Raw genomic sequence first — 68,402 nt, 5'->3', positions numbered from 1 at the left:
CCTTACCATGCTAGTGCCAATCATGAAATCCGGTGAAAACCTTCTCGACATCATCAACCCGCCCGGAATGCCCGGGATTCATCCAATGCCGGCAGCTGAACTTGAACATAGGAGCGTGCTGACGGCAATATCATTCAGTTTTAATTACTGCTTAATTTGGTTTAATTTCATTTTCTTTCTGGAAGACACGAAGCGAGGAAAAGCGAAAACTAAAGGGGTTAGCAAAGATGTTGCGAGCTTGAGCTCCACAATTTATTCCGTGTTGAGTTGACAGCAACAGAAAGGAAATTGAAGTACTGTAGCTCCAAAGTTATCTACCCATGTCTACGACTGTTTTGCTTCGGAACTTGTGGCAAGAAGAAGATAAAAAAGGGAAAATTTCAGAAAATATTTCCTTGTGGGACGCTTCTTTCTTCGGCTCCAGTTCCAGCTTATCGTTTTAAGCAAACTATCCTTTCCTTCGCCATCGTCCGCTTCATTAATATGCACAAAACGATGCACAATGCTTGGGCCGGATTTGGGGAGCAAACGAGCGAACGTATTAGCATCGGCTAGAACGATCCCCTCAAACGGCTTATCGTTCCCAGCGCATCTGAAGGGATGCTTACCCTTCCATACCACAGCTAATCACTTACCTCGTTAATGAAGAACAGGGAAAGCTTGTTGCCTTTGCTCGCTCAGCTTGATGAAAACATTCCAACGAGAAGATGCCGCTCCTTCAAGTTTGTACTCCATCCGTTTCCTTCTTAGGCAAATAATCTCGCTTCTTCTCGCTGTGTCCATCGTTTACAGCTCCCATGTGCCACCAGCCAAACAACCACTGGAAACGGTTCCCTTTAATAATGCATGCCCGAGAACCGGAGCGCAAACATTAAAGGATTACGCTTCATTGCAACGTACCACGCTTGTCGCTCCGTACTGCCGCTGCCAATTCTTTCCTCCCCAGATGGCTGTTAGTGGCTGCGAGACGCCAGCAACCAGTACTAGTTTCTTCGGCAGGACACGAAAATTGGTCGTACATATTGCGCCGGGGGTCGAGTTATTCACACGTAACCATTCATTCGCCCGGCACCCGGAGCTTCCTGCCACCGGCAACATTGCTTTCTCCAAATTGTCGCAGACGTTCAACGACACTCCCGTTGCGCAGCCCGCCCTTCCAAACCCTGCCGGCCATTCCTTGCTGCCCGGACCTGGCCTCAAGTGCATTATAAATATAGCAGGCGCAGCTCGTAACTTGGTGCGATAGATGAGCGCTACCAGGCGCCTCCATCACACACGCGTACGGCATCTTGAGACGATAGACGGTACGGATCGTGTGCAGGCTGGTGCTGATATGTGGTGGACACATTCACATGCATTATTATCGAACCGAAAGCATGTGCTTGAATTATTAACGTGCCTCCGTTTCACATCGCGTCTTACGGTGCTGAATGCTTCGAGCCTTTTCGGAAAACGATACACGTAGCACTAGGGAGTGAAGATGGGATGATTTACGTTTCATTTCTGGAAATTAATTGACAAGTGTACCACAAACTGAGCCAACTGCTGTCGCTGCGATGGTGATGGGAGGGTATTTGTACTCGATTCAATGTAATATGATTTCTCGATATGATATTTATTGTATCGAGTAGCAAATTTGTTGAGTTTTTCTTATTAAAATGCTTTACTGACATATATTTTCTGAGTTCTGAGCACAGCATGTCATTTTTTTCCTACCATTTGCTTGGAAAGCCAGCTTACGCTCCTGAAAGTATGCAACATGCATTACAAAATTGGATTTTTTTCGATCTCGTTTGTGACAGACTACTGTTTTTTATTCCAAAGCTTAAAGCTAACCTGTCTAACCTCTTTTTCTCGCCATCCCCGATACCAGCCTGCTCAATAATTGTTATTGCTTTCATCCCCATGTACATAAATTTATGTCAAGTCGTTAAAACGGAAAACCCTGCTCTACATTCTTTTGCAAAGACATTCCCCGGAGCCAGGAGCAACGCTGCACCAGAAGTAATCACACGCTAGCGCACAGCACCGCTTCTTAATAACCCCGGGACACGTGTTGCGGTCGGATCTACTGCTCTGTGGTACAGCCAGGGCGTCGCCGTCCAGAACCCCCTGGTTCAGGTTGCACATTAATGTTTGTTCGTGCTCGGGACCAGCCCGCAACATGACCTCGCCCTGCCGGCGAAAGGTCAAGAGCCCGTGGGTACTGTGTGCAGTGCAGAACACTCGTTAGAATGCGTCAGTACGTTCTGGCCGGTGCTTCTTTCTGGTGTGTGCCACATTTTTATGACTCTGCCAACAGATGCGAACGACGAAGAAACAGACCTCACGAGCTGTACGAGAGTTTTGTTTTCTTTTTTTTTTGCGTAGAGGAGCTTAAATTTATGTGCGAGTGTGAGAGCCGCTGCTGCTGGTGCTGTAGTGCATTCTTCGGAATGGTGACCGGTATCACTTTTCATTGCGGTCGTTTGCAAAGTACCCGGTACCCGGTTGCAGTGTGTCGTGCTTGGGCATAATTTACAAATTTTGTGTAATTGCTGGTACCAAGTGAGGGCTTGCATTACACACGCGACATGTGTAAAAAACCCGTTTGCGAAATGCCTTAATTCTGCAACTCTGTTTAATATTGTCAAACATTAGTAAGAAATACTGTTCAAAACTTTCATAACGAAGGAGAGTGAAACATTAGTTGAGTTTCATAACATATTTTATATGAAATCTATGAATGCAAAACGCCTAAATCTATGCAATTAGTAAGCAAACTATCCTTTTTTTAAAAGCGATGTGTAAAGTATAACATAGGAATATTTATAGAGATAGAGATATTATTACAATTCACACAAATTGGAAATAAATCTATACTTATGCAATTTTAAATTGAATATTTTAGTGTTGTAAAAAAAAAATCGAAACTGGATTATATAAATGATTGTCATGTAAGCAAAATATGTGATCATTCGATTTGCCTCTGTCCAACAAAATCGATGGATTGATTCATGAATTATAAATATCGTCGCTGCCAAGCACTCGGATTATTGTGAAACAATGAACCATAGCGGAGCAGGACAAAGGACACTCGTAGCTACAAGTTTCATCCTTTCGCTGGTGTGATGAATGGAATATGTTGTCGCGAATAAAGCGCATAATATTATATCTATTCTTTCGTGTACTTTCCGCTGACGAAAAATAAAAAAAACGCGAAACACAGAGAAGAAGTACAATTTGATATCAATTCATAAATCCATCGTCACGTCACCGACCCGGTATCGTTGTGTCATATTCAACCCCCGGCACGGGGACCCACCAGTTCATCACGTTCCACACTTGGGAGGAGTTTTAGATTGCAATTGGAATTTGATTATCATGCCCCACGTCCATGGCTCGGGTGCACATCAACAGAGACCACCGTGAACGTTGTACCATGGCACAAGATACAAAGCACTTCTTGGCACACAAGTGTTCTCAAGCGATTCTTCTTGATTCGTCCGACAACACACACACTCACAATAGGGGTCTGACACTGTCTGGAAACTAATAAGCACTTCGTTACACCCATAAAGCGTCGGCCAAAACGGACCGGAGCATCGAGACTTTGTATCACCGGTAGCACCGAAAAACTGTTGGCCCAGTGCCTAGAGTGGCCAACTGATACTTTGCCGGGTCGGTATTACGGGGGAAATGGTTTTTATTTATACTTCCACCGTACCGTCCCATTGCACGGTGTGTGTTTATTCTGGGCCGACACTAAGCCACTTCTACCGCCGGCTGGTCCGAAGCAGCTGGGTCAATGAGGATAATGATGGAGAAGCGTTCGCTTTTTTACCGCCAGTTCGAACCGATTGCTGAAGAACGTGCACTGTACACGATCGTCCCGGTGGCGCAGTGCCGGGAACGATTCGTTCGGCAATTGAATCGTGTCCGTTTACGTTCAAGTGCCAGTTAAATCTAGCGGAATGGACTGCACATAGAATGAGTGGCGGCCTGGGTATCCAAGGAGTGGGACTCTAAAGACGAGTGCTTTTATTTTGAAATGGACAAAAAAAAACACAGCAACGTAAAACACGCTAAGTAAATCGAAACCCGATGCGGACTGGGGAGACTTAAATCGTGCAACTTTTGCATTCGGTTCTTGCATTGGTTTGAAAGAAAGTAATACATTTCCGATCGTTAGGTTTCACCCACCAACGAAAAAAAAGAACAGGAGTTATAGAGGTGTTTTTCTCCACACCGCATTGGATGAAGATTGGTTTATGCTCGGTTCTCGAAACTGGCGTATGCCCAAAGGTAACATATTGCAGCGAACGAACGGTGGTTTCTTTTGCAACCGTACCCTTGCATTGCTGCCTGCAGACACACATATAAATTGCTTTCGAACACAATAGCGTAATGGTTTGCTCGGAAAGCTGAACCAGACAGATGTATAGTGTCCGGATTTGCTGGGTGCAGGTTGCACCGATTCGCTTGCAAGGATTTATGTTGGGCAAAGCGGACAGCGAAAAGTAAGCGTCTCCCGAGCGGCAGATTTTCGGTGTGCATCTTTGGAATGAAAATCAATAGATCTTTTTTTAAATCAATTTTCCAACTGATACTTTCTGGGTACGCTGGTGCTGGTGGAACAGAAAAGAATAAACGCTCGGATTGCTCCCAAACGAAGCAGCACACTTCGGCAGCGCAATTGCATGATGGCATGTTGGAGCTCATCTCCCAGAAGCAATGAAACAGCCAGTGCTGACTTCTGATAGTAATAAAAAAGCAACCCCCTAATGACACTCTACCGCGTACGACATATTTTGCGTCAAATTTACGCCTCGGTTGAACGGTTGAAACGATCAAAAGTTTATAATTTCGTTTCGGACGGGTTTTGGCACCTTAGTGACTCAGGACTTATCCTGTCACGTTATGCAGATCCACGGATGGTTGTGTACTTTCAAGGCGAAATTAAAATGTCTTCCCTGAGCGTAGCTGTACTCAAGCGTGTTGAGTGTCTCGTTACGATTTTCACAACCCTGAGCATGATAAACGGATGGCGTGTGTGTGCAGGAAAATCTCATTTAAGTCAAGCAGCAAATATACTTATTTTATTATATTAACAGCCTGTTTTCCCTCACTGTTTACCCGCTTTCCGCTTTCTGAAGCAGCAACTTTTGCACTCGGGAGCGATTTTTTAAAACGATGTCTCAGTGAGAGTGAGTGAGAAGTGAGAACAAAATCATCACCTTCGTTGAATGCGGGCTAGACTAGGTTAGTGTATGAGTGGTTGGTCCTGTGGGATTCCCTTTCCCGACACGTTCGAAAAGAGGTACGAAACACCCACACACATAGAAACACATCCATATCATCAAGGAACCACTCTTGACCTCATCTCAGCCCCGAACACCGTACGGTGTGCTGGGGGTGTTATTTGAATTTCACACAAACACTGCACTTGGTATCGAAATTTCGCAATCACTAGCATCACGGCCGAATCGCACACGTTCCCAGGCACGTCCACACCTCATCACGGCGCAGCATCCCACCCACATGCGCTGCCTACATCCAGCGCTGAATGTTAGTAAATTATGTTAGGAAGGAAGCTGCCCCATCCCACGCGGGGTTGTGGCACGTTGTTTGCATTCCGGCGAGCACGTTCCGCGTATCGATCGGGATCGGTGAGCGGGAAGTTGTCGTTTCTTTCATTCTCGCTCTCGTCTCCCTGTTGTCCGATGCGACCCGAAATTAACCTGCACAAAGTGGAAACACAAATAAAGCGTGCAATTTAGCGGTTCATTCCTATGTGTGGAATGTAATTATTTATCGGGCCGCAGAATATTGATAGTGATGATAGAGGCAAAATTGAGTAAGGCATTGACAGGAAGGTATGTGCCACTTTGATATATTTTAAGCTTCAATTCGAACAGATCACTTCCGCGGAAATGAGATGTACAAAAGTTTTGGATACATAGCCGAATGCGGTCAGCTTATTCGTAGTGCACACATGGCAAGAAATATAAGCAGAAAATACATCAGCTATCATAACAATAAACATGAAAGAAAATCAGTGCCTACTACTGATAAAGTGTAAAATATTGGAACCTATTGGGCGGTTTTAACGTCTATCTGTGATTTCACACAAAGTAGCCAATCCGCAATTCGGAATCTAGCATGCCTGGATTCCGATTAATCTAGAACTGTGGTAACTCTATCTTGGACATTATTTTCTTTAATTTTTTTCAGATGATTTCAGAAAAATATGGTTGTACGTTTCAAAGAAACAATTAAATCGTTCGATCATAACAGTTTTAGATTAACTGACGATGTTTTCCTTGGCGTTATTACATGAGCGGCTGGCGTCTTTTTAATAAACGCCCTTTCAAAGGTCAGAGGCCTGTGCATTGGGAGATTGCAAAATCACTTGACAGAATATCCTAGGTCCAATAACTCCATAACACACATTGTGATTTATAAACAAAAATTATAAATTTAAGACAGTCCCCGATATACGCGGTTCCTTTTATATGCGGATTCGGAGATAGGCGGATTTTGGAAATTTGACAGCTGCGTTAGATTAAAAGATAAAATCTAAGCAAAAAGGTGTAAAATTGATCTAAAATAGCTTCCTTTGTCAAATAAAACTTTTGTTTTTAGTTTATTTTGACATATTCTATCAAAAAGTAGCCTGGTTTGCTGAATAAATTAAGTGCAGAGATGGAAGTTTACTATCTAACTTTGAAGTATGAACGATTTTACTCCCGAATTCGACTTATGCGGAAATTCGAGATACACGGATATTTATAGCGGGGTTATAGCGGTCCGCTATAATAGCGTATCTCGGGGCGTTAGCGTAAACTATGAATAACTTCTGTTACTTTCTTTATTTTTTATTAGTAATAAGTAAGCTGCATAAGTATTAAGTACTGTTGTGTACGTTTACCGCATGCAATTTAGTATTCCTCCGTATACTAGGTCTGTACTATTGAGCATAGTATAAGGGTACTAAAATAGTATACGCATAATAATTTAGTATCCCCCGTATACTAGGTTTGCACTATTTTACAACCAGCAAACCCACACGGTACACGAAACAATTGTCTACAAAGCAGCTAGGGATAGAAAAACAGTTTCATAGCCAACTGTCAAAAAAGTTCCCATTCTCATATCCGCCATTTTGTACTGTATGCATCGACCTCTATATTACACCGACCTTGGCTTAATTTAACAAGCTCTCGGATGAGCTACATTCTTTTTGCACAACTTTGATGAATATAAATCCACTAATGTAGGTAGAATTAAGCGCGTTTTTTGTTGTGTTTGTATGTTTGACAATCTTCTGCTAGGTTTGACGTTCCTTCTCGCTTTGACAGTTTGTCGTATACGACAACTCCTAGAGCACCCGTAAAACATGTCGTTGGTCGTATACGACAAATCCCAGAGCACGGCCTAAGGCAACAACTCAATACAACAACCAAATATTTCAAACTTTTCATTGTATATTGCACTGTAATAGTGCTTTTCCCCTAATTCCATCGGGGATTAAAAATAAACTCATTATAAAATGTGCAAATGAGCTAGAAAATAATTTTCAAATGCAAATCCGTGCTACAAACTCGTTTGATTAGCTGTCCCGAATCAACACCGAATATTAGCACCACATTGTAAGCATCCAATACGCTTTTCATCAATCCTCCCCTCGCCCAACTCCGACTTGGCTTCCAACCACATACACTATCGACATTCGACACGTTGTGTACCGTGCCACTACAACGTGCTCGTTTGGTAAATTCGAACGATGATGTAGCCGATAATTGCATGTTCGTCGGTTCGGTGCCGCCAGCTTGTACCAAACGCGACACAGTAGTAGGTAGCATATGGTGAGACAGCACAATTTGAATGTATTAATATTTGCATTTACTCTTTCGCATTTATGACTTGCACCGTGTGTTTCAAACGAGCGCAATTTCATTACCCGACTGTATGTGTCTGCATGCGCGAACACGTAACGGATAATCGGGATGTGGGTACGAATTTGAGAGGTTTCGAGCGATGCAGGATAATAATTCCATAACAAGCACCAATTGAAATGCCCAAAATCGATGGTTTTCAATTAGAGAGCATTGCGAGGTTGTTGTCGTGGTTGGTTTGAACCTTAGCACAATGCATCGCATTATTGCACTCTGAAATGCATTCTATCGCAACTCGGTTCTTTTAATAACGCGTAGTTTGGGAAAAGCAATCTGCAGCTGGTAGCCATGGTAACCCCAATGGGGATTTTACAGGAAGCATAGTAACCCCTTGCTAACCGCTTTGCTGTCAGCCAATCACGTCAAAACCAACACGAGTCCCGCGTGAAATCATGGAGGAAGTACAGGCTCAAATTGTTAGTGCTACATTGAAGGACGTATTCCACAAAGCTCTCCCGTCACCGGCCGACCTTCTGCCCTGGTACATACCGAAGTGTTTTTGGCGTTCGCTCGTAGCAACTCGCCAGATTGCTGCCTGTGAAAGCATCCCGCTCCGACGGCCGGATCCCTCGGCAAACGGTGACGATCGGTACTGCCCGGCGCAACCGGCACGAGACATACTTCTTCAGTGCGGCATTGCCCTAGCGCGCCTGCACAACGTCCAGCACGTCTTCGTCGTCAGCCGAAATGGTGGCACCGTAAGACGATTGTTGCAATTGATGAAGGAGAACACGGCCGCACTGCGCGTGCTAGTGCTCAGTGATAGGATTTCCACTGTGGAACAGTTCCGCGACGAGGGAAAGCGAAACGTTTTCCTGCTGCGCTATGGAAGGGCAGCACTGGTGAATGATGGGCCGACTTCGAACCTTCCCGCAAGCCATGGTATTGCTAGTGATGAGGACATTCTACACGATGTCGACAGCTTCCCGAGCCGGTACGGACGGAACAAGGAGCAGCTGTATGAAGAAAAGCTCATGAAACTGTTCCACAGTGCACGGTTGGTGCTTGAACAGATGTGCCCGGAAGTAAGTTGGCGAGGGACCGAATGCAAGGTGCTCTACCTGTACCGTTCCTTTCCGCAGGCAACCTTCGTAAACTGTTTCAAAATTAAGCGCCTTCGGTAATCTTTTGGTCGTTCCCTTTTGTTGTATAAAAATTCAAAGAAAATAGTGCTGAGGATGAAAAACGGGAACAAATGTTTACTGAACATCCAACCGTTCGCAGGAACAGTTGCTGTGCTGTAGAAGAATACTAATCCCTTCCGCAGAGTGTACTGCAAAAGCATGCTGATCCCGAAACTATGCTCCCTGCCCAACAAAGGTAAAGGACATGCTGGAACACTGTGGGTCACACTGGGCAGAAGGGATAGAATAGCGCAATCATCGTCATTTTGATTGATCAGTGTTGCCCTCAGGCGCTAGAGAACTTTGAACGAGGGAACGCAAAATATATTGCAGCAGGAAATTTGCTCTCTTTGCTATGCTGCGTGTACTTTTGTTTTATGTTTTGAAGCAAATTCAAAGATAAGTTTTTTCCTCCTTCATCAAGTCATCAATCTTCGAGATGCAGGTCGCCTCTGCACTTCTTGTTTATTATTGCGCTGGTCGGGCATACCGCTATACACCGATCCGACGTGCTCTAATAGACGCAGATCTATTGGAATGCCGGGAAGCGAATGGAAAACTTCTTGATGCATTACGTTGCATAAGGGAACCGACATATATTACCTTTTAGAATAGTGCTGAAAGTGACGATAATGTCTAACGACGATAACGAGCTTGATGAAGAAAGTTTTCCACTCCAAAACAACGATGCACGGATGGATGCGAAGGTGTTATGGAAGGAAAACAGCCCAAAAAAGTAACACCAAACCGAACTGCTCATCGATTTTTAATTTTCTTCTGCGTCTTCCAAGTTCTTGGTCCTGTGAGTTTTCCTTTTTTCTCTCCTTTTCTTATTATTCGCTATTTATTTTCTCCCCCTTTTTTGCCCAAACGCGATGAGTACCCTTTTGCAGAAATTGGGAGGAAAAAACTTTCCCAACCAACCGAACGGACACTGAATGATGGGTCCGAAAGATGGAAAGTTTTCTTTCAATTATGATCTTGCAAAGCGAATGCGAATCGATTCGAGGGGGCTCCGGAGCAAGAGTCCAAAAAATGGTTCGTTTACTGAGAACCACCAACAACAACAAAAAATACAGCATCTCCTTCAGGGCACATCATCGTTATCGTTGCTTCTCCACTTTTCGTGCTGCGTTTTCTGACCAATCGGAGAACGACGATTTCCGGTTGAAGTAATGGATGTCGGGGTTTTTTTTTGTGTGTTGTTCTGGTACTACCTCGAGCAAGTCTGCCATTGTTGGTTGGAAAATGAACGAAACGGATGGTGGAATTCTTACAAAACCGTTCCCAGGAGATGCGCGTCCGGGAGTAAATTAAATTACTTACCCCAACTGCAGATGTTGTTGTTGTTGTTGTTTTTTAATTTCTTTTGCTGGTGGAGATGCCGTTTTTTTAAGTTGGAGCAGCAATATGCGAAAGGTAGCTTTATCTTCTGCTTTCAGTTGTAAATAAAATGCTCAGACACTCCGGGCACAATTGTGTGCTTTAGCGATCACAATTAATAATTTGATAAGTTCAAGATCGATATTACTATTCTGTCTTCGTGATGTGAATTCCGTGAAAGATTTTCCCGGTGTAACTTGGGCCAGATAAAATTAATTTAGTATAAGATAAGGCCTGAGCTTAACACATGTCTGATTATTCATCGGGCCATATTTTAACTGATTTGTAATGCCAAGTTATCTGTTCTGGTGGAGAGAGAAATAATCCTTTCCCACCACAAACAATATTGCCGTACGACTTTGTTTCCATATCATCGCAATGCTCAATTTCCTCTCTTGCCCTACATCCCTTTGCGAATCCGCTATGTTAACAGTCTACAACTCCGGTCCATAGCATCCCGAGCGATCAGGACAAAGCATCACAACATCGTTCGATTAGTGGGCTTAATCGAATTTTCCGGTCACGCACGGCCACGTTTTTTCCGCGTGTTATTGTGCTGTGTTTGTTTGTAAATACACAACAGATATACCATTTGTGGGGTACGAGGAAAAAAACCCCCCCCCCCGGCACACCTCCATATTACTCTTCGTTTGCTCGATGATGAAGGTTTGGTGCTTACTTCTTATCTGAGTGAAATGAATCCCTGCGTGTACACGTGTCCAGTCCACGCATTCAAGGAGGGTTGGGTGGATAGCGGAAAATTGTCGTTTTCATACGTAATACGTCTCGTTTAGCTAGAGGATTACGACCGGTACGTGACTCGTCTCTCGTTGAGTGCAGACAAGTTTGGGAATGGTACGTGCGGCACGATGAAATTGCTGCTCCAAATTGTGTCCGTTTCGCGATGAATACACACCTGAGAAAATGTACAAGCTGGTGTGCGGTGGCAATTTAGCTGTTTCATAGATTTGAGTGAATGTGTGACTTCTTTACTGCATGAAGCGAGGCTCTGGATGCATCCAGCTTGTGTTCTATGTTCGTAGTAGCAGTGTCTTGGATGATCCTCTTCACCATCTACCAAGAATTTGTAATGCATCCGGATAAAATATCCTTACCAACTCTTATCTCGTGGAATAAAATACATTGTTTCACAACATTTTCCCGCTGAAGAATCCCACTCGAAGGATATCGAATAGCGTTGAGTGTTGTGTTCTCCTCCGAGCTTAAAAAGTTCGGTGTTGAAAGGTATCACCACGCACACGCAACGTCCCGCCTGACGCCACTCGCTCTCTCGGTTGCCTTGGAAAACGATCCACACAACAACCTTTCCGGGTACATGTTTCAACGAAATAATGTAGACCGAAGGCGTTTGCTTTTAGTAGCACTTTGCAATAAATAAAAACACACAAATCTGCACCTGTCCTGTCGCCGGGGCTCAAATCCTTGTCCTTGTCGTCCCGTTGTGCACACGTTGGTTTAGGTTTGGCTGCAACCGTTTTACTGTGTTTTGCCTTGTTTTGTTCCCCATCCTACTCGAAACGAGTGTCTCGATTTCACATTATCTGTCCCAAAACACCAAGCAGCTGTATGGTGGCGTGAATCGGATCACCACCACTGTGTTCCTGGAAGTAACGCCCACCGTCTACGAAAACATGTATTTATTGTTCGAAACAAATAGCCTAAATGGGCTGCAGATGCCGTAAAGCTAGGTGGATTATTCCCCGAGCCGTACTGCTGTTTGTGTCCTAGCAAAAGACACACGCCAGCCATCTCGAGTAGTTTTCGTCCGAATGGGTCGCATAACAACAAATCCGCCCAGCACCGATGGTGGGTTTTCGGGAAATGATGTCCCACCTGACGCTGTACTGACACCATTTGAGCGGGAGTGCAGTGAACTAACCTATCGTATGGCATGCCGACTGGAGCGCACATACGTGGGCCGATTCGAAACGACATTTGTCGGGTGTGGTGTTGTGAACGGACGAACATTCCATTCCGTTTGCTAATGATGTCGTTTGCCGGTTTTTTTTTCTTCAGAAGCTTGTTATCGAACATATTGATAGAAAAGTGAATCCTCGGTTCGGTGTTATGGGGTGCGCGTAGGTTGATTACGATATTGTACAATTTGATTCTTGTTTAACCGTAGATTGATTTTTTTCTTCTTCGTCTATTTCTTTCCCAGGTCTGCACCACGCTTCGTCGTTGGGAAATATCGACACATCATCGCAGGTAGGTGAACTGAAATTAAATTATCTTACACGATTGCTTAATGAAAATGTCAAAATTACCTGTTGTTATCAATGAATTAAATGTATTTCAGTTCGAAATTGAATAAAAACATTGCAAATCTTTAACACATAAAGCAAAAAGAACATCACTTTGGCGTGCGTATTGCATGGTTTTAGGCGTTTTGTCCATATTTCGTAGTTTTATCATTCTCTATTTTTTTACATTAATTACAAGGAATGCAAATGATGTACATGAAAAATAATGTATTACATTGAAAAAATCCATTATCTCATAATGTTCATAACACTTGCATAGATTTAGGCGTTGAAATTGGTCTAGGGATAATTCACTGATGGTAACACGTTAAATCTACATTTTTAGAAAGTTTTAACAAATATCTTTATTTTGTAAGGGGTTTTCAATCTATTTAACTGTTTAATAATATAAAAAATGGTGATGTTAATAACGCTAGAATGAAGTTATAATCAAAACGCAAATTGAACTCTGGTACAATTGGAACGCTTAAATGTATGCAATTGTTGTAAATTAATGTAATTATCGAAAACTGTTTTTATTTTTAAATAGATGTGTCGTACTTCCCATAAACTGTCAGGTGAAACTAAATAACTGTAAATTTTTTAATACTTTTGGTTACATTTAAAATTTTCCATTTCAATTTTCAAACTCATTATCGATTATCTGTTTTCGTTGGTGCTGTAACAAACCAATAAATGGAACGATTGTTGTTTTATTTTCAGGCGAAGGTAAATTTTGCGGCCCGCAGTTACGACTCCGAAGATGAAAATATGGGCAGAAAGAAGGGACGGCCTTTTGAGACGGGACCCTGCTCGAGGGCTCCCGTCTACTCCAAGGGAGATATACGCGAGCAGGTAAGCGAACGAATTTCCCCTTAGTGCCGCGCACAAAACAAACGTGTCCGTAGGGAAATTTTTGCTACGGCTTTCTTAACAGTTAATTCGATTACCCTGCTACGTGGCCGCTGGTTCCGATCTGGTTCTCAAACAGTGTATTCCCCGGTGTGCGATATTCTGCCGTGCCAACTTCCGCCGCTCGGAGGGAAAAATGTTTAATCCAAAGCACAATCTTTCTCGAGATGGTGTGTGTGTGTATGTGTATGGCATTAGTATTCATTCGGCTGTAATACGTTGGCCGGCAGCGAAAAGATACGAATCGCCCAGTGGACATCCAGCGCAATCCAGTTGACCGGGTGGTCGTTGGTGGTCGCTTTGGGAGCGCAGTTTCAAGCCACTCGAACCACTGGTTAATGAGATTGCCAGGCTGGAGAGGAAAAATTGTCACCCGCCCGCTCCGAACGGCGCCCCCGTTGAATGGAACCGTCAATGGGTCCACCATTATGCGCAATTATGCAAAATGGGCGCACACGGCCAAAAGGTTCGGGGAAGGGATGCTTTATCGTTGACACTAAAGTTGTCCCTTTACGGAAGTCGCTCGGATGGCCTGCACGTCGGAATGGTTCGTTTCATAAAGGGGGCCAAACGGGCAGAGTATGGTGCGGGCCAGAGGATGTTTGTGGAAAATTTTGAAAATCATGTTGAACCATAATTGATTGCGGAGTCGAGGAAAAGCAAACAACTTTAAATGGGCACCTTCTTTCTATGTGCTTAATAGCGGCTTCTTTTACTGTGCTGCTCTGCCGGAAAGCGATGGAAACGACGTCCGGGAAAGAATTCCCAAGTGCTGTTACCAATAGTGGCACCGCGCTGTGGAAGTGGACCACGGCCAGGAAATGTGCCCGACCCGCAACTGTAAGCGAAGCAAAAGAACCCTTGACCAAACTTCGCTAATGAAAGCATAGCAACGGATGGAGGGAAATGGCAGTTGACAATGAATACGCGAAAAGTTTTTCCTCTTCCAAATGAATCGAACTTTGCGAAGTTTGTGTCTCCCCCCGTGATGTTGGTCGTACATGCAGTGCGTCCCACCCTCAAAAGATCAGATCGAAATCCCTTGCCTGTCGCGTCGCTGTCGCTTTCTCCGGGGAAATTAATAGCTCCGCTCGCTTCAAAGCGTTACGCAGCCATTAATCATCGGCGGCGCGAATCATCCCGGGCTAGGGAAGCGCTCAGGCGCACTGGCGCGGGCACGCTCTGGACGTTAAAGGTTTGATTGTTTGAAGATTCCAGCAGATTACCGGAACAAACCAGTACACGATTTGAGTGATTGGGCGCATCCTGGAAAAGCCTCGGGCTTGTGGCCAGGAGAGTCTACGGCCGCCACGGCAACCAAACGGTTTGATCATTTCTCAATCGAAACGCTTGTTGCGTGATTGATGAGCTACCCGAGGACATGATGCGGGGTCGACAGGTGTTAAAGGAGTGAAATTCCGGGCGGGGAGGTGAAAATTTGCCCACCGACAAACGTTATCGCACGAGGTTTGTGTTGGTCCCGACCTGGTGGTGCACCCTTCGGCCGTATCACGTCATGTTTCCAAACCCTGCACAGGTGAACGAGCTCCGGCTGGGGGTGGTCTGGGTGGCTTTGACATAACAATTTGATAGCGCAAACTTTTGCCTCCTAATGTCTTCCCAACCCAAGCCGGGGGAACATTCTCCAAGGAATTTGTTGGAAGAACAATTTGGCGTGATGTGGGTGTGGGCGGTTAATATGTGTGTATTATGGAAATATGCTTAGCGTACGTTCTAAAAGTACCAATGACACATTTTCGTACCGCTTTATGGAAGAAGCATGGATTATTAATTCATGACATACACATACCTTCAAAAGCTGTTGGGTGTGTTTTATGTTTCCAGATAACCATAAAATATTCAACCAATTAGTAGAGGATTGAAAAGTACTTCGGTTCAAAGAAATGGTGCCATATTGTGACATTTTATACACTGCTACGGAAAGATTACGCGGTTCCTCTAAAAGAGGAAAGCCCGAAAATACATTGGCTCTAGTTTATATTTCTTGAACACTATAGTCAATGCTGAGCTATAAAGATAAATGACCTTCAAGAATAAAAATGCCTCAGAAGCTTCAACATGCTAAAGCAAATATTTATTCTTTGCATCAAAGATCCAACTATGTTATTCCTGCCGAACGTCTTGTTTGTGGCTGATTGCCTGGAGCAACAGTCAAAATATTCATTTTACAATTTTTACACTGATTTCCACCCTTATTCAATTTCCTTCCAAAATTCCCGCACCGCGCGTAATATGATCCTCGCGGAACCTAACGAACGCTAGAGGTGTTTGCGTGATTTCTCGCCTCAAAACCTCAACAATACACACACACTCGCCGTCTGTGTCTGTGGCCTGCTGGAATCAAATTTTCTTAGCCTTAGCCGGATGGCGTTGATTGAATTTTCCCATCCATTCCTGCCAGGACGGAATCAATCCCGTGCATCGCTCTCATTGCCAATGCTCCCGTGCCACCCACTCAAAACGCTTCAAAACCAGAGCAAACAAATCGAACAAGTGCGTCGGTTGTGTACCGCTGGAAATGGAAAATGTCAACAGTGTTTGACATCCGGGGTGCCTTTGGCCTTTTTCTTTTTTTCCGGGAAATAGAATGGACAAACTGAAATTGAAGCTGTTGGTATTCGAAGAGACCGAAATGTGTTCAAACTGTTTCATTGTGCGCATCATGTTTCAAAACGTATCTTAGCGGCTAATGCGGGTGGGAGAAAATGAATACACACACAAGACACTGTTAGAAAGCGAGCTGAATATATTGCAAATCTTTTTTTTCTCTTTTCTGTACATTGCGTTGGAACTTTCACTAACTATTTCTCGTCTCATTGTTTACAGTACTGCCTGACGGATCGACAGCTCAACTCAATAGAGCAGCCAAGGCGTGAGCGATTTTTTGGCTGCTGGTCAGGTCGCAATGCTCCCCAATCGTTCCTGGGCGTTTGTGTTGGACGTCGGGCGCCCTCCGACGAGAACCTCGCCGACTACGCACCGATGCAGCGTTACCCTAGGTAGGCGTTTGTGACTTTATTTTACACATTTTTTTACCCTTCAATATCATATTTAGAATTATTGTCTTAGCATAGTTATGCCTCCTAAGAAGCTTTTGTTTGACGGATTGCATACTTTGAGGCAAAACAATATAGATTTTAAATAGAGTGGTTTGTCACTAAGAATACAATTTGTGGCCAAGATTGTAGCAAAACCGACAGTACCAATCACGAAAAAGACTTGGTGCAGTGGAGATATAACTCCAGTCCCGACATGTTATTTAGTTGTCCATTACCGACCACACTTTTCCATCACTTTCAGAAATGCAGGAAGTTGATTCCATTATTTAAGAACTAAATTACGCCTGTGTTACTAAAGAATCACTCTAAACATTTACCACTTTTTGCTGTACACGAACTTTCAACACGGTGAACGGGTCACTCCGTAAAAGCGAAGCTATAACTCTAAGAATGTTTCTTATGCTGCCTCACCATTGCACCACCGGTACAAGATCAATATAACTCTTCATTATGGATGCTGCGGGCACGTAACCATCTCAGGGTAGACCTTCACGGGACCACGCTGCACAGCGTTAAATGTGAATGCGGTGACCCGAAGCGAGCAGCGCAACGTTCGTAAGTTTGCGACGTTGGGTAATTTTTATTCATTACCATTTGAATTATGCACACTCATTTTCACGAAGCCATCGTGAAGATTTTGTCGGGTTGTGTACGCGCTGCAAGCGGGACAGGATGAGCGTCGTAACACAGTCCAACAGTAATAGCCCGTACGGGCATGGGCTATTAATAGCTCGCAGTGTTCGTGCAACATCTCACACTCACTTCTTTCACCCGGTTCACCGAAGCCCTAATGGCGTTGCGTTGAACGGTCAGGTCAGCCTTGAAAGTCTTGCGGACGGAAAGTGCACTTAGCCAAAAGGGAAACTTTTGCTTCCCGGCTCAACCCGACCCGAGAGCATTCGGGCCGGTTACAGACGCCGCGACAGCGTTTGGATGAAAGCCAGAGAAGATAAATTGAAGTTCAATAGGTACCGTAGTTGGTGAAATCATAAATTGCACCACATCGACATCGTCCGTTCGCAGACGTCCGTACTCGGCTGACGTCCGATGCCGAGATCGTAGGATCTCTGGTGGACAAACTTGTGTGCATTACCCTCGAAATCTGCTCCATATCTTCGTCACTCACTCACCCAACCATTATTCGGGTGATAACATCAGCGAGCCATTCTCCGCCTGCCAGCTCTCAATGTCTCACGAACCTCATATTGTCCGGCGTGCGTTCACCACCGTCCGAACGGCGAAAGTTGTTGTCGATTGTGTTACGGACGTTTCTCAGCTTGATTCAGTTAATGTACGGTCTCCGGGTCGGTCTTTCTGGTACGATCGGAAAAACATGTCCATCGACCATCGGTTGTGGTCCACAGTGGAGATGCCTGAACAGGAGATAACTCGCACGCCACCGGGATTGTCACTAAACAGTGTGTCGTCGTCATCGTCGTAGTTACCGTCCAGCGTGCAAACGGTGAACCCGATGGTGGTTTTTGCGCTGGTAAGTTCACATGCTCTTGCTGCTTTTGCCACTCGACCAATTTATCTAGGTGAAGGCTCTCGGCCACCCTTCGCCACCCATTCCGTGCCCGTTTGCACCGATGTCAGTGGTAACGAGTTGTACGCAGGGACAAAAACACAATCGGTTAGTGGTTCGAAATACTGTTCCGTGTGCAGGATTGTGATGTTGCAGTAAAATGTTTTCACTTCTCACGTACGGACGCTGTTGTGTGCGAGAGGTCATTCGAGATGGAATAAAATAGGAAAATGGGTCACGTGATGGTGCACCTACTTTCGATATCGTGTGTGGACGGTCAGTTCTTGGTACGGCGAAACATGTTTGGTATGTGCCAATAGTTAGACCATGTCCAGGTAGTGTTGCGTTTAGATCGCAGATAGCACAAAAGCATTAAATTTTGTTTGCAATAGTGCACATTTGATCAAGGGATTGGAAAAAGTATTGATTTTAGGTACGAAGCATAGGAAAATTTAGATACGAATGGGCATTTTCATGGCAACGTGTATTACATTGTTAACAATCCTTTGTTATCTCGATAGAACGGTTTAGGCTTTTATAGTTGTAGTGATGCAAACTAACGATTTATGGAAAATCTCATTTTTATTTATTATCGGTAATATTTCATCTGCGTATTACAGTCATTTTTATAGCAATGTATAAAGCATGTTTATACTGAATAGTTGGATAATTCAATTGATCGTATTACAGATGAATCTAAATATGGAATAATGTTTCACGAGTTACAAATAGCATAACTTTAGGGCGCAATTTTGTAAAATGAATTAGACAATCTGAGTACAGCGATAATAACCTCCCTAAAGTATGCAATACGCAATACAAACTTTCGCTTGTAACATTTTTGAGCATTTGTTGTTAATTTTAGTAAAGAAATTTAGCAAAATGGATTGTTTTCTACTATCTCACTTCCATCAGAATTTATTTTGCGCCGAAAACGTGATTTGTCAAGAAAAGGGGCGTTTGATGATTACCCGTTTCCATTTTAAAAACACATTCACCGGCAGAAAACCCTCTCTGCATTCCAAGAAGCATAACTGAATAGAAATTGTTTCAAATGTCACCACATTCATCGTAACGCACTTCCCATTCAAATTCACGCCACGATGGAATTCACTCGCCATAGAAAGGCGCCCATTAAAATAAATAACTTCAATCTATGCGAACCACTTGTGTATCCCATTCGGCCTGAATCGCAGCCGAACAAAACCATACAAAAGCATTATTAACGCCAATGGTAATGGGGTAATCCACTACCCGGGGATCGTTTGCTCACCTTGCCTCGGTGGAGTTTTATGTTTACGTTTAAAAACCAAATCTTCTCCCTTGGCCCGGCAAAGCACCGCAACGTACACTGACGAACCCGTGAGGTGGAGGTATATGGTAAGAAATTGAAGCAAACGTGATTCTTTCATCCGTTATTTCTATGGCTTTCATACGGGTAATCTCATCTTAGTCGGGCTAATTCAATTCAAAATGCCTTTTCCGTTACACCTTCACTTCGGAGCGGTACTGTTCTTTCGACTGTTCTGTCATCTTCTGCTCCACCAGCACCACTCCCAACTGCTTTCCCTGCAGGGGTATATAAACGATGAAATATTTGTCACGGAAGTATGCGTTCGCACCCCAACCCGCAAGATGCTCCGGGAACGGGAACATGATGAAAATTCAGCACAAAGCTCTAATCCTTGCTTGCGCGCTGGGTGGAAGTAACCCGCGTCAGCCCTTCGCTTCGTAAAAGGTAAAAGCCGGTACATGCATAAAATATACTTTTTTATGATAATTCGAGCTGAGCGAAAAATGAATAAAAGAATGTGACCCATCTTCCATCAACGGCACCCGGTGTTGGCCTTCGTTTGAACCCATCCGACATTGGGCGGTGGGACTGTTTTTTTTTCTCTCTCTTTTGTTTCGTGAAATACAGATCGCAACACCTTTTTGCACCTCGTTCATTCTCGGGGCCACTATTAAAGGTTGACCTAAATCCTAAAGATGCCGCTCCGTGGACAGCTGTTGCGTAATTTCCCCGTACAAGGGGTGCGTTTGTGGTGACTTGAGGACAGGTAACGAATCAGAAAAAAAGGCCAACCAAGAGCAGATGGCAATTTTTCGAATCTCATATTCATGATCATCAGTTCCAAAAAAAACGGTACATGGGGTCGTTTTACTTCTGGCTGGACCTATAGCGCAGGAAATGTGTAGTGCTCGTTTTTTTTTTTTAGTTAGGAACATCCAGTTCCACACGTAGCGTCCTCCAGCCGGGTCGAAAGTTGAACTGATTCGGGTTGCTGAAATGCTAATGGAATTCAGCTACAACTCATGATTGAGCGCTGGTGGGATTTTGCTGATGCAGCACAACCCAGAACCATTCGTGAGATATCCTTAAGCAACGGATCGGTTTTTCGGCAACCGCTCATGGTAAATGGAACCGAAACGTACCGATGTTGCCGGCCAAAGACAACTGGTACTCGCGACACGAAATGATTATTATGCAGCTCACAAATTACAATCGCCGTTTGCTCGAGTCGCCCGTCGTTGGGGCTTTGGATTGAAATAGCTTCACGTCGATCGTTTCGGTGAAATGGGGCTGCAGGTGTGAAATTTTAATTCATCCACGCGGTCGGCACACTGGCTGGTTGGAAGCACGTACTTTGAAGTTGCCTCAATCAACGCAACGGGATGGGTGCGTTGTACTGTGAATGAATTAATTTAAATGAAAATATGCGTTTGACCCACTTGTGCGATGTGCTTTAAACGTGGTAAAATATGATGAAACAGTTTACGTTAAAGTTGTTTCAAAGCGCTGCTGAAACTATGCAAAATGTCTAGCACTTACACATTTTTTAACTGAGCTTTTGCTTGAAATATTGAACAAATACTAATATTAAGTCTTCAGGATTGTCTATCTTTGGGCGCATTGTTTAAAATTGTACAGAATATTGCATAAGCTAGGGCGTAAAATTGTTTGTGTCTGTAAAACACATTTCTTACTACAAAGCCTCCCTTTCAAGCTCATCCACATCATTTTGTTCTTCTCAAAGGTACAAAAATCTTGAATAACCCCAATGACATAGTAACCAAGACTCAAAACAGCCAGCAATAGTCGAGACTTTAAGTACCGGCCAATGGACGTTATCTTTGCTGCGCTATAATGAAAACCTTTTCACCAAAGAAAGTGATCTCCATTGCTTTCCTCACAATTGACTTCCATTCTCGTTACGCAGACGGTAAATTAAACCCCCACCCGTACCCATTCGTACTGTCGCAGCATGAAACACCGCTTGGCAAAGTTTCAAACTGCTTCCAAGTGCCGATATCATCTTACCAGTCCGCTTTTACACTGGCTACAGCTCTCACGCTCGTTCTCGTTTCATGTTTTGCTGCAGGTACATCAATTCCGGTCCGATAGCGAAATCCATCCTGCAGCAGTACGATGACGACATGGAAAGCTCGTACTTCCGCCGAAAACCGACCTCTTTTTTATCGAACAGCGGCAACACGGGCCCAGCCGGCGGTGGCGGAGGCGGCACGGGATTAATTATAGGGAGCAGCGCAACTCTGCCCGCTGGAGGTGACAGCAAGCGGTACGGCGGTTCCTGGCTACCGGCAGAGGACGAAGCAGTACGGTTAGAGGGTCCAAGGTAGGCGTAGTAAGTGGGGATGTAGCCCCGGGGATGTATCCGCACTGCTCAAAATGACCTTCAACCGTAACACACATACACACATTACAAACAATCATAATTTTCAAACTCGCCGGCTCGCAAGTTTTGCGACACAAGATAACACATTTTATTCGTCTGACCTTTCGCCTTTGGTGTGCGTGTGTTTGAGTGTTTGGCTGTGTGTTTACTGTGTATCCTTTTTCCCGTTACTAATGAACAGTAGAAGATTTCTTCAATGGTGTTTTATAATATAGGTACCTTTGTCTTTGTAAGCATTTGTCCCAGTCGTTTCCCCGGTGTATATATGTATGCCTTGTGTGTATTGTGTGTTATTTAGACCCAGTACTTTGTACCATTATTCCCGGTGTTCATTCCTCGTAAATCCAATGTACAAATTCCCATTGTTGATACGTTCGCATTATTCGTCTCTACTGCGAACAAACTCACCGTTTGTGCCTACTGTGAAGCTGTAACGGAAAAGCTGTAATTTCATACTGTTTTCCAACCCACTGCTGATCTCGCCCGTATTGTTTTCCCCTTTTCTTTCCATCACACATCACCGACAATAACCGGAGCCGGGCCCGGAGATTCCATTATTGTTGAAACAAACAAATAATCTTCCCCCCCGACATAATTCCAACAGAATGACTGAAGCTCCCATTTTATTACACATCCCCGTGGGGTTGGTATTTTGTATCGGTAGCACATCTATGCGGACATTTATTTACACTTCCTGGTGAGGAAAACAGGGAAAACAAGAGTAAATGTTCGAGTCGTCTCGTGTTCGGTTGCTAAATGGATGAACGGGTGCTAGAAATTGCAGTCATCGGGATACCGCATACGCAGCCTCCATCTCCATCAACTGTCTAGCGGAGTGGATGGTTCGATCTCGAGCTTCACTTGCTGGATTTCATGCGCCACATTTAGCATCCTACCATGCCATACCGTTGCTATAGTGATGAAGTTCTGCACACTGCTGTACTGAAGCCAGCTTCAATGGAGGCGCCTGGTGTTTTGTGCAATTTTTAAAGAATTCTCTTTTATTGTTGGCGCTCGGCTCCTTTATTCTGCCGCCGCCCGTACAAACTGCAGTGCCGACACAATTATGGTGTTTTGCATGAATGTTTCGTTGCATGAAAGTATGCCATCATATTCCACACATATACTTCCTTGCGCTACACGAGTGCAGCGAATGTTTCGCTTCACTCAAATTCGCCCACGTAATACCGGCTGTATCCAATTCTAGGGTTCTGATGCGAGGGAACAAAACCCCAGTACCGTCTCAAACGGCAAAACCGTTTATGCAGAAGCTACAACAGCTTACCATAACAACACTCGGGTGGGTCGTTTTCTTTCCTTCCATCTCGAGTGAAGTACTGTTTCTTCGCAAACAGACGTGTAGTGTGTCGACATTTGTGACATTTCGTGTTTTTTTATACGTCACACACCCACATCGTAGAATGCGCATACTGCGAATGGTTGGCTAGCGCCAAGGCCAAGACACGACAGTTTAAAGAGAATCTTGTGCCAAAGGCTCAAGGATAAACTCCGGGTCGTTTGGATTACAGTTTACGTACTTCGTTTCATTTAACGCAAGGGAGCAGGCATAAAACGAAACTAGGACTATCGCTTCCAGCCAGCTGGGTTTTGGATCGTGCAACATCTTTAAAGAAGGAACTACTTGTTCCTTTTTGTTTGTGCGTTCACTGTATTACGCACAATGGCATACGCAGTGGATGACGACAACTTTACTCATGGCAAGCAGGAAACTCTCACCGAAAGCAGGCTTATACCGTGAAAAATGAGCCAATCAAGGAAGTGTATGCACCAAAGCGTACATCGGTGATTGAGAGGGTATTTCTGCTGTGGTATTAAATGGATGTCAAACGCTCTGTACATCTATGGAAGTTGAGCAGATTGGCAGGAAATTACAAATGTTAAGCCATTGTTCGTTTGCTATCGGTGCAACGAGCATTATCTATGATAATGAGAGCACTTTGTTATTGTGGGTGTGGAAGACAACATGAGCATGAAGATCGAAGGATATCGTATACCTATGTATAATGAACAGTAGTTCGTATGAAAAACATGTTCAAAGGAAAAGGCTCAAATAATAATTTATTTCTTTAATATAATTATGATGGTTCCTAGGACTTAAACTACAGTTTTATATCTAGATTTGACCAAACCATATTTTTGGCTTAAGGAAATGCTTTTTTTTGTCCATGAAGAACGGTCAGGCCAGATTTTGAGCCCAATTCACATTATTTGGGAGTCGTTTCCTGCTCCAAATAGTGAAAGGCGGTCCTATCTTGGGTGTACTCGGCCGATCGTGCTAATGTTAAGATCATAATACCTCCTTGTCTATACTGATTAAAGCGCATTGTTTAGCAAATTGCATACTTTCAGGCTGTGTTGAACCTCTGTACGAGTTGCGTGTAAGTCAAAACACACATATTTTTTAAACTGTTGCATAAAATCTTTTCTAGCTTCAAATCTTCAGCTCAATGTTTCAAAACAGCCCCATTTTCACGAGCTCCGATAATATGCTCCTAAATTCATCGTAACACCCAAAACGAAACGTGTAATGAAGTGTGAAATTAATCCTTAGACAAGCTTCCAAGTTTAACCTCTCGGCGCTCATCACTTCACAACCTTTCAGTGAACAGTGAATTGAAAGGTACTGACAGCTTTTGAAGCCGCCTGGAACTGTGCGCTTAAATTGATTTGCCCGAACTTTTGAACATAGTGCAACACGTTCAACCTTCACCACCCACACAAACGGCGGTGAAACCGTGGAATTTGATTGTGATGAGAAGTTAAAAGCATCCGCTGGTTCGCAGTGCCAATCCATCTCGGGTAGTTTCGAATTGGATCGAAACAGAGCCAAAGTGCATCGTCGAGGTGAAACTTTAGCCTGATCGTTTATCAGTCGTCATGGTGCCAATCGATCCGCACCCACAAAGGATGTACCGAATGGTGCTGGTGGAATGAAGCTGATGTGTATTACGCTTCCTTACGGACTTGTGACACCACACGGCAACGCAACGCTACTCTTGGTGAGGGATTGGTAAAATTGGTAACGTTTTAGCACTAATTGAAAGATAATACTAACCTGTCATTGGTGCTACGGTACGGTCCGAGGTTTGCTGCCCGGGGGTTATCCAGCACAACCTAACCGTAGTCGACGGTCTTGTCCATATGCCAAACCTGACATGACATGCGTTGTGGGTGGGTTTTGTACAGTGAAACCAAACGGGGAAGCGGCGTGGGAGCGCTGTGTGCAGTGATTTCCACTATCGAAATGTCAACAGCATGTCGGAACGATAGGATTTCAGCTTCCGCACTGGTTCGTCAACATGGCATCAACCAAAGCCACACGAAATAGCTAACAGAATGGAAATCGAATTATTTATTCAAAGTTTTGGTACGACGAGGAAAGATAAAACAGGTCGGATACCATCGTAGAAAATGCAAAAACAGCGCGAGTAAATGTTGTTTGATGTTGCGATCGTACTAATTGATGATTTTGAAAAGAAAGTTTAGGATTTTGGAAGCAGGATGAATTTTTTTTTACCCACACTTGTACATTTTGTTCTGTCGACTTCGATGACTTTGCGTAAATTGGTAGTCGTTCAATAAACTCTAATTGAATTTTAGATTTTTGCAACCAAGTTGAGCTGAAAGTGTTTTTTGCAATAAAGAGGTTATTTCTTTTCGAAACATAATGATTGTGTATAATAGAATAGTTTGTATGCCTAAGCTAAACTTACATAAAAAAAAACAATTGGTAAAAAGATTAGTACATAATAGTTTTGCATAATTTTATAGCAGCTCATAATGTTCCCTTTAATTTTAATCCTAAAACGAGGTAAACTTGTTCAACGGTTTGTCTTTAAACTATCCTTCCATGTAAATATTGTGTAATTACTAAAATTGATCAAAATTTCGATTATTTCCTAGTCATTCTTGTACTATTTTAATTGTTGTATTTTCCTTCTTTTTGTTAAAAAGCCCCATCGTCTAGAGAACTATTTTGTTTTTATTAAAACAAGATTCTTCAATCAAAATATTTCAAATTTTAAGCAACCTTTTGAAGAAGCTGTTATGTGTAATCATCTCTATGTAGTATTATTTCTAATTGATGTCTGTAGTCATTACTTTATTTATTCCGAATCCTAATATCCTAATTACATATAAATGTATCATATGGCAGATTGTAGTAAATTGTACTATACAAATCAGTCTCACGTACTAAAACAACTTTCAACTTACTATTAACTATTATTGCGTTTTAAACTAAAACTTAAAATTTCGTTACAAATATCTTCTTGACACTTTGAGTGAACGTTTTATACATCGTTTTCTTTGCATCTTTCCTTCTCTTCTATTGCTCTTCTATTCTGCTAACAACACTCAATTCTCATAAAACTATGTAATAAAAACCATGCCTTAATTCATCTTGCCGGTGGCGTCGCGATTATTATGCACGTTCCACACCGTATATCGACGCCAATAAAACGCATCCACAATGGCTGACCCGTAAACCCGTCGGTACACCGGGACAGCCTTTATCGATGTCCAGCTCATAACGATCTGCTACCGCCACCACCACCACCACCGAACATTGGCCTTATCGATGGCATCCCGGGCGGACCACCAAGGTTTGTTGGAACCAATACAAAACCATATTAACAATGTTTAATAACTGTAGAAAATTATAACTGATTGTGCATACTTATTGCGAAACAAATTAACTTTACTATAAAATGTAGTTCTACTCCCCCTGTAAACTTCAACATCTGGTATCTGGTTTTGTTTCGATTGCCTTGACCCCAACACACACGATGCACATTGCGCAAACACTTCATTACGCAATGTGCATTTATTGCTTGGCATACTTCCGGCGACCATTGATACACGATAAAGCACATCGAGGACATTGCAGGGCCCGTAACACTGCGGAGAACAAATTGTCCCACAAGACTCAACAAGCTGCTCTCGGTCTTTCTGTCCCTCGGAACACATCCAAGCTGCCGGTGAGCGTATTGGTGAAATGCCAACTATGCCATCACCGTTGCATTTATTCAGCAGAGGATTTCCTACGCTGATCGATCGAAAGCGAACGAAGAACAAAAATTGCAACATGTGGCAAAGCAACAACACGAACCCATTAGCACAATGCTTTCTCCTCAATTTCATGTTCATTTCAGGCTTGCGATGAGAACTGCATCTCTGTGTGTGTGCAGGAGACATAATCGAAGGAATTGATATCAATTACGGTTCTTCCTGTGGGGAAATCGCATCGATGCAACGGGCAACGAGTATGGAACATAATTAGAAAGGAAGATTCCTTCATTAATCCTCCCTTTCACTCGCATCGCGAACACAATCCGTCTAATGAGGAGCACTGTTTGCTTTATTGCCACCGGAGGACTGGTGGCCACGTCTCATCTCTAAATGTTAATTTAATCAAATACTTTCGATTCGGATTGGATGGATGAAATGGTTCTTCGGAACAGTAATTTGTGGGCCAGGAGTTTGGTTTGGAGGACGAAACCGAAGCACTTCGATGAGTTTCCCATCGTTTCTTCGCGATGAAGTTCAGCAATCGCATTACTGCCCAGTTGTGTATAATGATTGGCTCGGTTGCCTGCTCAACCGTTCACGGTGAATGGTGAAATGCGATCATTAATTAGTATTAACGAACCTATCATAACATTGCCTTTGGGGTAGATTGGAAGCGAGCGTGCTCGCGATACGGTGAGAAGATTATCCTATAATTTAATTGTTTTATTCTTATACTTGTGGAATTAGGTAACAAATGACTGACATGTTCCTTCGTGACCTCCTTACAGGAGATTAAAGATTATTTTCTCGTAACATAACATTTTCCCGTGACGATACACTATAGTGTGAGAGTAGAAGAATGATGTATTGGAATTATTTTAATAATGTATTACAATTTTCGACATAAAAAATTCAAAAATTTTCCAAAGTTCCAAATTCACCTTAAATAGGGGTTTAAATTATCCTAAGAAAAACGAATGTTGCAATATTTTAGCCTATTTGAAAATAATTTAAATAATTCTAATAATCTACTAATATGAACACTTAGCTACTAAGTCGCTGGTCCCTTTTTTAATCCTCTCTTTTAACATTATTTCTATCTCGTCTAAAGAATACAGTTGCTTTTCATGGAACATTCTCACACAAAATCACGAAATAAATTTTATTTGCAACCAAGATCCAAAATTATGCAATTAATTATTTCCGATCCATAAAGCTAGCTGCCTCGTGCAACAGCCACCCACTTCGTTTTGAAGCCCAATTTGATATAATGCCATTTCCTTAGCAACTGGTGACGCACTGCTCGCAAATAAACGAACGGTACGAGTGTGTTCCCATGCATTTGCCAATAAATTGTCATGCTCACTGCACAATCGCGTCCCACCAGCGAAAAACAAAACCCTTAGCCACGCTTGCCAAATGTATTTTTCTGAAGCCAATTCAAAGCCCACGATCGGGATTGCGCCGAAGCAGCAACGTGCCTGTCCAAAATCACCCAAACAAGCAGCAATTGACGGTAGAAGCCGGTAGAGTGCAATTTCTTATCAACAGTTGGTGCCTTGTCAGAAGAGTGAAAGAGGAAGCATGCTTCCCTTGCTGGCGGTTGTCTTCCGAGGCGTAGCTTCTCATTCATATTTGATGTCTTCTTCGTGGGAGATCATCTCGTGAGTGATGTGATTTTGTTTTGTGTCTTGCCGGCGTGGCAGGGGCCTTACACAGCGTAAGCACGAACCACCAAGCAGGTGATTGCGTTTGTTTCCTTGTTTCGTTCTCTTGCTCCGGCAAGATCAAACAAACTCGGAACGGGAAGGGAAGCTGCGATGGGTGCTTTGTCGTGCACGAGTTGAATCCGTTGTCTAATCTGAAGCTGTTGGTAATTTTTCAACTGCCGACAACTGTCAGCAGGGTGGATATTGCTTGTGCGGAGGCAAATTTTCGCCGCTTGCCGCTGGGTAAGATTATGAAAGATTTCCACTTGCCCGAAATATGGAAGCAAAACAAACAGCTTAGCTGGAAGACAGCACGGGCCCGAACAAGGCTGACGGTTTGGAAGCCGTTTGTTTGCTTATCTTGTTCGGCGCTTTGAAGATGCAGCACGCTCTCCGGCAGCTTCTCACTCGCTGGAACGAAGCCGGATTGCATAAAAGGAGTGCATATTTCATAATGTGATATTGAGTTTCTTGTTGGGGATTTATTTGCGCTCGTCTTGCGTCTTTTTGGGATACAAGCGTGAGGATTTGTTTTTCGTGAAGATACAGCCTTGTGCTTGTTTTTAACTGTTTCAAGCATAATATTAGATCTCCCAGACAATAAACCACACAAAAACAAAGCTCCAATTTATGCTCTATCCTTCCTTTAGGAACAGTTTGGGAACGCGAAACTACTGCCAGCGATAGCGAGAGCTCCAATTTCGCCTATCGCTTAAAGACGATTCACCCACTAAAACCACAACTGCCGAGATTGTTTTGCCTTCCGGAAGGCAGACAAAACTGCTTGTACTTTTTGGTGGCAAATCGGAACCAACAACGGGCCCATCTTTGTCCCATTTCCTTCCTGTCAGTCAGGATCGTCTTTTGTTTAACAAGCGCTAGCTCGTAACAAAGGCTAGCAGCGATGCGGCAAAAATTCAAGTATCTCCTTTCAGGTGCTTTTGATTTTCCACGAATATTCTGACAAGCGCGAATAAAAAAGCGCACTTGACAGCGTTTGAAGGGCTGTGTAGTAAAAACAATTCTCCAAACTACCGTCATCTTGTAACTAAACCTACTTTCACTAGCATCGTTTGTAATGCTTTTGATGCTGTTTATGTTTGGACGTGCATAGCAGCACCACGATGGAGTGTTTGTTATCTTCGCGATTGTGCTGCAACATCGGTAACATTGTAGTTGTTTTATATTATCAGCACTCTTCACAATGTCATGATAATCGTTTAAAAATCCTGCCACATATTGAACGATTAATCGAACCTTTTCAACTCGAAAAAAGTCTATACTTTTTGTATTTCAGTAGGCATTAAATTGGAACCGTTTATTATTGAGTCTATCATAACATGTCTTTGGTACAATATGTTTGCTTGTAAATTTGCCAATGATCACATTATTTCGATTTATATAAAACCTTGAACATTCACCCATATTTTTCTGAAAAGTGCAGCAAAACCAATCTAAACCAGCAAATTTAAAAAAAAAACACAATCTTTCAACCATCTGCTTCCCGCGACTCAAACTTGACTGATTCAACTGTCTAAGATTTTTTTATTTTCATTATCATTTTGTTACCCATTTTTCGACTGACAAAGAAATAACATTTTTCCGTCTAAAATTTCTTGCCATCACACACACACACAATGCAAAGTTTCAACGCTTCTGGCGCTTTTTTTGCCAGCAACTGTGTCGTTTCCTCTGGAGCTTTCATTGAATGAATTAAATTTGATTTCATTTTTCCCTTTGGGCGATAGAGAAAAAAACAAACGTAACTCGCAGCATGTGGAGAATTCCAGTTGCGGGTCGTTTCCATCCCAGCAATTGTCACTCACACTATGCGGTGCTTTGCGACGCGGAACAATTTTATAACACAATTGCAAGAAACATCCTTCGAGGCAAGTAGTTGGAGCTCGAGGGCCACCTTTCCACCAGTGACAGTGACAGTGACATTCATATTTAATTTAAATTTCAAATTAACAGCGCTTGCTGTGTTGGTGTGTATTTCATTTCATAATAGAGACGTCCTGCAATTTGCTCTTTTCTTTCTTCACGGCCCTTTTTGCCTTTGGTATGCGGTTTGCTTTTTTTCCAATCTGACATCTTTATTTGTCAGCTGAAGGAAAAGTATACTATAAGCCGAATTGAAAAGCATTTGATTTGATGGTATTCAATAAAACTATTTCGCAATCAAAAGCGGCCAAAAAACGAAAATGAAATTGAGCTATTTAATTACTTTCGCTCCACCTGGACAACTTTGCGCTCCACTAGGCAAACATAAAACCAATCACAAATGAAACGAACCGTGTCTTCAAAGCTTCGGCAACCCCCTTTGCGCCTGCCATTCGTGACCTTGCCCGCGACGCTAAAAGTTTGTGACCCACGAGCAGCCTAGCCCGTGAAATTATTTATTGATCTGTTGACTTGTAAGCGCCTTAGCGACTGTGGCCACTTCGTTGCGCCCCCGGCTACTCTCAGTTCCAATTGCACGCTGTTTTGAGCCGTGTTACACAGAAATGGGACTAATTTTGTGGGCTGTTTCCACGAACGCTATTCACGTGGAAAAAATATATATGTGCGGATTGGTTGCACAAATACAACTAATCTTTGGTGTGCGTCCAAACCATTTGTCTCGTTTAATGCTATTTTTGGCAGAAATTTGAACAAGATCAGGCGCCTCCATTATAAAACAGGCTCCACGGGGGAACGGAATTATTTGGAAAACAATGTATATGTGTGTGTGTGGGAGATGAAGAAAAAAATTCTACAAAACATCCGCCACGTGCAGTTATTCTTTGAAAATAACAATCTGACATTGACAAGTTGGCAACAGGTTAAGGAACGGGAAAATTGTTGCCGGAAAGGAAAGTAAATGGTAATTGCATGTATTTCATTTGAAACATTATAGCTATTTGTGTATTGTAAACGATGTTTAATTCATAAAATTTTAACATCAAATAATACTGTATAGATTATTTATATTAACACTGCAAGGAAAATCTAATTCCTAATCACCAAATTGAGGACTCTTTTTTTATTTCAATTATTTGAAAATCGTACCTCAACGGTTAAGCGAATGGAAGCTGATCTGAAATAGTAACCGTTCCAGCATAGTTGACAAACAATTCAATCGTGCTTTATATTTTGTCCAATGAAAGTATTTCAATTTCCTCCAGATGGAACTTAATTTTCAGCTCTGTCAAACGCGAAATTCAAACCCACATTGACAATGCTAACGAACTCGAATACCATCTTGAGTCTTCCGACACTATTCAACTTCTGGCTGTAGCGAAATTGTTTCGCAAATTACCCAAGCGTATCTGCAAGTCTGCGTCTCGTTCGCAGATTTGCTGTGCAATAATTCGAGGAATTTCTGCATCGGTGTAATTTTCTCAACTGCTGCCGTCCAAAAACCCGTGCCATGAAACCGTAATCGATTTGCTTTCGTTCTTTCTCTCCCATTCGAACCGTGTCACCGAATTGCAGGACGAAGCATGTCAGCTTTGCCCGTTCCTACACGCTCACCTCATTCGACGAGGCGATGGGTAGTCGACCCCTGTCACGGTTGGCAGCGGCCCGTAGCCAAGAAAGACTGATTGGCGGAAAGAAGCCTACCATCACGCTGGCTCAGCACACGGTCACACCGTACGCGGGTGCACCGCTGCACTCGATCCTCACACAACCCACCGCCCAGCAACCGCTGCTGCCACAAGCCCTCCAAAAGCAACCCCTATCCGTGCCGCAGAACCCGAGCCATGGTCAACCTCAGCAGCAGCAGCAGCAGCAGCAGCAGCAACACCAGCAACAACCGCAACAGCCTCAACATGTGCTCATCCAGCAGCAACCGACATCCCATTTACATCAGCATTTGCACCAGCAGCATCTACAACACCTGCAGCAGCAACAAGCGGCTCTGCTTGCCCATCAAGCACACCTCCAGCATCAACAACAGCAGCATCAACAACATCAGCATCAACAACACCAGCAACAACAGCAGCAACATCAAGCAGCACAGCTCGCGGCACAACAACAACAACTTCAACATCAGCAAGAAATGGTTGTGCTGGAGAAAGTGAAACGTAGTGCAATGAAGACGCAAGCAACGCAGACGGAAGTGTACTTGGGGAAGAAAGGAACCGCACCACACAATCTCTCCCTTAGCCCCAGAACTATACATCGGGTGAGTAAGATTATATTATAGAATTAAATTAATAGACGAGCCATCTTCCTTCATTAATGTCTCCTTTTAAGCCTCATTAGGGCTTTATTTTTTCATTTATTGAAACCATCATATGTAAGTTGACACAGTTGAGTTGAATGATTGAAATGGTTACTGAATGTATAGACTGCACAAATGCTATTTATTTTCAGACAAACTACTTTCGTGCTACTACTACACTACACACTCGCTCCACTTGTCCACAATGCCACTTGTCGCTGGTCACATAGTTCGTTCAAGTGTTCTCCACGACAGCTGTAAACACAGTATGGGACAGCAAAAATATGAAACGTTCTCCACTATAAACCAACTATCCCCTCCAGACAGAGAGAGCGAGCAAGAGGTCTCTTTGGGTCGATTTTACACCTTGGCCAAACTGCGACAGCACGATAAAATGGCATAAAATTACTTCCACCCATAACATGCTCCCGGGGCACGCTCCGCAAGCACCCTTACACTTCTGCTTCAGGCTGGCCGAAGAAAACGCCTGCTGCCATGGAACACTTCAGCCTGACACAATAACAATTACGCCCGGGAGAACTAAAGTGCTCTTGAGCGCATCGAATTATTTATCCTCGGCATGGCGATGGGTTGGGTTGGACTAGCTGTGGGTTGGAAAAGTTTGGAAATCTCTACCATCGCTAACGTGAATCTCAGCGGCGAGACCGCCGAGCTGGGTGCTTACGGGTGGTCAGGATGCATAACTTTTGCACTCGTGACTTCCAGCAGATGAGGCTGGGTTCCCTCCAACTGTTTTACCAGTTACCGGCGAGGCAACTTAAGACGAAATGTTTCGAATACCTGTCTATTACCGGTAACGAGCATGCAATGGATTGAACGTGACAGCGAGATGCTAAAGGTTCTATCGGATGTGCATCTTATAGTTACAGACACACACACACACATTTTCACGGCATGCAAATGGCGAACAGATGCTCATTTACAATGCATTTTCCGTAGAAGTGCCACTTGCAACGACGATGGGAATGATAATGATTATAGCGACGGAAAACAACTACCTGCGAAGCAGATAAAGCTAGTATTGGGTGCAATTCCGGAAGCAGGTTAATAGGTTATCATTTAGGTAAAGTACTTAGCAGACAATTGCTGGCAACGAGCTAATTAGGTTATTGGAATTGGGAAGGAAACCCAACGGCATGATTTTCTATATAAGATTAAACAGTTTGAAAATTTTCTTTTCTTTATTTCACCAAATCGTGCGAAGTTTCATGAGATGTTTTAACTTTATTCCATCACTACTACTGCATAAATCGACTTATGGGATGCTTAAAGTCATAAAATTGCGATCAAAATAATCACCCAAAAATTATTAACCAAGCTCCCAATCGTGGATTAAAATGGCACGTTCTTATCCACTCGGCAGACGGGACTTGGGATTACTTTTACCGATTCTTTTTCACAACGTTCTGTGTCGTAAATCTGGTGCAAATGAACCATTACACAGCTGTCGATAGGAGGATTATAATTTTAATCACCTTTTTTCCATTTACCGGCATTTGATAAAAACCTTCTGCTGAATCAAACTTCTGCTTTCGTTGCATTCATTGCACAACTTTTCGAGATCAGCTCCAGGTATTTTTTTTGGATACCCCACAAAAACTGATTTCAATTCTAACGAGTTTTTTTTCCATACACATTAACACTCCAACTCCATGGACAGGGCAATCATGTATATCCCCTGCGCGGGCACAGTTCATGTGTATAAAATTTTGTTTGAATCCCTCGTATTTGTTTTTATTCGCTACAAATTGCTCACCAGATTGCAAGCAAAAGACAAACGGGCAAGTTTTTCCGGAAACCAACCAATTGCACTTGTGCGCTCGTTCAATTGGAATGCAGCATAAAAGAGAGATTAAAAATATACTTTGAATAGTTTTCTGCTCTCAGTGTCGTTTATTTTTAGTGTTCCATTTATTTTTTTTTTTTTGCCCAATAGTAAAGTACTTTTCCCACATCGCAATTCCGATTGTCCAGTGTTACGCAGCTGGATGGTACGATATCGGAATAATTGTCGTCCTGCTTTGCGCCTGGTGTTATGCAATGCGCCGGAGAGGAAGAGCGTAACACTTCTATTGTAACTTTTCAATTACATTTTTACATACAGTTGATTGGAAATTTGATTGATGATTTTTTATTGATGCTTTGCTAGTGGAAAAAAGAAAGGAGACTAAAGGTGTCATGAATCTATATTTTGTGATCACACGATCATACTTTTGTCGATATTCAACGCATGAAATAAGAAAGCTTTAATCAACAGTCGAATTTGTGTTAACAAATTGTCACTAATCATCACGTTTCACCATCGAAAGAAACTGTACAATCACATTCATCACAAACAAATTCCAACTCAACCTCAATTACCGCATCAGCTCACCGAAATTAGGTTGCAGGGCAATTTCCACCATCCTTCGTGCCGGGTTCATGTTCTTTTTCTTATCTCTTTATTCTGTTGCTGTTCATCTTCTGTGCCGAAAACTGTGCGATAAGATATATTCTTATTTTCAGCCCTCCTGCATTTGCTTGGCTCACGTACCAAACCGCTGGCTACAGATTTCTGGCTATCTTATCCTTCCGTTCTGCTAGCGGAGCAGAAACTAAAAGTGGCAAAAAAGCATTTACCGAGTTGTCTGTGCTGCACGGATAAATGGATAAACTTGCTTCTAATTATGCTGCAAACTTCATCAACAACAGTGCCACTCACCAGAAAAAAAACACTCAGTGTAAAGCTAAAAGCTCTCCAGCTGGTAGTCGGGATGTGGTTGGTTGTGGGTGAAAGTATAAAACGGAAGTGCGCGAGTTCTCGGATACTGTTTGAAGGGAAATTTTCATTAAAGCTCAGCGTGAAGGCTCGGATTTACGCTCCGACAAAGATACAACACGAATGGAGGTGATAATTTAGGACCGTTCTACCGCCTCTGCCACATTGCGACGCGTAGAGACGAAAGTAGGCGCGGAAATGTTCTGGCTGTTATACTGTTTGTTCACCCACCACTGCATAATACGATGAACAAATATATCACGGATGTTTGGAGCCGGAAGATGCGAGCTGAAGTTATGCTTGTATATCAAGCAAGGTCTTCTGCATTCAACAATTTAATTTATCAAGTCGTTTCCAACAGTCGTTGGCACTTTGCACTCCCTGGTATGATACTTTTTGGTTCAAGGGGTTGTAATAATTTTATTACTACAAACATCGACTACATTTGCTTTTACACTCTTGGACAAGGTCTCCGATGAAACGGCTTGACCTTGACAGCATTTTTCTACGCAAGCTGGATAGCATCGAAGATACTTTCGCTCTCAGTTGCCTTCAATTGTCATGAGAATCGAAAGACTGCCGCACTGAATCATTATACTCCACCGTCCAACTTACGACCTTTTGCGAGGTCGAAGTACAAAACTGGGTCACTTCCTAGCTGCCTTCAAATCGAAAGCGACAGCTGGTGACAGTCTGAATCTCATAAAAACTTCCTCATCACCGCTCACACTAACAGGATGACACACTCTACTTCCTTCACACCGAATATCGATCCCGTTGTGACCATCTTTGCAAAGAATTTGCATCGAAGAAACAAAAGCCGCTATAGCAACTGTGCCTGCGCAACGAAAACACTGAGATTTCGTTTTATGAAGGCGCTAGGATCGTGCACGGAACGTATGAAGCATAAAATCTCCATAAATTTCGCAGCCCAGATTTATTGCATATGCCGAATCCGGCCCATGCAGTGGTTGAAGCTTGTTGTTGTTTTTTTTTCGCTTAAGCCCTCGTTACGGATCACGAGATTGGAATGCGGTGGGCGTGGGTTCGATAATAAACAGAAAAGGAGATTTGCTAGCGACAGCCAGGAACGATCTATTTTGTTCCGTTTATCTGGAGCTTAACAAAGTGTTGGGAGTTTTTTTTATTTGTGTAATGTTTTTGTAAACATCGCTTTGTATTGTTTTCTAAACATTTATTTTATCGCAATTCTATGTCAAGATGTCTTCAGTGATAATTTCCTTTCTTTCGATAAATCTTCATTGCTATTGCTTCATGTATCGACCTTTGGAGTCTCGTAACAATCATCAAGCAATTCTCGAGATTTTTTTAATATAGCTGACAACATGAAAAGTAAAGAAAATCTTTGAGAGCCTAAAAGAATATCAATTTAATTAAAATTCAGATGCTTTTCTAAACATGTTTAACATAAATCAATGATTTATTATTTCAAAGCGCAGTGTTTTATTTCAAACTTAAGATAAGAATAACCTTCATCTTTTAATGCAAAAATGTCATGCGAATTGCGTACATTCTGGCGTAAACTAACTTTGGAGCTCAACTAGCGCAGAAATCAATATGTATTGAATATTGTGTAACAAACAGACAAGGAGATTTCTATTTCAACGCTTGCATCTATCGTAAACATCTTTAAAGCATTATTAAATTTGTTTCTTTTAACACCTTGCTTTTAATCAACATAGGGGTTTCTTATCCAATAACACAAAATAACATTCTTGAACTATTTAATTGAGATAACCAAATCCATCTTCCACTTCTCTGCTTTTTTGCACAGGTAAAAATGGTTTCTCAAGGTGCCCAAACGAATGGAGGGCTCAACGGTGGAGGCCGTAAGCTAACCAAGAGTCTATCAGAAGCTGGCGATCGAATCCAGGAGAATGGAATCGATCCAAATGTAATCCAACCAGTCGACACGGAAACGTAAGTAAAACCGAATGAGTAGCTTTTGTACGTACTGACATAAATATCTAAAGGCACGTTGCTTACCAATGCTCTGCTCATGCTTGCACCTACTCTCAAGCATCATGAAAATAGCAGGATACATTAGTTTTTTTGAAAATGATCAATACATCATGCCTCACCCGATTCCATACGTTCTCGTTTCATGTTATTGCTTTGAATTTGCTTTCGCGCTTCATAAAACCATCGGACGGGCTTAAAAATGCATAACGCACTTAGCAGTCCAAACGTAAACTTCGATCATGAGCTGCTGCATCGCACGCAATCGGAAGAACCACCGAAATCCCCATTTACCATCACGTCACCGCCCGCCTCCCATGTAGGGCCACATTTCGAGCTACCATCGTCACGTACATCCTCACAGCTGAGCCATTCCGACGGTACACACCTGACGCACTCGCGAAACCACTCGCAGGACAGTGCCACCTCCTACCGCTCGACGGATGGTTCACGGACGTCCTATGAGACGGCTTCCTATCCGTACGACGCTTATGATAGTATAGTGCTGCCGCGCCGTGCAAGCCATGCCGCCGAACCGACCTTCCAGTTCTTGCGTAAACAGGACCTGGAGCAGGTGCACCATCACCATCAGCAGCAACAACTGCAGCAGCAACACCAACCAGCGCCACATCAGTCACAGTACACGCACGGTTACGAGAATGGCTACGTTCCGTTCGAGACGCACAGCTTGCCGCGACGAACTTGCATCCACCACAAACCGGAGGAGTTCCACACGCACACACTGCCGCGACGTGACCTCGGCCATGCACATCACCATCACGAGATAGTTTACCGGGATCAGTCCCACCCGTCGCTACCCGCCCCAGAGCATCTCATCCTGTCCAACGGAAGCGTTAATCAAGATGTTCGATCTTTTGACAGCACGCCTTCGGTGACGACCCTGAACCGACGGATGTCGGCCCATGCGATTGTACTTCCTCCCGAGAAGCAGCAGCATTCGACTGGACTTCCGCTTGTTCAAGGGCTCCACCAGCAGCAGCAACAACATCAGCAACATCAGCAGCAGCAACAACAACGGCGTGCTTCCTACGCATTCGTAACACCGGACACACACGCGCTAGCCAAACGGAATTCCATTCCCCATCAGCAAGTGCAGAAGGTGCAACCCATAATGCAGGCACAGTTTGCCACGCCGGTAAAGACACAACAACCGTTCCAACCGCTGGTGAAACCACAACCACCCGTCCTACCAACACACTACACCTCCCATACCGCCCCACCATCTTGTCCGGTGACTCCACCCAACATTCAACCGCTAGACATGCAAGACGACACCAAGTCTTCTTCCGAGGGCAGCTGTTCGACGTGCGAGTCCGAGAGCGAACCGGAGCTGGACGGTCCCGGTGAGGAGCGGGAGATTTTCATCGACTTTAAACCGCGTGTTTCGCCCGTTCCTTCGCCGGGGGCGGTCAAGAAGAAAAAGCTCCAGAAGGCACAGTCCGAGGGTGAGCTAGCACACGCCGAAAGGCGCAAATCGAGTACGGGGGATGGCGACGGTGGTAGCTCTACCGTACCAACCGCAAGCGACGATGAAGGGCGTTCGACGATGCGTGAGCAGTGTGTACCACCACTACCGAAACCGGACTATCGCGATGCAAGTGAAAGCTCCGTTCCGGACGACGAGCCGCCGGTGATGGCAGATCGACGAAAGGAAAGCTTCCGCAAGCGTTCGGTTAGTCTGGACCAGCCGACGAGCTGTGAGCAGGAGGACGATGACCAGCAGGCGGCACCCATCAAACAGCATGCTGGCGAAGAGGTACGATCTCACGTGCACGGTGCACAGCGAATGTCGTCTAGGTCTCGATCGATTGGAGCAGCAATTGGGTCCCGTCATCTTTCTGCTCCACCTTCACCCCAGAAGGAGGACCACTCCGCTTCGACCGGGAAGCTTCACCGTGAGGTTTCTCCCTTCCACTCATCGGACTCGCTGGCAAACGATGTCACGCGGGATACATCCGATGGGAACTGGAACGAGTCGCAGGCAACGATTATGACTACAAGGTGAGAGGAATTGAACGAATACTTGGTTAACTTGTGGTGAATGCCTACTCGCCTTCTATTGACAGTCTTACGGACAACGGAAAACTGACACCATCATCGAGAAGAAAGAATCTTCTTCTACAACACCAGCAACGGAGTTCGATGGATACGGATGCGCTGGATATGGAAGACATTGCTGATCAGGTAATATTTGTAACTTTGAACCACTCCATTGTCTGTTGATCTTGCAAGTTGCACTATTTCTGGATCTCTGGAATTTTGTGGCAATCCACATGATTTGATGCATTGACATTTCAATTTCCGTTCCATGTTAGGGAACTTGGTAGTGAAAAATGATATCTTTTAATGATCTTTAACAGTAAAACTAGACGTTTTTGGGCGTTTTTTCGAAAACCTGCAATATTTTTGCATGTTCGTTGTATAGAACAGATTTTTGAAAGTCATCCAAACGCAAAATAATTGCTTAACCTAACGTATTAATGTAATATAAATGAAGCGTATCAATTAAAAAGGCTGATCTGGAGGTTTTAATGATTTCTAGCAATGTTTAAATAAGCACAGCTGTATTAGAATCCATCTTAAAATTCTTATTATCGCTTTGTTTTAATTCTATTGGTCGATAATACATTTTTTCGAAACCGTGCAAAAACTGCTTTTGCTATCTCGGTCGATGAAATCAAAAGGGTTCCGCTCCAGTAGGAAATTAAATGCCACGCGAAAGTATCACTTTCCTCAGAAAGTGTTTATGGAGGTACTGCTGGATTTCTTTTTTCATTATTTCCCAAATGTTACCTTTCGTCCGTTAAACGCGTCTAACAAGACAAAATGTTGCTTCCAAACGAAATAAGGCTTTTTTCCCATCCTGATTGATTTTCGGTTTTATTTTTGTTGTGTACTCCCTTCGCTGGAGATATTGCACCGGAAGCGACTGCGGATAATTTCTCCCCGTTTTTTTTCCAAATGCTTCTGTGTACAGTACGCGAACAAACACTTTGCTAATTAATAATTTCTTCACCTCGGCTCAGTTGCCCGAATCCATTTCGAAGCCACCTCGCCCTCGATTTGCTCGCCTGCGCTGCAGCATATTTCACGGAAAACATTGATTTCTGGGAAAAGGCGCGCTTTAATGTGCCTGATTGGAGGCACATTTTACGCCCCATCATTGTTTACATCCAGTCAACTATAGTTAGAAAGCACCGGATAAACCCAGCATGAAATTTACACTATTCATGGCACATCGGAAGTCAACTCAAGGGTGACTCATCTATAGTCAAACCGACGTCGAAAATCTGCAATCGAGACGATTTGGATGGAAATTTGACATCGCATTTGATGCTTAAAGCACCATCTCGTGCGTCAATATTCCCAAAAGCTGAAAATTGGATTGTGTTTCAGAAATTCGAACCACGCTGGGAGTGTGTTATTGCCATGTGCACAATTTCACGATCGATATACGAATATTTTAAACTGCTTTGAATACACTAACAGAATGCTACACAACGTTTTCTATTCAGATTTGCTAGATAACAGCATGAACGCTCGGTTGGCATAGGAGCTACGGTTTTAATTAAATTCGCATACATAATCCAACCCGGTGTGATGAGATTTTACGTACTGTTCCAGCTGAGAGTGGACTTTGTCTGCCATAAAACATTACTTTTGGAAACAGGATTCACCGCCGGCCGAAGCCAACAGCTCGATCCCTAAATTACTGTGACGGGTGGTTGCAATGTTGCAGATGCCGTTTAGCCCCAAGAAAGAAACGAAGGGCGATGATTTAATTTTATGTTACGCCAAAACACGCTGCAGTGCATCGGGTACTGGTTGTGTCCCAAAAAAAAAATACCAGCTGCATAGTTTGGTGGTGTACATTTTTTTGCGCATTTTTCTACACTCGCCCATCGCCATTGCGGTTGATTTTATTTATTTTAACCACTCCCAGGCCCCGTTAGCGGATTACACTCCAGGATTTGCGAAGGATTCCGAAATGTCTGGTCTGGTGCAGTTGATGCCCGTGAACCGTTTTTTGTTCAAACGCATTTTGCTTTGTTCTATGCTTTTCAGCCATTGCCACCGCTGCCTGTAACCGTGGCCACTACTGCACTGCAGACAAACATCGTGTCGGCCCCCAGCACGGGCCATCAGCAGCAACCGAACGGGACGGCCATTCAACCGACCGTGGCCGGCATCGGGATTGTAAAGCCCACGACCCCATTGATCGCCGTCATTCCGTCGCCGAGCATGGAACGTGAGGAACGTGATCTGCAGTGGCAAAAGTCAGCCACTCTGCGCCGTCCTTCGCGACCATTGTCACCTACCAAGCGAGCCGCCCGGAACGAACAGCAACAGCAGAAGCAGCAAAAGTTGCAGAAAATCGAACCTTTAATCCATCGGTAAGTGGGAGTGTTGTATTTATGCATAAACTCGTAAACTGGTTCGTGTCGATTGATTTTGCCTCGCTTAATACATTTATGGCTGTATTATGCAGCTTGAAATAGATTAAAAATAGCTTTCGTGCTATGTTTTAACCGTAAATTTTGTGCTTATGTAATGCAAAAAGCATAACTTTAGGCGCTTCTCCGAATTTTACAGTTTAAGATTATTTTGTTCATGGGATTTTTTTGCTTATTGAGTGATTCTAATATATTGTAAACTTAAAGAAAATCGTATGAATACAATAAAAATATAACTTTTTCGAATAAATACTTTACTCCTTTGCAGGTCCTCCGACGCTAGTGACCGCGCCGGTAAAACCGATTCCAGTCCATCATCATCGATGGCTCCCGGAAGTGGTGGCCCCGCGACACCTCAGCAACCTATCCCTTCCTCAACCAAGCTACCCCACCACCACCATCAAATCACGGCCACCACACCGGTGGCCGCACGGTTCACCAAAGGTTCGCCCGGGAACGGTGTCGATCTGTTGAAGGACCATCCCGTGCTCTGTCAGGAGCCAACGCCCGGTGGCGGTGGTGCTGGATCAGAGGGCAGCACTACCGAAGACTATGTCACGTGCACCGAGAACTCGAAGCGCGGTGCTTCGGGAGCTAAAGGTACATACAAAACGGTCCACGCCACTAGACCGACCAAGCAAGTAACAGGTTCGAAATGTCCGATTCTTACACACTCGCACGCACTGTTCGTTCGTTCCCTGCCACATGTGTGTTCTATGTACACTCCCAGACTGTGTTGCGCTTTGTGGTTCGTCTCCTTGATTTCCTGCTCCCTGTGTTCTATGTGTACGCTATGTATATTGTATCACAACACTGTTCGTTTTCTCATATGTTCCCAAAAGACCATGCCGTAAAATGCAGTTTTTGTTTTCGATTGTTGCCGATGGGCGATAATTTCCCATCTACTCATCAATTAACGTTGCGAAAGTTTGACCAAAATCCACCGGCTGTAAATGAAAGCATGTCGTATTAAAACACAACAAGAATTACCTTTTAATTAAATCGATCCGGGGGAAAAAAAATACACACACTTTACCTAATTATAACCCACAACAGGGCCACATCAAGTTAACAATAATGGGCAAAGCTTTATTTGATTCCTGAACCCTACAAAAAGTCCAGGCGCGCTTCGAATTGCGATAATGCTAACGTACCTGCCCAACGAGCTAATAAATAAAAAGTTAATTATTCCGGCGCATAATCACGCACAATATGGCAGCGAGAGATGGCACGTACTAATTATCATATAATTGAATACTGAAAACATATTAACGATTCGTTTTGATTTGAGATTGAATATCAATAATTTTGAACTAAACCATGGCTTATTAAAGTTGTTATCGTTTCCTTGCTCTATCATGTATATACGCCTGAAAGTATGCAATTTCATGTTCGATGCACTTTTAGTGTATATATTTGCATAACACTACACCACTCTGCGTTTCAAATATGGTTTTATGTATCAAAAATCTGTTTGGCCACTTCATTCTCCTCGATCTCACTCAAATCAGTCTTAGAAGTATGAAATATTGTCACCGAGTCACTTCTTGCAAGCATGAACAGAAAATATTGTTAAAATGCAACAGAATATATTCTTCAAACAGGACCTCATTTTGCTTTCATTGAATTCACTTGTCAACTGTCGTTTGAATATTAATCAATCATCGTTAGCGCTTGTTAAGCCCGAGTGTATAATTTGTGATTCGTTCAATGTGCTTCCAATGATAGTCGCTCAGCCCAACCTTTTCCATTTATCCAATCTCAGTTATCAACTGTTCATCACCAATGTCCTTAAAGTCGCGCTCATTAAACTACAAGTTTAACATAAGCGATCCCAAAAAATAAACAATCCCGCCCATCTTAATGTTGACCCTTCACATCCCGCTGAAATCGTTGTTAAATGTTTTTGAAAGGAGCTTTCGAAGGATGTTAACGCTGTTTTGATTATAGCTGCCATTTGCTTTATTTTTTTCGGAACATTTTCCCCCTCGATGGAGGCTTGTTGCTGGTAGACGTTACAGTACGATACACCGTGCAGTGGTGAATAATTGATTTCATCTTTATTTGTTACGAACTACAGCCACCACTCAGGATGGATCATCCTTTGAGAGTGCGTCCTCCATCTACAGCCTTGCGCGGGTCGATGCCGTGTGCGAAGAGACGCCTCCAATCGAGGAGAAATCCGTTTCACCACAGATCCCACCGCCTCCCATCCCGAAACCCTCTCCGACGCACTCCGTCAGCAGCAGTTCGAGTGATAGTTTCAGTGTCAGCAAGAAGAGTTCACCTTCACGGCCCGCCCTACCCAAGGCGATCGCTGGCAAGGTGAAACCCTCAAAGCCCCAATCACTATCAGACGACGAGCGGAGTGAAAAGAGGTACTCTTCATCGCATGATGAAAAGGAGGCTACGCCGAAGGTACCGTACTCTGCCTCCGCAACCGGAACTATCGCTCGAAGCGCTCGACGCGGTCGCGACTGGAACGAGGAGGAACGGCGTAGGAAAAAGAGCACCTTCAAGCTGGAATTTGACAAAGACTCGATTAAAACCTACACCACACCGATGCTTCGCCAGCCGAGTCCGGGTTTCAAGAAACTTTCGCCTGAGGACAAGAGTGCGCTGAATGTGTTGGATGGTGCAAGCCCCAGTAGCAAGCAGAAACGTTTCCGACCGAAGACTCGCAAGTCTCCGCGGGCGCGTAGTGCCGTTCCGGAAGAAACAGCAACGGCGGGAACTGTTGTACCAACAGGAACATTACCACGGCGTAGTAAAACACCTCTGGTACGATCACCAGACAAACCTACCACAACGACGGCGGCCCCTACGACGGCAGTGGTACTGGCGACACCCCAGCCGACCATTGTTACTACCGGTGCGAAACTCAGCCCCTCGCAGTACTACTCCCAGATCCGAAGTCCACCCACCGCTGGATCTCCTCACAAGCAGAAAATCTCTCCCGAGAAGCGTCTGCAAGCGATCTCTACCGAATCGCTGCGTTCAGTGTCACCCGGTTCGGATTCGGTGTTTTACAGTGAAGCCGACGCATTGTCTCATTGCGAACAACAGGTAAAACTGCATGCGAAGACGTGTTGTGCTCAGTACATTGCGTTACGTAACATTTTCTTCAATCCCAACTCGAAATGAAGGTCCATTGCTCGCACTGTGGTAAGGAAGTCGAAGTGGCAAATCTCCCAGGCGAATCGGAGGAGTCGATCCTTACGCTCGATTCCACGGATAACGATCGGCCGGACATTGTTCAGCCACCGGAGGGGTTCGCTGATTCACCCGACTGCACCAAAACGCCGCACCATACGCGACTGTACAAGAAGATGGACAAACGCTTTCGCTCCGAAGATCGGCACGTCGATCGGCGACACTTCAAGAGCCGGCAGGAGTACCGCGCCAAGGTAAGCGGTTAGTGATCAACTCTGCCGTTGTTGTGTGCTCTGGGTAGTTGTGTGTGAGTGTGCGGTGGGAGATTCGTACTCCCCAGCGACTGTTTGGTGTAAAGTGGCAAACAAGCCAATCTGTGTTAAGCGATTCGCTTGAAAGTATGCAATACCCTAGACAGAGTGTTGGTTTCAACCGATTATGTTTCACTGTTAATGTTTAGTGGCTGTATTGAAAGTATAGAAAATCTTGTTGTCTCATGTGTGTAAGCGACATGATAGACCGCATCCTAATTAAGCTACACCACCTCTCACATCACGTTTCCAGAGCGAAGAGCGTGGCAAGGAGGAGATCGAACAGAATAATCTTCGTCCGGCCGGATCGTCGCCCTGTGTAGCACCGGCCGGCCAAGGCTACATCGATACCGCGTCCGAACCAGAACAGGGCATCTACCATGGGAACTATAAGGCTGGTCTGTGGATCTGTATCGCCGATCGCGACGTTTGGCGACGACACGAGCTACCGGACGGGAGTTTTGATCGTCCGAAAGATGCGACGCTCGAGCGGCGTGGTTCCACCGATTCGGAGCGAGATTTTCGAAAGAAATATCAAGCAATCACGCACCGCCTAGTACACCGAAAATCATGCGTCGAGATGTACCGACGTCAAAATAGTAACAGTTTCGGTAAGCTTTCCTCGCATTGGAGACTACGTGGAAGAATTTCGCTTAACTACTTATTTCTACTTAGACACCGATAAAACGGTGGTCGTATGCAGGAAGTCTGGCGAGTTCGGATTCCGTATACACGGCTCGAAGCCGGTCGTCGTGTCCGCAATCGAACCGGACACGCCGGCCGAAACTTCTGGCCTAGAGGTAGGTGATATTGTACTGTCGGTCAACGGTATATCGGTGATCGACAAAAGTCACTCGGAGGTTGTGAAAATTGCCCACGCTGGCAGCGATACGCTAGAGTTGGAGGTAAGTGTGGACGAGTACCAAGACCTCTATTGACTAGGAGCTACATCTTGGACCACACCTTATCCCACCACCACAGGTCGCTCGTACGATTGGGATGCTGTCACCCATGGAAGACATCGCCTCGCATCCCTCGATCTACACCGGATTTCTGTGGAGGTATTGTGCCAGCGGTGGTAAATGGGTCCGACGATGGTTCTCCCTTCGACCAGACCATTGTCTATACTACTACAAATCAGATGCGGTAAGACATATACACCTTCATCATCATTTCTGTAAAAGATTAACTGCCAGTATAAAGATCTCATATTTACCCCCTGAAGTTATGCAATACCCACCTCATAATCTGTCTTTCAACGTGTCTTGCTCTAACAGGATAACCAACCGATCGGAGCGATCATGCTGACAAACCACACGATCGAACGCATCCCGCTTGAGCCGATTACACGCCCGCACAGCTTTGCCATCGACACGGAGGAAGGCACAAAGGTGCAGTTGTCGGCGGATTCCGAAGAGGCTGCTAGCCGATGGATTGCCATTATCAGTCACGCCGCTCAGCAGTGTGATCCATGGTTGGAGAATAGGTGATTACTGCAAAAGATAGAATTCGAGGTTTCGTCAATGGTTTATCATGCCTTTTGTTTGTTGTCAGTGCGCGTAATTTGCGTCTTCCAGCCACGGGCATCAGCAAACCCGACTGCAGTGGACCTCTGACCAAGCTGGGCAGCAAATGGCGCTCCTGGACCAAACGATACTGTGTGTTAAAGGATGCGGTGCTTTACTTCTACCACGACGGCACCAGCAAAAGTGCTTTTGGTGAGCTTGTTTGTCTGCTTTATTGCTTGATATTGGGAAAGAATTCAACAAACTGTGTCACTCTGTTTATTGAAATAGGAATGGCCTGCTTGCAAGGTTATCGGGTACAGCCTTCTTCGGCTGGTGGTAAGAAGTATGCGTTCGAGATAGTACCACCGGAGCTGAGCCTCAGACACTACTACTTCCACACGGAGACCGAGATGGATAAGAAGCGGTAAGTGGCGAAGAATCCATCTCATTATTTACATGACAAAGATGTACTATCCTTTAAACGACGCCGAGTATGGAGCACTTTAACCCCGAATAAGAAATATTTCCTCACTATTGTGAGTTGGAATTCATCCATCCTTCATTCGTCGAACCGTCGTTGCATAAAGCAAAGCAACAACCATGCACCATAAATCCTGCACACTGGATCACATGCAAATTTTTATTGAAAATATTGTAACAGCTTCTTCCGTCCGCGTGACCTGTTATTGTTGCACTGCAGCGAGATAACAAAAAAGCAAAAAAAAAACAGATAAAAAACACACAAGCAGGACGGGTATTTTACACCGTACCATCCACTCGGACAAGGATACAAAGCGCGTCCATTCATCGCAATAAAGCCATCAATTGGAAATTTAATTTTCTTTTTCCCTCGTTTTCCCACGTTCTCGTTCTCGCTTTCTCGCCCGGAATACGCTTTCTGCTCGCGTCACGATATTTTTCCCATTATCCGTTCGCCCGGAACGGTGGTTCGTCCGTTCATCGTTCGCATCGCAATACATTTCCCGCCTGCCCCACCGCTAATCGAACGGTGTGCAGCTGGGTAGCCGCTCTGGAATATTCGATAGACCGGTGGATGAGGGCCGGCTGAAATAACCTGAAACGCTACGAGCAGCTCGTATAGTACACAGCAACTGGCCCTACGTTTCGCCAATCTCCGGTCGGGTGCAATCCTTTCTGCCACCAGCCTCAACATCGGCAGCACCGGCACCACGCACCACCGTGCGATGGTCGTGCTGTGGCAGCATAAACAAAACACAACCAAGCAAAACCCCGGTAATGGTTTGCTGCTTCGGGCGGTTTCGGAATATGTGGACGGTAGGTATAAAACAACACGCTTCACTACAAAACCATCGTACACAAGCTGGGAGTAACAACAGCTTCGTACACAACCAAACACCAACCCCACCGGCATCGTCCATCGTAAAAATGGACCGTGATTGCGGTGTGCCTACCTTTCAGGCGTTACGCGCACGTTGATTGAAAGGCGCTGCGGAGACGCTACGGGGCGAATCACAGTGCCGACAATTTGTGCATGCATGCTGGACACATGGACGCAAATAGCCCACGGTCACGCTTCAATTACGGGCCCGGCCTGCAGGCTGCAGGCGACACTGAACGCCAAACAAATCAACCGTGCCAAATTATGAAAGCAGAGCAGTGTGAGAGGAAGAAAACAAAAACTACTCACAGGTACGTTACGATGGGCGATTTTGCCTAGTGGTGTAATATCAGTCTGCTCCGTGCCATTGGTTGGTGCCATTTTGTGTCGTGATTTTCACCCATCCAGGCTAGCAAAACGCTGCTGAAAGGAGCCTTTCTTGATGGTGGTTACTTGCTTTCCAGCTTGTTTTTCGCTTTATCTTTATCCCAGCGACGGCTGACCTTTTGTTATTGACGTTACGTATACAATTTATGCTGCTGGTTGAGGTAAACACTTGCGTACCGGGACACTCATCCCACTTTTTCCACCCGGAAGCGTTAAACGTCAGATCCAAACGGTGGCTTTGGCCCCCGTAGCAGAAAAAGCATTTTTCCCGCCTCCATTTTCCACAGCGAACGCTGCTCGGGAAAAAGTTTCTCTTGCTGGAACGTCCCCCAGACGTCACTTTTCATCCGCGCACCGTCTTTTCTTCTCCGTCAAGTGCTGCCGGCCCACTTTTCGACGATGGGAAATTTGATGAAAATCTTTCCCGTACCAGCAACTAGCACAACCAAAATGTGCTGGTGTGCTGGAGAACCGTTTCATGTAGCAGGTGTTTGGGCGTTGGTAGCGAAGCGATGGTTTGACACCTTCGATAAGGATTTTCAAACCGCACAAGGACACCAAACTTCCGGGATATTTGCAAAAAACGATTTAAACACTCACACACACACACAAACTGATAGCAAATAGGTGCGAAACGAGACCAACTTAACGAAGTGACAGCATACAAAACACGGGGCCTCCTAGAGCTGAGTCGTAGCGTTGTTTCATCGGGGATCGAGGGATGGATCGTTCTTTTGTAGCGTAGTATTCTAGCGGCGAATGTTTAATAGCATATAATAGCACACAATGATGCAAACATCAACTGTATTGAAGCACGTCGCACCTAAGTGACGTCAAATCGATGGCAAACGTGAATATGTACGTGGTATGTTAGATGTAGTGGTAAACATATTTATCTAGAAAACCAACCGCAAATGATAGCTTTAAGAGATTCGCTGGGGAAAGCTCGTTGGCAGTGTTTTGGAAAAAAAAAGATTTTGCCAAGCTGACCGCACGTTTGAAACGTTTTCAGCCTTAAAGAGTCATGATGCGCCCGCATATATGCAAACCCGCATAGCAAAATCTTTTTTTTTTTCTCCACAATGTGAACATCTTTTTCCACTCTTTAATGGGAACTTTGTCGAACGGGAAGGTTTTTGCTTGCCAAATTGAATGGAGAAGATTGTTTTGTTTTGGAGGATATAAATGTTATCATGAATAGAATCCCAGATAGACACCAGATGCTAGAAAAAGCGTCTTAATAGTTGAATGAATCTGAATAATATTAAAAAATATATTTCTAAGCGTAAAATAAAATATCTGTTATCTAGGACAAAGCAACTGTGCAGGAGTTGATGCGATCCCATGTTTGTAAATCAGACGAAAATTAGCCAGATCGTTTCCGTGGCAGACGAAGAATAAATTGTCTACTCCAACAGATTTATGGATAAACAACGAAACATGCCACTACTTTTCAATTGTATTTTTATGGAGCAACTTACAAAATGCTCCTGTACGGGTGTACGGACGGTGCACTGCTGTCGTAAAAGTGGTCTTTTTGAAAACTTTCTCTGGATGGAAAATGATTGCCGGTACCGTTAGTACCATTGTAATGTTTTTTTAAGAAACACTGGTCTTTACAAGAAACAGTCGCTTGACGTTTCTGTGCCCTTTGTGTACATCCCAACTTTCCCATGAAATTAGATAGGATAGAAAGGCTTAAGCAAGTACGCTTGTGTCACAACCGATCGGTGTACCGAACACTATAGAACGATGTTTCACACAATGAAAATAAACCGCAACAAATATATAAGAAAAACCAACACTGTAGAACCCAAGTGGAAATGCAAAAAGTAGCAGCGTAGCGGACAGAGTTGGGGGGCGTACACACCGTGAGCAGGAATGCCTACCCCGTAGCGAATGAGATAAATGTTAGAGCTTTAAAAGTTTATCCAACCGGACAGCGGAAACCGGAAAATTGCTCCGGAAGCAGTGGCTCTTGGTTGAAATAAAATCACGAAAAGAGCCCATTGGAGTCTTTTCTTTTTGTGCTGGGAAAAGTCATTCATGCATAGCACTTAGCAGGAGAACCGGAAGCGGAAGCAGCAGTCGTAGAAACTTAGCAACAAATGATCGGTAGAGTAAAACCATATCAGTATATTTGTCGGCAGTAGAAACACTTTAAACCTAACCATCGAGTAACTAACTAACGGATAGTGATAGGCGGGAAGTAGGGAGACACGAGATAGAACCAGCGTTAAGAGCCAAGCAGACTATTTTGTGGTTCACGATTCGATTCGAAGCATTGGTTCTCGATTTCTTGTTATTAGTTTTAAAAGGGAGCGCTACTTTATCGTGAAACGCACCCGGCAGTGCAGCTGGGCAGTTTGGTTAGAGGTTGGGTAGATATGTATATGTTGGCTAGATAAATGGTAGTTAAAATCGGAAATAATTAAACAATGCGAGTATAAACTGTAAGCGATTAAAAAAAAATCAATAACGACAGTGGCAGACGAGTAGTAAATTTAACACATTAAATAAAATCGAACTCCCAGTGCCAAACGAACGAAACGGATAAAGTCCGCATCGATATGCAGCAGTTGCTAAAACGATTTGGTAACCAACCACACTTAGCCTGTGTATCATTTAGCTGTGTTTCATTTTACTTCACTTTGTTACACTCTAAACTTCCTTCGCTATTGTTCACTGTAGGTTCTTTCTCTCACTCACTCGTGAGCTAATTATAATGACCCAGAACTGATATCAATACGGGTAAAGGGACGATGGCGAACAAATTATTGACCGATTTTGGAACACTTCTTCTCTCGGCGCAATGTTTCTCTGCACTGTTTTCATTGCTAAATCTTGTGCGTGTTTTACGGCTTGCTCTCGTGCTTGTTTGATATCTCTCCTTACCGAAAGTGAGCAAAACGTATCATTCAACTTCTGTTATCTTCTTTCGTATTCTCCCCTAAGCGTTGGTTGCCAAAAATATGTTGTTGGATCCTCTCGGTAGGAATCATTCTTGTTATGAAATCGCAGCCACAAAGCGAATAAAAAGACACAAACACACACACGCATACATTACACAATGAAGTGTAGGAGCACACGAAGCGTAACACGGCAAATCTTCACTTTATACGAGAAATAAAACCAAAACCGCGTCCAGACAAGCGATAATTTCAGCATTCAGCAGGGATAACAACAAACACAGAACATTCAAACTCCACTCGTGCTTTGCGGTCGATTCGGTCAAAAAGAGCAATGGTTTTGATACAGTTTAGCCTTATTATCTTGTGTTTGTAAGAAATTTTAATCCATATTCGGTGATTACTTTATGAATTCCCATCAAAAACAGTACAACTTCAGCTCTTTTTGTTTTAGATTGCTTTCAGTTATATGTACACCGCCTAACAGTATGCAATTTGGTTGACAGAATTATATTATTTATCTCATTAGGAAACTTATAATGAATGATTTAATTATTTTTGACCGTAACACTTACATAACATCCTCTACACTCACACATATACGTATCCTCTCTTCCAAGGTTTCTTTGCTTACTTAAAAGCAAATGCCATTCGCTTAATGACAGACACCATCAAGAGGCTTCGAATAAAAAAGCTGTGCGCACCTCAACACCTCCACATACATGATAGGTTTGTTTATTCAACAAACGACACAAAAAGAAGAAAGAAAAAAAAACAAACTACACAAAGCAAAGCACCACAAACCATCAGCCTGGTGATGCTGGCGGGAAACTTATTAAACCAAAAACAAATATTTAAAAAGAGAAACGTTTTTTTATAAACGGTAAAGACTATAAGCAACAGAGATAAATGTAAACAAACGAACAAAATGAAGCAGATGGCGCTGAGAAGAAAAAGCTGTAGATTAGCCCAAAAACAACCAAATTTACTTCGATACTGTACGCGAGATGTGCAAGTCATAAGGTTATATTTTTTCGCGTGGAAATGAGTTTGTCTTATTGTTAAGGTACGGTTTGATGGAATGCGGTAGCATTAAAATCAAGTATCGTATTAACGAACCATATACCGTTTGCTGCACAGCTCGCTGGGAAATGGGAAATGGAAAGGGAAAAGTAATTCAAAGTTTTATTTGAATTTTACCTTACGTTCCAGGGCACTGTTTGTACTGCAAACGGGTTGGAAAACCAATTTACTTGCCCGGTAAATGACAATGTTGTGAACAAGTTTGGGAGGAAAAAAATTGAACCCGAGCAAAGCTCCATTATAGAGAGTTTTTCCGTGAAGGTATGAGTTTTGGCACAGGCCTCAGCATGTTTGGTAGGTTTAAGTTAAATACAAAACTCCGGTTCGAATTATGCTCGAAGCACTGCCATAAACGCAACTAACTACCAGCAGAAACCGGCAGTGAGCGTTCCAAACCAGCCAAACGAGTAAGGCAGAGTTTCCATTTCAACTGGCTACATCGAACGAAAAGCACTGGTTGGTCAGGCAGGGAACTAGCTTTGAATTCAATGTAAGTGTTTAGAGGATCAAATAGAATGAAAAAAATTGCGTCTAACCCTTGCGTAAAGGGATCAACTTGTTGGAAACAGATTTGCCAAATACCGTACAGTGTGTGACACACACACACACACTCTCACGATCAACGTTAGCCGCAAATATAGAAACGTGTTTAGAGCGTTTCATAAACCACTTTTTCAACAGGAGAAAATATGATACAAATTATATACATACATACCGATTTACACACAAGCAACGCATATTCAACCCTCCCGACACATAGCCATACCACGCTCAAAAGTGCTACAGTGCTAGGTAAACGCTGCAAAAGCGAAAACAAAAATGAAACAAACCCACAACACAACCGTAGACCGAATTGCCCCAAAATCACCAAATGTTTAGAATGAAGGCAACGGAGCTGAATGGCTCATGACAAACCCGTTGTAGACAAAACCCAGAGAACCAAAGCCCCATTTTTCGAGCAGTTGTCTGATGTGAGTGGGAAAAAGTGGAAATGTTGAAGAATTAATACACTGTAAAACTTACAATGTGACATACATTATCAGCGAATAAAAATGGAAAAAAACCCTTATCGGAATGATTGAAAGCATGCTGTGTGTATGTGTTTTTTATATATTTACCACAATATCACAATGAATATGACGAATTCTGATTTTTATACGCATTTTTGTGATGTAATGAAGAAGTTTTTCTATATCTAATCATTTCTAAATGGAGAACATTTTAGTTCCACACCTGTTTAGCACGTTTTAATAAGGCTGTCAGTATGGAATCTTAGATACAGCACGTATACAGCAGATATAAACGCCTGAAGGTATGCAAAATGATTGTCTCGTCGAGTGCTACTATTTTAGGGTACAGTTAGGCACGTTCACCCCTTATGTATTGTTGACTTTTGTTGACTTTGTAAACTTTTTATTCTGTTTAGTTTTTTTTTTAATATTTCTAAACATTTCAACAAAAAGTCATTTTACTTTGTAGATTTTTTTTTTTACGTTTAACTCTTAACATTTTTTTTAAATTATGCACCTTATCTTCGTTTACATTTTATTTGACTAAACTTTGTTAAACTAGAAACATACAATCATTTTACTAAAGTTCTACACATTAACTATAACATCTTTTGTACTTATTTAACACTTTTTACTTACTTAATATGTCTACATATTGGTTTGCCAAATATAAGGACAGCTTTTTCTTCATTCCTAAATCTTTCCTAAACCTCCAAAGTCCAGTAAACATGTGTTTGCCAAACAGTCAACCCGATGCAACAAGATGCAACAGCCACAAATCAATCCACTCACATTCGCTCAACGAGATTCTCTGAAGGAATAATCCATCCCAAAAAATATGGCCTCTCCCTCATCACCCATTACCATCCTTGAGATGCAATTCCTTAACCTTCACCTCGTTCGCCCACACGCTGTGAGGTCAGTTGCCCTTTTTTTTGCCTGCAAACAGCCACCAGCACTCACCCATACACACATCAAACCGGGCGTACTCTTGGCCGCTGGCTGCACTCACGTCCGGTGATGCTGCCAACATCACCTCCCGGAGCACATAAATCATTTCGCATCGTTTTCCGTTGTCTTTTGGCCCGCTATCCTTCTACACCGCTGCATTCCATCACATAGCAAATCGGACAAATGGCAAGGGGGCAGGCACCACGGACAGCAGGAAATCTATATCTTTCCGCTTTGGTGCCAAAAGCGAATGTAGCGAATACAACACAAACGAGGATAAAATGCAAAAACTCAATCCCGAACTGTGGTAAGGTTGCAGACCGAGGGAATAAAGATGTAATCCGCTTAAAAAATCAACTTGCTTTAATCGTCTCACTCCCGAATCCCGGCGGCCAACGCGAATCGATTCACCCGCCCTTGCCAAGACGCGGGTTCCCGGTACCGATCCGTTCGGTGAAAGCAGGACAGCAAGTGAAGTGCGTGGAGTGTCTGAGAAGAACGAGACCTCCTCAAATCCTGAAACCTTATCGCACCGACGGGATACGGTGGACGGAAACTTGACCGGAATGTAATCGAAACGGACTACGGCCCATGGACGGGAGACCCCATCTCTCCATCTCCTTCACGATTGCGGACGGTAGCAGAGAAATTAATCCCTCCAGCATGAATATATTTAATTTCTCGGATAGCTTCAAACAACTACGTGTCCCTTTTACCTTTTACCTGTCCCCAGATATATAGCCACAACTGACCAGCTCTACTTCAGCATCTTATCGACAAGACGACTGTTTAGGAACAACGCTTAGGACCCCGAGAAGAAGCGGAATAAACAGAACCATCTCACTAAACCATTCCTTTACGGCTTACTGCAGTGGAGCAGAACGGGTGAATAGTACAAAACCTCTACCCCTAACTGCACTCGATTAAGCTTCGGTACGGCTGAACAGGTTATTGGAGCTAATAAAGTAAGTGCTTTCGTTGCCGCGACGCGGCGCACCAATGGTATTGACCCAGGCTTCAGAATTATTAGATCTGCAAGACTCACGGAGCGATAAAGTAAAGATTATGCAAATGTCACCGTTTTGGAATCCGATCGGTTGGTCATCGAACCTACTCCACTGCAACCTACGCAGCTGGGCCCCGGTCCGGGTCTGGGCAGATCTGATTTCTGACTCAACCCGTTTAATAGACGCCAGATAGTGTACGCCGGTGGTGCTGGTTGCATGAGATCATTCAACAGTAGCAAACTAACCTGTCCAACTCCCTTTACGGGCTCGAAATGGACACTTTAGATCTCGATCTAAAGCTACGGGCTGCTATCCAGTTGCACCGGAAATGAACACAGTTGGGTCGCACACACGTTTCTTTCGCGTGTAATACAACCCGCGGATGAGCATTTGGAGTGTGTTGGAAGTATTATTTACAAGACATCCGGTAGCAGAGCAGTAGACACCATTACGACGGCTAGTGATTGACGCATACATATGACTTCTGGTGATGTTTACGATGGTAAGGTTGTTATAAAATTACATATAAATTAACCATCGACATCCCCGTCGTACAAATCATATCAAATTTATTAGGACATGAAAGAGGTGGTTGTTCACGAAGTTCCATAAAATATCTTCCCATCTTCTTTATTGGAAAAAGGTTTACGAAGAGAAGATTTTCAAGAAGATTCTGACACTCCGAAACTTCCAATAGCTTATTGACAGGCGCTTTAAATGATCGAGGCCTCCTAATCTCAGCAAATATCTTGAGAAACGATGCGACAAATGGTGTTTATTCTCCTCAACTATTCCTTTTTTTAGTATAAGTTAACAGAAACAGCTTACAATTTTTAGAAGATTTCTTTAAAAACCCCAACATTGGCTCACAATACTTGCTCATTACGAAAAAGGAACACTGACGAAGCCTTATTTCAACTTCAACTACAAGAAGAATTGCTATAAACATACTTCATGGACAAATTAAAACAGATGAGATCTTCGTCACTGTGATCATCTGCACGCTGGCAACGTATCCACTGTTCAACGGCTGCACTTTGCTCAGTTTCGCTTCCATCTCACTCGTCGGTACATCCATTGCAACAGTCAGCTTCATTTCCTCAAGCTCGATCGACGAAGACTGTCTCGAGACATAAAGAGCCGATCGGTTTGTTTATTTCTTTTCGCTCAGCCGCGCACTGTCCATCATGTATGTGTCCTACGCTACGCAGCGGCGTTGTCGAGCTTGCTTCTGGATTCTGCACAGAAGCTCACACGGACGGGTGTACGCAGTAGCGCAATAAAATCTTAACATCCAGCCCCGTCAACTTATTGGAACTGTCGGGCTTTTGTGTCTACCGCGTTCGTTCTCCACGATGAGGCCAACGCAATCGCTGAACATTCTGCTCGTCTAGCAGTTTAGCTGCAGCCCGGCTTTTGCTCGTCCCGCTTAAAGGTTGCACCCCCTGCAGTGAAAAAGAAAGTCCATTGCGTTATCGGTTTGCTTTTTGGACTTTATTTCATGACCAGCGCCATTGTCTTCCCGGTACGGTCAATCTCTTCAAACGTTGGTACGTTTTCCTTCGTACCCCGATGTGTGTTTTCTTTTCTCCGATGCTCTCACAAAACATGCGCTGTACCAAACAACAACAAAAAAAAAAGGGATCGCTCAACGGGGAATGATTATTTCGTTGTTTGAAAAGGACCAGCTAATGGATATTTCCGCAGGTAGCACTAAAAGCCCTAGAAGTGAGAAATAGGCAGGTTCCCTTTTTTTCTACCGATTTGGTAGCACTCCCGGGTCCTGTCCTGATGCGGTGCGGATGAGGGTGTGAATTAGGCAGGGCAAAAAAGTAACTTTTCCCCTTACAAATGGAAGGGAAATGCTTGCATTCAGCTGGTAGCATATGCTTACTGGGCAACTATGATGTTGCCAATGAGTGCGTGTGCTCTTTTATCGTTTTATCTTCACCTTCTGGGATGCTTTAAGGTGATCGTAAGATTATGAAGCATAAAGCACAGTACAAAGGACATTATTACAAGCTCAGTGGGGTTTTACATATTATTACGAGTCCTGGTACAGGTCTGCGATCTTCGTGTTGTGGTTCGGTTCTTGAAGATACATCGTGACTTGTAGATTTGAGAATATTGTTGTGTACTGTATTCTCTAAACGAACAAGAGAAGCTCAAGATCATTTTCTAATGTACAGAACTTCAGATTGGGTGCGGAAAAACATTGCTCTGGTAATGTTCTTCACTAAACCACTCTATGAAAGCAATCGATAAACGTGTATCGAATTCTGTTTCCCCGTACGAATTGCCGGGTTTCTTCCAACCATCTCACTTTCTTCTATATTTATCACAATAAAACGAATACCTTACGCTGCCAAAAGACTCCCGGGGGGTATTGTTTTTTTGTCCCTCAATCTCTTTTCATGCTCGAAAGCACAAGCACAACCAAAGTCACAAGCGCATCATGATAGGAAAAATAAAAATCCCATCCCATACGTATGCCGTCCTGTTCTCGGGATGAAATGTACCAAAACAAAAACAAAAAAAAACCTGTCGAAATTCGGGGACGAGTCGACGATAACAAGCGCAAAGTGAAACAAATTGAACAGGAGCCGATAGCTCCTAGAAACGATCGGGGACACACACACACAAGTGCAGACCGTGTAAAGGTGAAGCGAGGAACCCGGTGGCAGAACCGATAGGAGAAAATGACTGTTTTCTTTTGTCCATTTTCGGCAACAGTGGAAACCGGTAACGGAAGTGAGAGAAAAACTGCCTTCCATTTTCCCGGAAATGTTTGCTGCGTCATTGTCACTTTTTTTAAAGGGACGGCTAAGACTGTCCATGGTACACTTGTTGTTTTGGGAATTGCATAAGCATTGAGGGTATTGAAAAAGTTTACTGATTTTGGGCGGATTTCCAGACATCTACTGACTATTAGCTAGTGTAACGCTTATCAAGATGGAATGCCATGTTTTTTATTGTTTCCTATTGATTGGTCTTTATTCACAAGAAAAACTTGAATTTCAGTTTTTTTTTAATAAAGAGTGATTTCTAACTTCCTATTATTTATTTTTAAACACACTCATACACACATCACACAACAAACACAATGTCCTTTGTTCGTTTCAATCACCGTTTCTCAGTTTCGCATAAATACCAGCCATTTTACAATCGAAACAACAGGTCGAACGGTCATCGATTTGCTAAACATTGGCAAACAAACAGACACACGGTTTGGAAAATTGCCACATGTGTGCAAGTCAAATTGCAACGCATACGAAAGCCGTCCAGTGTCTGCAGCGGAAAATCCCGTGTCCTAACAATACACAAATCTTCCTGCATCCATTACGCCAAACGCCCCGTTTGCGGGAGGGAAAAGTGAGCCAAGCAAGCAAGAAAACACCAGCGTAAGAAGCAAAAGCAGCGCTCAGCTCAACAACAATAAATAGAAGCGAACGCACACAGGCGAAGCAACATTTTCTCGCGCACAAGGCAGAACCTATCTGTGCGCGAATGTGATACAGATAAAGGTGCCCTTTCTTCGTTACTCCGACACAGTCTTTCTCCTTTTAACTCGCCCGTATGCTATCCCGTCCGGCCAAGTGACTTAAGAAACCTTAAATCTTCTCGATCTGTCCAGTTTCCTGTTCGGTGTGCCGTTCGATCCTGCCTGGTTGTTTTTTTTTCTTCACCCAGCCACCAAGGGCATCGGTCGGGGTTTTTTTGTTGGTGTGCCGGTGTTTGTGTGTGTGTGTGTCGGTGGTTGTGTGTGGGTCTTTTCGATGCTTCTCCTGCTGTTCCTTTACTGCTGCCGTTGGTGCTGCCGTTGTGCGTCTTTCCAAATGCCGCCCGACGTGCCCGCGTTCTGTTGCATACACCCTCCCAGCAAACCCAAAAACGCAGCCCAGCGTTCGGGAACGAGAAAATAACTTTTATAAATACATTACACCAAACCTTCTTCCCCCAGTGCAGCATCTTTCGCCGGTGTCGTGGCCACAGACACGATGCTCCGGGACACATACGTACTCCTATTGCGGTTTGTGGTGCGCTTTTCTGTCTTGCTTCCACTACCGGCGCGTGTGCTTCACTCCCATCGGAGTGCTGTTATTGTTTGCCTTTACGTCACCATTTGCATCTCCAACTCTCCTCCCCAATGGCTTCCCACAAAAGACGTCAGCCATGGTTCACGCAAAGAAGAAGAGAAAAAAAAAAACAACACACAACATCGCATCCCCAGCATCCCTGACTCGAACGAAGAAACAGACAGAAACGGAGAAGAAGAGAAGGAACAAAAAATACTCCATCGGCGTAAACGTCGTCCCTAATGATCGAACGGAGGCAAACGGTGTGCTTGATCACCGACCACCTCCAAAACCTTCGCCAAGCCCGCCGTACACCACCCACCAAGCACCCAGTTCTTCACCTGCCGATCACCTACACCAAGGTCTGCGTCTGTGGGATAGCAGAGACGGCCCCAAAGCCGTACGAAGACAACAACAGCTAGAAGAAGAAGAAGAAGAAGAAGAAGAAGAAGAAGAAGAAGGGTGAAAAAAAATACAGTCAACCCCTTTAGGGGATGGGCTCGATCGTCAAAATGGTGCGAAGAGAGAAAGAGAGAGGTTCGTGGCTGGTGGTATCGTTGAAGTCTTTAGTCTGCACCTTTGCTGCCCCAACGCTTGCGGCATTGCGTTCCCCCTTTTGCCAAACCTCATGCTCAAGCCAATGATCGATCGGCTTTGGCATCTTCCAGTTCGAGCTCCACATCTTTCCACTGGATGGGGCGATCTTGCACAGGCTCTTGGTGGTCAGGATCGCGATGCTGCGAGGCTGCAGTGGGTGGAACAGGGAGGGTTTTGGGTAGCGGGAGAGGAAGGTGAAGCCGAGCGGTTGCTGAAGTAGCCCGCTGGCAGCCAGAGACCACTTTCCTACTACATGCAAGCGACATACCTACCAGACACCAAAGCCGCCTCGTTCGATGAGTCTTGAGCTCGTTTCGGAACTTGGCTAACGGCTGTCAGATCACTATGGGTGTATGTAAATGATTTACTGGTCAAAACTTAAAAAAACATCCCATTGTGTAGAAGAGATTTAAAATAATTAAGGTAATACAGTAGATTATATAAAAGAGAACATTTAATATCAGTGTCAGTATTGCTTGCTCTCGAGATGGTTTTGTTTTACCTCAAATAGGACAAAATCTTACATTATTGGCTCTATTTCATGGTTTCTAATGATATTCAAGGAGGCAATATTCCTCGCATAATCCCACAGTGCACACCAACCAACGATCTTGCAGCACGTACAGTGCGATCTCGCCTGTCAGTGGGTTGAAAGAGCATTTTGTTTCGCATTTCGTTCACCGTCCAGATGCTCTCCATCCAGCTCGGGTGTCGTTTTTTTTTTGCTGCTTTTATCCTACCCATTCCACTCGGGGAAGTCTCGTCGTCATGTCGCGTACACTCCGCTTACGTTTAACGTTCATTTTTTATTATTATTATTTCGGCAAGCTCGCGACGGCCCTACCCGGCCCTGGTCACTTTGGTCGCTCGGGTGTACCGGGTGAATTTTCTGCCTTAGATTGTTCCTTCGCCGAGCGGTTTGAACTCTTTGAAAAGCAACCCCCTCCGGGATGGATACCATTAGAGGACGCCTCGTCCGTCTCGATTGCGCTATTACGGGGTGGTATGGTGGGCCCTTTTTGTTGTACGCTAGAAGGAATTTACTACCTCTTCACTGAAGGGCCCTGACAACTGTCCGGCCTAGGCGGGGGTTTGTGTTTGCTCCCAGGTCCGGGGGCGCTTTCATCAGGCACGGCTAGGTTTGTTTGACGCTGACCTGACGGGCGTCCGTGCGGGTGCGAGTGCTGTACGCGGTGCATTAGCGGGAAGAAAAGGCATGTGGCAGGATGGCGCAAAAAAAAAGGCAGCACGAAACATTTTCTCCCCTTTGGCTAGGCTCTGGTTTACGAAAGGAGAGCAAGAGTTCACTAACCCAGGTCGAGTATGCTATCGGACGGGAACTCGTTTTTATGCTGCTGCTGTTGCTCCCGTGAGCCTGACGATGCGATGCGTGCGTACATGATCTGCATGGGCGTGTACGTAGATATGGATTAGATCGCGGAGATCATCTGGTGGCGCGAAGAAACAGGGTGTTAGGTTCCGTGCTGCTATTTCATTCGATAAGAAGACTGTGTAACGGATTTTAAGTACATTAAATAGCGATTGTGCGATCGCTTGTTGGAGGGTATTGGTGTCTGAGATAAATTGGTTGGGGCAAAAATGCATATGATCATTACCACAAGATCAAGGATTTATTTCTTAATGAAAGTCTTCCCCAAAACAGCAGCGTTTTGAGTATTCTTCACGACTGTCATTTTCGATTTGCTTCAACCCATACGTTTCCTATACATCAACAAATTAATTATACCCCTCGCGATAAAATCTTAAGTGTCTTCCGTACTTGATAAATGCTATCATGCAGCGTGCAAAAAATACCTCCAACCAGACAGTCAGCCACGCCGACTTCTTATCTTAAACACAACAGTGCAATTAAAATAAAACGGCGGCGCTACTTCAACTGTCGCGACTGGCCGATTCCGCTTCATTGTTGTCCCTCTTGGCGTGTGCACGTGCAAATACCGATCTCGCTGCCGATCACTGCAAAACGGTGGCGGATCAGCACGTATCGCACACGGTTGCTCTTAATGTTATCAATGCAAATGTCTGCATCGTCTGGCTGGTCCGTTTGCAGTGCATTTTAAGTGCATTATGCAGCAGAAATGCATCACCGGGAGAAGGTCTTTAAATCCACGCAAAAACTTCAGTCACAGGCTGGCATTGGGTTTAGGGGTGAAACGTTGAGAAATAAAAAGACAAGACACCACAAAAAAAAATCGAAAGAAACGATGCGAACAAGAATATCACAATAGCTGGTCCACACTTAAGCAGGACTGGGTCCAGTAAGCGTAAGCGCTCACACACACTGTGGTAGGTTTAAGCTTAAGATGAAATTGCTACGTTCAAGACGGTTCATTTACCAAAACACGCATACCAATGGGAAGGTGCAGACGAAAAAAACCGGCTTTTCTTGTTTCCGCTGTGCCGGAGCGGGTTTTGGGGTGCGTGGTACTGTGTGTGAGTGAGCTTTTGACATTCTTTCGTCGGCGGAGGGTTTGCTAAGGGTTGAAGCACCTGCAACAATGCTCAAGGAAGGGTGAGACGCACTATGGGATTTTCAGTGGAGATTAATAGTTTGCTGACGCCATTTTTTCACAAAGCGGTACAAATAATCAGTCTATGTTGCGACAAAATGTTATAAAATAATTCTAATTAAATATTTTTTATCTTATAGGTTATCCTTCTCTTATAATTCAAACTGACTAAATGCAAAAGAAAATAGAACAAACACATTTCGAAAATTTAAAAATATTCCCAACGAAAGCATTTATCGCGATCACTGTGTAGCTCCTTCCCTGTGTACGTACCGGCAACGGCCACCCTCGCGCTAGTGTGCGTACGATCGTGCAAAGCTTCTGCGCCAAGGCGGGCTTGTTGTACAACAATGCGATCGGGAAAGCGTTCGTTTGCTTCGAGATACCGTGGCCGCATGACGCTACGCACCTGTGCACCGTCGTCACAGTCGCTAGCCGCTGAAGAAAAATCGCAAAACTTTGGTCCGCCTTAACCTTCCGAAGTCGCGAGGCGGGTGTAAGTTCGTCTCCCTTGTGCTCAGATCGCAACATTACCGTGAAATGCGTTCGGTGCGCAAAATGCCGTCGGGAGTGTAGTTCGATGGAAGAAATGGCGACACCAGTGCAAGTGAAAATAATGAACACTTTTTATGCGTGCTTTTTTTTTGTAAGAGAAGAGTAAATAATAAAAAAGTGAGTGTGTGAATGAAACAAAAGTGTTAACAGGCAGGTTAATGGTGTAGAGATAAAGCAACAATGAAAAGAAAGATTAGAAGCGATTAAATACAGGAGTGTAAAAAAAAACGGAAAAGTGCTTGGTGACTTGGTGACTTAAGAAAGCGTCATAGAAGTTAAGCACACAATAGTGAATCGATGTGCAAAACAAAACAACACACACGCAAAAGCAATAAGCCAATGCACCGAAAGAAAGGAAATATGAAAGGATAACGCATCAGTGAGAAGAAAATAAACCGAAACGAGAAGAGATTAAAAAGTTAAGCGCATTGTGCGTAGTGACGTGTGAGAATAAAGGAAGGTGGCAGATAAGCAGTGGAAAGGCATGCAGTGCATAAAGTGGGAGATGGCCACAGAGGCAACAAACGAAATGTCGAAAGAATAACAAACAACCCAACCATCGCAGAGCACCGCAGCGCATACACACATGCACCGGTAGAAGTTCGAGCAGCGGGTCCGAGAATGCAGGCACTGCAATAAGCCGCCCCGTTGGCAGCGAGTAGCAAATGGAAGGTGAAAAGTGATGTGTGGTGCACCGTACGGGATTAAACTGGCGATGTCCGAAGGCCGCTGGGAAAGGCGTACGGGATGCTGTGGCGATATATGATATGCCGTGCTGTAGTTCATTTGGGAGGTCTTTAAACCGTTGGGGTTGGGTTGAAACCGTTGCGACGACAACCGATTCGCCTCCCTTCCGTTAGCTGTTGTGCGTAGCAACCGATGATGTGATGCTGTGTGTGCGGCCGAATATCGTTTCGCTGTGAGTTTTGCTAAAGAAGTTTGGAGGAAGGCAGCAATTTTACACCAAAAGTGACGAGTGATTCGAGTTAAACTGGGAATAATATTTCTTAGAAGTAGTGGCCGAAACGGCACAGTAAGCTAAGTAGGCTGGGTGTGTATTGGTGTGTAGTGTATTGACGTCGGTTACTACAGCAACACTACTGGATCCAGTTTTGTGCTTTATCTGTGTCAAAGTAAACGGTGCGTGAAAGTACGTCGTCTACAACGAGACGTACTTTAAACCGACAATTCCGGCTGGGCTTGGCTGAAGTGGTAAGTGTTTGGCTAATGGCTGTTAATTATTTTTAATAAGGGGTCTAACAATTGATGACGATAAACAGAATCATACCAACACAATGAATAATTTTTAAGACGCTTGTATTACTATGATACACTGTAGCTAGCCTGTTTGTATCAAACATATTAGGTGCTCCAGTAAGTTTCCAGCGCATGCCTCCATAAGTTGAATACTTTAATTTAAAGCATTTGTTTCATAGTTTTATCCAAAGCATTTTATTTCAGAAAAAAATCAATCCTGATCAACAACTCTCGTTTTTCTGTGTCCAAGTAATAAGCATTCCAATTGGTGCTTTAACCAGTATTCTACATCGATCTGTACTAGTGTTGAGTGAATCTGATTAAGATTCATGACTCTTAAAAAATCTTTGAACTGAAAAAATCTTTGATGAATATATTATTATATGAATTGAATCCTCTAAGATTCATGAATCAGCCAAGATTGTCCGTCATGTATTATCTTTTGAGAGTCAATTCCTGATTTGACTCCCCAGTAAAGAGTCATATGAATGACTCATCTTAAAAGATTCCTATAGCACAACACTTATGGATACAAGTAGTAGTCGAATAAGGTTGGAAGTCTAGAATACCATGTTTTGATTCCACCATATGTGAACAATGGTTATCAGTGCACGAGTATTTCAATTTTGGTGTTCAATAGGCTTGCTAACTTAGTTTTGCTTGAGTTTGAAGTTCTATTTATTTCTGAAATGTTGAATTTTCTGTAGCAAACGATCTCAGACGGGATTTCCTCAAACGGAAAATGAATTGAATTAATGCTTCCCAATACAATATGCTTAAATTATTTTTAATTTGCCAAGATTTGGTAATACATTTATTTTTTGAATTTGGTTTTGGTAAAATGATGTCACTGGAAGCATCAAGATTATCGTAACGAGATATTTAAACTGACATCCGTAATACAAATTTATTTGAAATGATACAAAAGAGATTTAATTTGATTTACTCTCATTCTCTTTGCGGAAAATACATTATCTGATACCGAAGCCATAAAGATAAATCAATAATTATTTTATCAGATTTAAATCATTCAATCGTTTAAGCTTCCTGGGGGAAAGCAACTTTTATTTCATCTCGCGAAACCAAACCCCTCCCGTGCACTCATATTTATCCCAGTTATTGTAGTTAATTTACGATTATCAATAACTCATCTCACCACCATTTTTCGGTTCACTGCAGCTGGCCTGTAAACGACCATACAGAGCAAACCTTCGCAATGCCACCGTTTTGTGCAATCACTGTTGTCGAAAGGGTGCAAACAAGTCACTTTACGCGTGTACGCATCGATGCGTTTAAGTAGATCGGTTCATAAATTTCCATATCGCCCTTTATGTGCCACTTGTCTGTGCGTGTATGTACCAAACCAAAAAAAAAACGGTTTGAGCTCATTAATATTATTGGACAGTGATATCAGATAGGGTGAAGCGGGTTGTTTACTCCGAATCGTTAAAAGAGTGTTCTAGTGGGTTGAATATTTTGAACTAAATGATTCTTTTTTCAATTTATTTCAATTTTTCAAGTCAAAATAGAAAATGAACCGATTTTGTTGATCTACTTCCTACGCGTACGCAAACATGATTTATAGCTTCCATTCATATTCAATTCCTGTTTATTTATTCATTTTTTTTTTATTTTTACTACGCTTCCCGTAACACTTCCGACGCGGTTTTTTTTTTTATCCGGAACCCCAAAGGGGTAGGAGTGTAGGCAAAAAAACAAAACTTTTAATACGTGACAAGTGGCGACCTTATCCGGCGCGGTTAAGAAGGAAGCCACATACACCCGAACTGGTAGCTAACGGATGCTACTCATCCGACAGCACCCTAAAGCCCCCGGTGTTTTTCACTCTCTGCCTTTCTCCTTCCCACTGTCTCGCTCCATGCCGCTCCGTCCCACACGGAACAGCTGCGAATCCAATAAAACCAGAGGCCTACACACCTTTATTTACAAAATGGACACAATTTCATTAGCATCGAAAAGCCATAACTCAAAACCTGGCTCTTGTCGAAGCAAGGAAAGGAGAAGAGTAAAGAGAAAAAAGCCAACACACACACACACACACACTTTCGATACAACCTAGTTGATGGTTTGAAACCAACGCCATGTTTTTATTTTTGGGGATCGCTTTAAGTGAATGAAATGAGCGTAAAGGCGACGAACGTACGATTGGTTTCGTTTTGTTCGCGGACTGGCAACGGTTTTTTTTTTGCGTCGTGCTTAAAGACGTTTGAAAAAACACTTTCTAAATTCCCACCACCGCTTAACGCTCAGTGGATGGGAAGGGAGTTTGCAGAAAATAATACTAATGAGCATTCATTACGGTTTGCCATTAAACGGCAGATTTAACATTGAGGACCTTTTTTTGTATGCTTGGTTGTCCATTCCTAAGCGATATGTTCGCCTAATCGAACGGAATTGATCATCTGCTACATTTAAAAGTACAAGCTTCCTATCACTACCAACAACAAATCCACCATCACCACCACGCGGCACCACCGCACAGCAGCACCTGATCGGAAACTGGATGGTGGTAGTGGCGATTATTAATGACGCTTAAAGGCGTCGTTGGCTGTCGTGGCTTCATTTCGACGTTTCGACTCGTACCCCGTTCGATCGCTGCGATCCGTTCCGAAAGGCCCGTACGATCTCACGATCGGCTTCGCGGCCATGATTCACCGTGATCGGGGGCGAGTGGCACCGAACGGGGAAGCGGTGGAAGGATGGAACGGGGTGCGCGGTACGGTGGGAGACGAAACAATCATTTAATTTATTGAAAACGAATAAAACTAACAATAAAAACGATCGTAACGTGCTGCGCTCCATCCGCGATCATGCTGTGTTCGGGGTGGTTGGAGATTTTCTGTTTCTTCTTCTTTACCGTCCTTACCGCGGGTGGATGGTTCGGGAATGAGTATTGCAGTTGATGGAAGAATTGAACTAATTTTTAATTTTGAAGGAACTTTTATTTTATTATTCAAATTAAAATAATGTTTTTTTTTTTCGATTCTGCTAATCTTCCGGCTTATTTGAATTTTATTTAAATCAATGCTTATTTGGCTGTACTAATTCGAATAACTATCCACAATGGCAGCGAATTTGTACTAAACATTCACATTAGACCATTGCTAACGGTCGTATTTTACGCTCTTTTATTGCCTAACCCGGTGGGATGCCCTTCGAAATTAGTCCCTATCCCATTCCGAACCGGAAACAAACCTAGATATGCGTTAAAACTTCCGAGACAAGACGCAACAGGACGCGACAAATGAATAAAAAAAGATCGATAGTAAAAAAAATAAAACCGCCAGTCCTTTAACCTTAGCTGGCATCGGCAGATAAACAACAGCATGAAAATATCGCTAATTTAATCAGTAGCACTGTGTTGCCCTTGCTCATTTTCCACCGGTCCATTCAACCGCAACGTTTTTCCTTCCTATCAGTAGCTGTTTTTTGGAGATTTTTCATACCGTCATCACTTTATTCTTTGCAGTGTTTACTGGCGTGCCAGTCTGTTGGAAACTCTTCCTCCTCGCCACCGATCTATTTCTTTGCTTAGTTTAGTTTGTTGCGTCCTTTAATCATGTTGGCCTGTCAGTAAGA

At 43.7% G+C, this 68,402-nt stretch overlaps 1 protein-coding gene across 1 annotated transcript; it reads left to right on the top strand.

Moving 5' to 3' along the window:
- Positions 1–8,329: 8,329 nt before the first annotated feature.
- On the top strand, positions 8,330–48,148 carry LOC128711120 (uncharacterized). The gene is made up of 21 exons (XM_053805985.1): positions 8,330–8,962; positions 12,605–12,673; positions 13,432–13,563; positions 16,468–16,640; positions 21,609–21,863; positions 26,453–26,548; positions 32,141–32,834; positions 37,448–37,593; positions 37,852–39,654; positions 39,720–39,837; positions 41,719–42,047; positions 42,376–42,707; positions 44,188–45,173; positions 45,254–45,514; positions 45,825–46,182; positions 46,247–46,476; positions 46,553–46,717; positions 46,849–47,057; positions 47,126–47,289; positions 47,368–47,503; positions 48,097–48,148. Exons 1-21 carry the CDS (start codon positions 8,330–8,332, stop codon positions 48,146–48,148), a joined length of 7,341 nt encoding a protein of 2,446 aa, XP_053661960.1.
- Positions 48,149–68,402: the final 20,254 nt, after the last annotated feature.

The sequence above is a fragment of the Anopheles marshallii genome, chromosome 3 (genome assembly GCF_943734725.1).
Source record: "Anopheles marshallii chromosome 3, idAnoMarsDA_429_01, whole genome shotgun sequence".
Classification (NCBI taxonomy): Eukaryota; Metazoa; Arthropoda; class Insecta; order Diptera; family Culicidae; genus Anopheles; species Anopheles marshallii.
This window is presented reverse-complemented; position numbering and strand designations above follow the sequence as displayed.

Coding starts and splice junctions, on each gene's coding strand:
- LOC128711120 (XM_053805985.1), top strand. CDS start 8,330: ATGGAGGAAGTACAGGCTCAAATTGTTAGTGCTACATTGAAGGACGTA. Junction 16,641..21,608: donor CCGATGCAGCGTTACCCTAG/GTAGGCGTTTGT, acceptor GTTTTGCTGCAG/GTACATCAATTCCGGTCCGA. Junction 46,718..46,848: donor ACTACTACAAATCAGATGCG/GTAAGACATATA, acceptor TTGCTCTAACAG/GATAACCAACCGATCGGAGC.